At 39.0% G+C, this 72,089-nt stretch overlaps 1 protein-coding gene across 1 annotated transcript; it reads right to left on the bottom strand.

The window, feature by feature from the left end:
• Positions 1–48,455: 48,455 nt before the first annotated feature.
• On the bottom strand, positions 48,456–60,446 carry LOC149257562 (uncharacterized). The gene is made up of 3 exons (XM_089414424.1): positions 60,200–60,446; positions 59,151–60,108; positions 48,456–48,912 (listed from the first exon to the last, which is right to left on the bottom strand). The coding sequence occupies exons 2-3, from the start codon at positions 59,546–59,548 to the stop codon at positions 48,843–48,845; spliced, it is 468 nt and encodes a 155-aa protein (XP_089270550.1). The 5' UTR covers positions 59,549–60,108; positions 60,200–60,446; the 3' UTR covers positions 48,456–48,842.
• Positions 60,447–72,089: the final 11,643 nt, after the last annotated feature.

Here is a 72,089-nt window from a genome sequence, read left to right as displayed (position 1 = left end):
GTCCTCTTACAAGGACCATTTGTATCAAATTTGCAATGGTTTCATGGTGCCCATTCACTATTCTATTTTCGACAGACCTATCCCAAGAATTTCTCTTGAAGCTTCTTTTGAATTACCAGCCTTAGCAGATTGGTTCGGGGAAGAGCATTTCACCTATATTAGAGTTTTTGGAAGTAAAGCTAGGCCACACGTTCTCCCTTTATACATCCCAGACAAACTGTTAGCCCGAGAAATTTGCTATCAGATTATGTCCGAGAGTGTCACACAAACTCTCAAAGAGGAGAAGAAAAGAGGTTGGCCCTCTTTTCCTTTAAGAATTGGAGTTTATACTATACTTAACTACAAGCATGCAGAAAAAGAAGCAGCAAAACTCCAAATGATATCCCTGGCCACTATCCCAAACAGACTCTATGATCCAAACAAGACTGCTTTCATTGCCCTAGAACAGGCCAAACTGTCAAAGATTGTCCATCAAGAAGACATGTTTGATGACTTGTTCGTAAGTGCCGGTTCAATAAGCCAAATCAAACAGCTTGCTGCAGTAAGATACAATGATGTGGCATTGACTGAGTTTAATAAACTTAGAGAGCAGAGGTTGCAAACTCTGCCTCTAGATTTATTATCCACAACCCCAGCATCTTCCTCAAGCGAGCCTGGTCGGCAGCAAATACGATCACCTCATGTTATAACTAAGGAAAAGGATAAACATCAGGAGGAAAGGCAAAACAAGCTGCAGGCAGAAAGGCAGAAAAAGGAGCAGCTAGAGAGGCAGCAAAAGGCACAGAAGGATCAAGAGCAAAGAAGACAGAAAGAGATAGAAGAACAGAGGAAGCAGATAGGAGAAGAGAAAGCAAAGAAAGAACAGGAAGATAGGTAGAAAAATGAACTGGAGGAACAGCAGCGAAAAGTGCAGGAGGAGCAGCAGAGGGCAGAACAAGAAAAAGAACGGAGCAAGACCCACACAGAGCAACATGAGCAAACCTCCACTAATCCTGAATTGATTAAAGAATGGAACCAATTCGATTCCATTATCAGTGGTAAGGAAGCCTCTAAAGACTCAGACACATCTAAAACAATCAATGCTCCCGATACTACTTCTTCTCAGGTTCTGGAAAGAACCAGCGGCCCACCCATTTCACAGGATGTCGAAGTAATCACTCAAGACCCGTCCGATCAAGTTGATCTACAGGTGGACGAAATTCCTCCCCTAGATATTTTCTACAGCCCAAAGCATAAAGCCATTGTTAGGCGCTCTAGGAAGAGACGAAGGCTTGATCAACCTTCTATTTCTCCTGAGCAAACAGTCACGGGCAATGTGGTCTGGAAAGGGGAATTGGACCCCTCTGATGATCTAACTAAGCTATCGCAATTCGCGGGAGCTTATTCAGCAGCAACTATCGACAAAGCATCAGAGGTAAGTCTTATGTTAAAAAATAAAGACCATGAAATCTATGCATTACAGGCAGAAGTAATTGAGGCGAAAAACAAGGCAGCACAGGTAGAAGAGCAGTTGCTGGCTCAACAGCAAGAAAACAATTTGTTAACCCAGCAGCTGCAAATCGAAGAACAGAACGCAGTCCAGAGGCAGAATGAATTGTCAGAAACTTTGGCACAATTGAGAACGGTGAATGAGCTGTTAATGAAATCAAAGGATGAGCAAATAGATCAGCTATCGGCACAGCTCGAAAGCATCAAAGATGCCCAGAGTGTCGACGATTTCAGAGCAGAGGCAACTCGCATAAATGGCGCATTAATATCTCAGATCAGGCTCTTATGCCGACAACTTACTGATGCTGAGTCATTGTGCGAAACATCCACAGCAGTATGTCAACAGACAGAAAAAGCCAGAAATGAGCTAGATCAGGCCGAAGATACCATATCCGAATATCTTCAGTGGCAGGATTCTGAAGAAGGGAAAGTGGCAAACTTACCCCAAATTTATGAAACGTACAAAGACATACTCTTCATGGAATGGAACATCCAGGTAATGAAGGCAGAAAGGGCGGCCTCAAGATGTAAAATGATTGCCAGCAACATGATCAATCTAGTCAATGACACACTTTATCTAGCAAACATGATCTCCCAGTGCACACCTGGAAGCATAACAACTGCAAACATGCTTGAGCAGAGAAATTATCCTGATCTGGAAAAACAAGGAAGGTTAATCGCTGGAGTAAATACTTTAACCACCGATGCATACTGGCTCTTTCTGATTAAACCACATTCTCAAAGGTCGGCTCTCAACTGTTTAACAGATGCCCTCCGATACCTGATTTCCGACATTCAAGATGCCACATATGATGCCCAGCTAACTTCGCGTCTCAACACTCCGCCAGAAGTAGAGCCAATGCTGGCGATATGTCAGCGAAGGAGTAAAGGCAAAGAGACCACCGAATGAAGCATCGCCGCCGACTGCCAGATCGCCAGAAAAGATGATGATATTTGTTAATGCCAATTTAGTAGCTTTTCAGTTTTTTAGATATTTAGATTAGCATAGTATTTATAGACCCTTTCATTGTTTTGGAAAAGGTTGTAAAATTTTGTAACAGACTTAAAAGCTGAAGTTTGCACTACTGTGCTTCAGCCTATATTCTTTTGTGAAATTCGACCAATAGTTCTGAATTTAACGAGAAGGCTGTTATATTCAATTGTGCACTATTGTCTCTTGTTTGGAATGCTTTCTGGTTTGAAGGAAGAACTGCGACATAGCGATTGATAGACTGGATTGTTGAGCAGCTTACATGGTACTATTATCTGCATCTGCATTATTTCTTTTTATATGAATTGCTGTGTTATTATCTTTGCTATTGTTGAATACATGTGTGTGATATAACAGCAAATCTTCATTTCATTTCACTATTGAATGTTTTGTGATTTGTTATCTCTTTTAATCATGCGTGTGTCAATGATATAAATGAATAAGTGTAGTAATTCGCTATTATCGCTCTGCATAACTAATTATGCAGAGCAATCTTAAATGATTTAAACCTCTATGCTTTAGTGTTAGAGTCATCTATATGCATGCTTTAAAGCATAGATTATCAAACGCTACGCTTTGAAAGATTGATAAGACCCCGGGATAGATTTTAGTTGTTATATTCTTGCTAATAGTTTAAGTCCATCGCTTACCGCTAGCTTAATTCAGAAGTCACTCATCCATCCCATTTATCTCTATTTCTGGGAAACTAGTCCCATTATCCCCGGTCGGAGCCACTATCCCAAACGGAAAAGGAGCTGCACTAAGGTCCGGACCGGGTGGTTTCCCCAATGTTGTTGCAACGATTTTCGGGGCATCAACAGAGTCTCAAATACCTTGGAATGATTGTCCAAAACTTTTTGGAGGTCTGGAGAAATAGATGATTCCGATGTGGAAACATCTAGCGAACATAATTGAGCAATTACACCTCTTTGTTCCTTTTTTAGAAGCTTTGTCATACCGTTAGAGCTGATTATCTTTCCCGGTTTCCCTGCAATACCCCTTAATTCAACTTCCTTTCCTTCGGCAGAAAATTTCATGAAAAGTTCTTGAAAATTAAAAGCTATTATACCCAAGGATTGTAGCCATTGGACTCCTAGTACAACATCAACACGTCCCATTGGAATGGAAAGCATTGGGCTAGTCAATACATATTCTCCCATGGATAGCTTGATATTATGGCACTTTCTAGAGCAATTTATCGTTCCTCCATTTGCAATCATCACTTGACACTCTGGTGCTAGATATAGGAAGCAATTCAATTCTTTTGCTACGTTACAATGAATAAAATTATGGGTACTTCCTAAATCAATCAACACTATTACCTTTTTCTTCTTGATTTGTCCTTCTATCTTGATGGTTTGAGGAGTGGTAATTCTAGCCCATGCATTACAAGATATGGTCGGATTCATTTCTTCTTTATCTAGGCTTTGTTCCTGGAGTATATCCTCTTCTTTGACCTTTCTTGCTCCTTTTCTTCTTCCTCTTCACAATCTATGTAGAATAATTTCTTCTCAGCACACTTATGACCTTTAGTGTATTTGCTATCACAACTGTAACAAAGCCCTTTTGCTCTTTTTTCTTCCAATTTTTGAGGTGTCAACCTTATAGGTTGTGGAAGGCTAAGGGTAACAACACTTCCATCTTTATAGTTGTGACTGGTATGCTTCCTGGTTGTCATAATTTTGCTTTCCATTTTTCTTGCTAGCCTGAATGCCTTCTCTAATGAATCAGGTTCCCAAAGGCGAACATCATGTTGGATATTATCCTTTAAAGTCCCTATGAACACATCAATCCTATGCTCCTCTGCAATATTTTTTACCCTTATGTTCAATTTTTGGAACTCCTCAATATGCTCCATTATTGAACCCTTTTGTTTGAGACTTATCAATTGGCTAAAAAAAGTGTTGCTTTTTGTATCCTCTTAATGTGTCGTCAATTCTTTCGTAAAAATTGCCCAAGTGATAATTTGTTTACGAGAGCACAGCCATTGATACCATACAAACTGATTTGGTTCCAAATATAAAGTTGCAATACGTACCTTTTGTGTGTTTTGCACATTATTGAGATCGAAAAATTGCTCCATCTGTAATTTCCATGTTGTGGGATCCTTGCCATCAAACTTCCTCATATTGATTTTTGGAATATAGTGGGTCTTCGATCCAACATTAGAGTCTAAGGAATCATGATTAACATTTTTTTTGTTCTCATCATAAGTTTCCTTTACTACCCTTTCACCATTAGTGACCATTCCTTGTAGCAACTTATTCATATTTATCTTCAATTCTTCCATCTTATCATCCATGCCATCCATTTTAGCGTCCATGCCATTCATCTTAGCTTCCATGCCATCCATCTTAGCTTCTACACCTTTCTTTAAACAACCCATCTTAGCTTCTACACCTTTCTTTAAACCATCCATCTTAGCTTATACATCTTTCATCTTAGATTCCGTTACTTTTTGTGCAAGTGACACTTGTTGCACTTGGTCTTGTAATTTTGATATATCATGTTGCATTTCTTCCTCTTCTTCATGAGTCATGCTAGAGCTTTCAGGTTGCTTACTAGGTGTTTGCATTTTCTTTCTTCGGGGTATCAATTACCGATAATAATGCTTTACTATGCCCTTTGAATTCCTTCAAACTAATTTTTCAAACCAAGTTCAAGCAAAAATTTAAAAAAAACTACACACCTTTTTTCACTTTGTAGGAGCTTGATATTGACTCTGATGTATCTCTGTAATTTCGGATCATCCAGTTCTAAAATTGTGACCTGTAGTAGCCCTCTGCGTCCTCTTTCCAATGCCACCAGTATAATCCAAATTGGATTCTCCAAGAAAGAGTTATGCACAATCTCCCAAGATGACCTGATTATAGACCTTTCCAAAAGAGCGAACTTGTATGAAGTGCCGCGTGTCACTGTTTCAACCTATGGAACTGAAAAATATATACAAGAAACTACAGTCCGTCCTCTTTCTATACCTTCTTAAAAAATTTCAATCCGATGCTCAAAGAGAAAGTTATGATGATTTTCCCCAGGTCACCTGTTTGGAATGTAATTCAGGAGTCTGCAAAAAGACCAACTTCCTCAGGTCATATCTCCACAAATATAGCGCGAAAAGTTATAAAATTTGGACCCGAGGTTCAGTGTGATTTTGTCTCAAATGGGTTATCGCAGGACAAAAGTTATAGCTAAAATGCCACGATGACCTATTTGGAGCAGCGAAACCCTAGAATCCAAAGCTCTGATACCAAATGTTACGAAACCAGCTCACAAAAGGATAAAAAAGAGAGATCAACACCTTATAATTCAGCCTCTTCGAGGGGGAAACCTCCTTTACATTACACAAATGAAAAATTCTTGGATCATTCAAATGACAAAACCTCCTTTCTATATATAGGAGTCTATGGAGTCACAATATAACCCAGATGACATAACAATAATAATATAAAGCCACAAAAATAACAATAGAGGGATTCTGTGGGGCACAGTAATAAAAATATGGGGACAATAGGGGTTCAACAATATTAATAAGGGATACAACTACAATAGTAATGGGATAATCACTAGTATTATAGGGACCTAACAATTTTCATCATGGACAACCTCATTTCCTTGTGTCAATCGAGGAGATAACTCATAATATGAGGAAGCAATAGAATGTGGAGTGTCTCCAACACATGTTGATGCGCTTTGAATGATAGGACACACAGGCAAGTGAGGTGCAGAGGAAGCTTCGATATGGATGTCTGCTTTGACCGGTGCGCATTCCAGATCTAATTTAGAGTGTACATGAGATGACAATAGATCATATTATGTGGTTCAGTGTTCATCACAACATACGGAAGCGTGGGCGTGATGACAACCCAAGGCTGGAAGTTGATCAAAAGAATTAATTATGCATGATGTTTCACCAAGATTCGCGAACTGAGGATCGATCAAGAATGGAAGCTCAATGTTTTGAGATGAATTGATTGTGTCCTCACTGTCCTACTCCACTTCTATGATGAGACTGCCTTGCACATGATTGCAACTTGAGTGAGAAGCACAATAATCAAGAGAGTTCGCACAACTCGCTTGTGAAATAAATCACTCAAATGATTCACGGTGCAAGGAGTCATGGCTTGTAGATGATGGAGGATGGCAGAGATGCAGATTAGACTAAAGAATTGGGTTAGGAACGGTGATGTCCGTGAAATGGAGGGATGAGTTTTCACTATAGGCTTTCTTAATCATTCTGGAATTTCCTCCGTTGGGGTGGGAGACAGTCACGTAGATAGAATGGGAAAATGTTGCACAGATTCTTCAGCTTTGCAACCATTGCGAGGGGGTACCCGCTACGCATATTTCTTAGCTTTGCGGTTGCTGCAAGGGGGGACCCTCTTCGAGACATGAGGTGTCTCGTGATCCGCAAGAGTCAAGGAAGAAGGGAAATCAAGAGGTTCACCATTTCAGGAGACATGAACCAAGTGTTTCAGCTCTTGGCTCATGAAGTCAAGGTCCACAAACCGTTCAAGAATTTCGTGATAGAGGTGAAGGAAGCGGGTAGAAAAGTCCTCAACTGATTTTCCGGGCTTCATTCTTAAACAAGAGATTCTTTCATAGACATCTTGGTGGTCACACTCATCGAAGGCCTGATGGAGATCCACTAGGAAAGTGAGAAGGGAATGGACGGAAGCAGGTGGTAGGCTAGGACACCATCGATTAGCACAACCTTCAAGGGTGAGGAAGAAGAGTACGCATACAAGCTCATCACTATCGATTTCATGAGATTCATAGAAATGAAGAAAATCAGAAATGTGCTCGGTTATGGATGTTTTGTCCTCACCGTCAAACTTTAACAAGGATAAGTGATCGAGAATCTCATCGGGGATTGATAACTAATTAAGGGAGAAATGAGAGAAACACCTTGGGAGCACGAATTGTGTATTATGAATTGGGCAAGAGATTCAACCCAAATGTATGTGCTTAGCTTGTCATCTGGCCCTCCTTCTAGCACCAAAATGTTTGACGATGTTGGACATGCCAACATCAGGGGATATCCCCGGTATGAAGTCCCAACTAGACCTCACACCATTTGGTGTAGGCGTCTCATCCGGTACGATGGCCCGGTTTCCATTATCTTAAATGTTTTCCTCAACTCTTGCTTTTCAGCCCAGGAAAGTGGTATGCTTTGTCTTCGAGTAGCGAGGTTCGTGTGCTTGGTGATTCCTAGTTCTACTTGTGTCAATGGTTCTTTCATCATAGAGGGAGACGGTGAGAGTGAGTCCCAAGTCAGATGGGAGGAAGTCCCAACTCTATTAGGAACACACAACATAACAGGACGTGCACAGCTTCCAGAGGAGCCGTCCACATGAATGCAGCAGTCACAACACACAAGGAAAGATAACACATACAACACACAGCGGATGAGTCTACGCAAGTGTGATGGTCATTATAGCAAGTTTACGTGAAAGTCTGTCTGATGTCCAAGAGGGCATCCAACACAGGCAAGACAATGTTAACAGCATATACAACACATTTTCATTAACATATATGTGATACAACAAGTGAATGAGTTCAAGTGTTAAACACAGGTTAAAGCAACATGCATTACAAGTGTTCAAGATTAGTCTTACAACAGTTACAATACATGTGTGAAAACGTGTTGGCCTGTTAGCAGGCTTATGTATTAAGCGAAAGTTACAAGACACGTCGTTACACCATACATCACTAACCCCGTGTGCAGGGCATTGGAGCCACTACTTACTCCTCAAAGAAAAGATTACAAACTCTCAAGGGTATGTGGGGGAGCTAAGGTGAAAAAGTCCTTTACATGTACAAATGAGGGGGTTTTTATAACCAACGGTCAAACTGACCCTTGTGGTTGTTCAACTGCCCTCAAGACTGTTTGACTTCGATGACTTTTTGACTTTACATGACTCTTCATACAACAAGTGGGTCTCTTGGACTTCCACATTACATTACATTGATTGATAGTATGGCCCACAGTAAATATGTGGACGACATGACAGTGCTGGTACATTCATGTTGCTGCTGGTGTGCATGTCAAGCTATAGTGTTGTCGGGTGATGGATGTCTTCATGGTGTGCCATAGCTTCACCTCCGCATGGCAAAGTGCACGGAGTCCTCGATGGTCGTTGGTTCACTTGATGTTGCATTTGCACATTGCTCCTTGCTTGTAGGTTGGTAAGCTTTACAGGTTCATCCGTTCGTAAAAATTACATGTTCTTCCGTCCATGAACACATCTTGCATGTTTGCTCATCCGTCCGTCTGCAAACACATCTTTGCATGATCGTCCATTCATGAGCACATCTCTTTCATGCATTGTTTGCTTGTCTGTTGGTGAACATGTCCTTCTGCATGTACTCTCTTTGTTCATCCCATCTATCATCGCGTCATGTTCATTTGTGTACCTGTATCTACAATCACTCATGACGAGACGACATCAAATCCAAAACAACTCCTAGTCTACCATGATGCATGATCGTTTCGAATGTAGGTGACTGGGAGAGGAGACAAGGTTGTGAGCTGGAATGGAGGCTTTGGGTACTGCTGATGAAATTGTGTAGTAGTCACTGGGTGATGAATATGGGAAATCTGAATCGACAATGACTACCCGCGGGGTCTGGCTCAGCTGGAGGAAAAAACTACGTAGTTTTTAGGAGGAACAGTTCAGGCCGCGAGAAGGCTGGGTAGACAAAATTTGCACAATTTCTGGAAGGAGCAGGCAATGGGAGCCTGGCAGCCAAAACTGCACAATTCTTGGAGGGAACTGGCAGCTGGATGTCGAGACACTGGTAGAAAAAATTGCACAATTCCTGAGGGGCACTGAAAGTCAGTTGTTGGGTCACTGGCAGCAAAAAATGCACAATTCCTGAGGAGAACTGCTCAGCTGCTAGAGCTTGGCAGCAAAAACTACACAATTCCTAGAGGGAATTGGCAGTCAGCTGCCAGGAAAAACTATGTTGATGTTGGGAGGTTGGCCTGCTAATCACCTCTGCGCAGTTTTAAGCAGAGCAGACTGCTGAGCAACAGAGGACTTGCTCATGAAAACTACACAATTTTCTTAGTGAGCAGTCGGTCGACTATCGGGAGGGTTGGCTAGAAAAACTGCGCAATTTTCTGAGGGATACAGGGATGGGCACTGGGTGTCCATCTGGCTTGTTTGCGAAATTTTCTCAGTCAGCAGAGCGGGCAAGGTCTGTAGCCTTTGTGCAATTTTTGAGGGGAGTCTATCTTGAGGTAGTTTTCAGGTCAAACTCTCTAGTTGACTAGCATGAAGGTTGATTGAGTTGCTTGCGGGCAGCGCAGCTTGAAATGGCTTGCTTGGTGCTTCTGCGTTGTTCTAGGTGACAGTCGATCGGGTCGATGGCTGGGTGATGGTCTGGTTGTTAGAGGGGAGTTCGGTCGTCAGAACTTCAGCAAAATGACTAAGTGTGTGAACGAGTGAAATATGCATATGTGATCTTGCAAATACACACTTACATGACTTGATGACGAGACAACTCGAACCATCCAAACACACATGTTCAACACGACTGACCGACGGTGTGAGCGACATGTGTGAAACTTGTGATTAATCGTTGGTTGACCGTGACGACACTTGCACGATAGTGTATGTGACTATGTGTGTGAGTGCGAAATATGTTTTCATAGCGAACACAACATGTACACACGAAGTGAAGACCTTGTGCATGACCAGGACATGGTTGCAAGCATGACATTGACATCAACATGCAAAATATTGGGTGAAATGATCAAGAAAGGTGGGTGCAAAGACTCACACGAGCTCGTGGAGTGAACCCGAATGTGTGCAGTCATAAAGTGAAACTCTCAAAGGAGGCTCCGAAATTGGGTGCAGGCCAAGATTTTGGAGGGTGGTTGTAGCTGCTACAACAGGGGCCAACAAAGGAAATATAGCCCCCGTTGAGGGTCTGGAGGCCTTAGCACCTTAAGGATGAGCCCTCGGTCATAGCCCTTGGTTCTATGGAGGAAAACACAAAGAGAGGCTTATACATAAGGGGTTGAGGACTATCAGAGTTCGTTGTTTTTGTATGGATTTTATGCGTAAAATCACTGATATGGAAAAGGCTTCAATAGTGTTCTATTGTGCAAATTCGTCGATATAACAATAGTACAAAGGTGTATTAAATATGTATGAATCGACAATTGTGGCTTTGAATGCAGTTCAGTGTGGTTGATGGCCGAAGAACTCTCGTGCATGCATTGTAAAGATAAATGAAGAATAGAGGTGTCGTGAGAATGTCTAGCTAAGTCTTTGCGAGCCATAAATGATCATGGGGAGCCTCTATGAAATATGTAAGGAGAGATGAGATTTAATACACAACATGGAGTGCCTGCAATGTGACAAAGAAGTGATCATCGCCCATTCCTCTGATCCTGAATGCAACAAAAGCACTGGGAAAGTGTGTTTTAGCAATTGAATGGAGAGCCATGCTAGTAGTTCACATTTGGGTAGATTTGATGATGACAATGAATACATCAAGCCAAGTGCAGCACAAGAACAAAAATGTGAACCTCCATTGAGAAAAGTGGGAGAGTGATCAGATGTGAGAGGAAGAAAGAGTAGAGGTGTGGCCTAAGAAATAGGTGCAGAGTGTTGCAAGGGTAGTGATTTGTTGAAAATAGTGGAGAGTCCTAAGCAAAGATAGTAGAACACAGAGAAAGAAGCAAGAGGAGGACTATGACAAGTGTTTAGAATAAGAGTGTAGAAATTGTATCTACAAACAACCATTAGATGGTAATATTATATGCCTTTATTTTTAGTTTGAAAATTGTATGAAAAAGTATAACAGTGGTAGTGACAGGTTGGTGCCTGAAAACGTAAGGGGTTGGTGCGTCTTGGAAATTTGGTGCTTGTTGAAACTAAAGGGGTCATTGCCTCTTGGCAAGTTGGTGCTTGTTGAAACTAAGGGGGTTGGTGCCTCCAGCGAGTGGGTTCTCACAAACAAAGAGATGTAATTAAGTTGGTGCTTAAATTACATCATAAAACAACAAAAAATTGGTGGTTTTTTCCCTTTGGGTTTCCACGTGAAAAAAAATGTGTCAAATGTATGCTTTACATGAGACTGTTGTTTGAGTCTTCATATCTAAAAGTTTAGTAATTTATTGGTTCATGAATGAATGCTCTCATATAAGAAAGTACAATAAGAAAATAAAAGTAACAGTTTCTTAAATTATTGATTCACCCCCCCCCCCCCAACAATTCCTTGTTCCAACAGTAAGAAGTCCCAACCAGAGCTCAAACCGTTTGGAGTAGGAGTCCCAGCAGTGGGTAGTACATTAGTTCCTTGACTTTAGTAGAGTGCAGAGGTAAGCAAGATAACTTTGTCGGAAGCAAGCATGCGACCTTGCAGCGAGTCAAGAGAGGTGCATGGGGGTTCTAACACACGAATGGGAAAAGGAAGTGTGTCCCTTAGAAGCATGTAATAGTACGTAGCCTGAAAGGAACACACTAGAATAATGACATCATGGGCTAGAAGCGGAGTAGTCCACAATCCAAGGTGATGGGTTAAACCAACAACGCGTCTCCAACAAGATTCATACAATCATATACTAAATAGTTCATACACAAATGTATAAGTTAAATAACATACATTTCTAAAGAAACCAGAATAGTCCAACTATAATAACAACATATGCATGAAAAAGTGTTGGCTTTGTTATATATATATATATAAAGTGAAAGTTCCATCCATACATACACCATCGACATCCACTAGCCCCAAAAGTGGAACATTACAGTCAACAACACCTGCTCCTCCAAAGAGATGTACTCGCTCTACGTTGTGGAGAAGCCAAGGCTCATCACAATACTCTCCAAGCCTTCTCTAAGCAATGCCTAGCAAAAAGTTTGGCTCCCAAAAGCCTGTACTATGAGTTATGAGGTTCTATATATAGCAAAGGGTGGGGTGACCCTTAACATTCCCCTTTGACTCTTGGACTAGCCTCATGACTCTTCAAATTACATAGTGATTGTTCACATTCCACTAGTGACACTTGGAATTTCACTTACAACAAGTTTTAATAATAAAATTTCCACATATACCCAAGTGGGACAAAGGGTGGGGTGACCCTTAACATTCCCCTTTGACTCTTGGACTAGCCTCATGACTCTTCAAATTACATAGTGATTGTTCACATTCCACTAGTGACACTTGGAATTTCACTTACAACAAGTTTACAATAATAAAATTTCCACATATACCCAAGTGGGACAAATATAGGCTTGATTCAGCCTGACAAGACAAACAACATCACTCGGGGTCTTCGGTAAAGACCAACTTGGTATCCTCCTCGCGGTGATCTTCGGTGACGAACTGATACCAAGCTTTGTAATACGCTATTGTGTCCCCGTACCCTTTCATGACATCTTTGTCGAAGCACACTCTTGCCTCTATGGATTTTGGGTATATAGTTATGAAACCTCTGTCCAGCTCATCCTGAAGCAGTCGCAACATTGTCATGAGTGTGGCTAGACCACTGATGTACCTTTGCATGTTCTCTTCACTGAGTTGCAAGTCATCACTGGTGGCTTCGTGCATCAGCCACTCTATGTACTTGTCGACATCTAGGATGACTTATGTCTTCCTCATGGCCTAGGTGAGGATTCCGCTGGAAGGGATCTTGTGCATTCGCACTATGAAATCCAGACTACTGAACAACCATGCATAGGAAGCCTCAATGCTAGTGATGAGCGGAGGGAGTTGCTCATAGTTCCCGATCAACATATGAATTTGTGCTTTGTCTAGCTCAGCCTATAGCTTCATCCTCTTGTACAAGTAAATTGGGGCTACCTTGTGCCTCATTGTCCAATTTTGCATGTGCACAATAGCAATGTGAATGTCTTTGAGAGTTTGGGTTGTCTACAAGCACTACTTCTGAAAGCCTTATAGATGGACAACCGATTTGTGCATGGTGACAAATCTTCCATATATTGTCTGCATGGTGGCCTCCAAAGTTGATATCCCTTGTTAGTGTCCAACCCTAACCCCTTTATTTATGTAATAGGGTCGAGTCATAGTTATAGTTAGTTAAAGAGTCAATAAAGCCCATATTAATAATTGTAAGTGGTTGACTCTCATTTAAGAAAGGGACCACAGTTAGTTGTAACGGGCCATAATTAATAAATAAAGCGGTTAACCCGTGTTATGCAAAGGACCACTAGTCGTTAGGTTGTTTAAAATCATTTAGCTATAAATAGTTGTAGTTAGAATGGAAAGATCATTGAGTCTTATTTTGTAATTGATCTTTGCTCTGCTAGAGGTTTCCCCCTCAAAGAGGCAAGTGAACATTTATTTTATCTCTGAATATTAAAATACTTGTTGTTTTTCTCATTTTATTCTATGTTTTGGGTTGTATTTCTTCGCATATTTTGCATTCTGGAATTTCTCGCAGGTCAAGAGCATAACAAGTGGTATCATAGCACTTTCCAGGGCCAGTGGTACCTCCATTTTTGGCAGAAATTTTTTTAGGCTAGAGACGTTATCCAACATCTTTAAACCATAGGATCTGTCGTTGAGCGCATAAACCTATGGATTTGGGGAGGCATGCATGCAAGAAATACAAGAGTTGTTCACGCTTGTTGGACTCCCTTGTAACCCATATGGGTACCCCTTCGAGTAGTAGTGCATTAGACAGAACCGCGCATGGACTACCTTCCACGTACCCTTTGGGTATATCAGAAGCCCCCTAGGCTCACTTGAAACCTCGCCTTAGATAAGCCATCGGCCGTCTTGCTGCTACAGTACACTGAGAACAGCACTCGGGGAGATTACTCGCATGTATGATAGGGTAGTCGGGTAGTATGGCTAAGGGTACGGTTGATCCTCCTTAGTTAGTGCCCTGAAAGATTGGGCCGAGTACTATTGTTGGACCCTTATGTATATTGTGATCTGTAGCACCTGACACTCCTTTGAGACCATAGTTCCCTCGACTCTCTAAATATCGCCCATTATCTTACTTTCCAGATTAGATCCACCAGTTGGCGTTCTACCGCCGTGGTATGATTCAGATCTAGCAGTTGGGGTTCGGTCGCCGCCGCAACAATCAGGTCCACCAATTGAGGTTCTACTGCCACAGTACCATTCAGACCTAGCAGTTGGGGTTTTTTCACCACCACAGTCCAACTCACATTCAGCCGTTGGGGTTTCATAAGCAGATCTGACCCTCTGCGCAGTGAGGATAGTGCCTCCTATAGTTTGGGCCCAATTTTCACAGGACATTGGGTAGGATCAAGTTTTCTAGAATTTGGCCACTGCAGTATTGATCAGGAGAGAGTAAAATTTTGTTTTAAGTTACAAAAAAAAATGAAAAATGAGTCTGAGGCATTCACGGGACGCTTACAAGAGACTTAGCCCATAAGATTCAGGACGACGAGTTGATCGCAGTGGTACCATTCACTTATCAGCTTTAATTTTCAGGGAGTCCCAAATTGTTTCAAAGTGATGTCAAGCAACCAAGATCTGTGTATGGTAGAAACCAGAGCTCAAGTCATAGCCAACGAGAAGATCGAGCGCCTTTAACAAAAATGGATTCTTTCCAGGAACAAATGCAGAAATTTATTACACAATTCAATATGAGCATGTCGAGGTTGCATCCGAAGGCACATGGTATTAATGAAGACCTTGAAGGAGAATCTATCCATCATATTCACTTCCATGGAAATCACTAACATTCCCACCCTCGGCCACCCAATCTGGACATGTATAAATTTGATGGCTCTAATCCAGAAGTATGGGTAGCACAAATGGAACAATATTTCATTCTGAATGATATCCGTGATGATCAAGCTAAACTACGTGTGGGAGCCCTTTACTTGGACCAAGAGAGATGGAAATGGTGGCAGTGGCATCGAAAATGCTATCCCAGGAACATAACTTGGCAGGTGTTCTCAAAATCCCTTTGTGACTGCTTTGACGGAGAATCTAATTTTTTGGATCGTCTTACTAAGCTCCGACAGACAGTGACAGTAAAAGACTACATTGCAGCCTTCGAGACATTATCCATCCGAACAGAAGGTCTAGGAGATGAATTCTACTTGGAATGTTTTATAAGTGGTCTCAAAGAAGCCATCCAAGCACATGTTCGATGCACCACCCACCTACATGGATAGATGCTTGCACAAAGGCTGTCAAAGTGAAATGTGCTTTAGCTACCCAATCTACTCGTCCAAATTTCATAACCAAGGGACGCCCCACCCAGGCTCAAGGCCCTACCTAATAACTTAAGGTTCAAAAGATGTCCCCAACAGAAATGGATGAAAGAAGAAAACAAGGATTGTGCTACTACTCTGATGACAAATACTCCCCGGGGCATAAATGCAAGGAATGAAAATTCTTTCAAATTGATGTTACTGATCACAGCTCATCGGAGGAAGCCCCACCCCTTGGGGGACTAGAGGACGAAGTTGAGGAAACCCAGTAGGACAATGAGCTCACAACTACGCCAGAGGAACCAATTATCTCACTACATGATTTGGCGGGCATTTTTGTGCCCTAAACTCTCAAAATAATAGGCTTTATTAAACATCGCCCTGTAGTAGTATTGATTGATAGTGGCAGCACTCATAACTTTATCCATTAGCGAGTCGCCGAAGCTGTTCATTGTTTTGTAAGGGTAGTCTCTAATTTCCAAGTCCTGATTATCGATGGGGGGACAATGAAATGTGAAGTCCACTGCGAAAATATTAAACTTCAGATGGGAGACTACCACCTAACGACCCACATTTTTGCGATTAACATGGGTGGTTGTGACATTGTCTTGGGTGCTAATCTAAAAATCACCCTATGAGTGATCTCAGTTAAAGATTATCGAATGAAGGTATTACAGACTCATGTGCTGGTGTGTTTCTATGTTATGTTAGGCAACGGATCGATCAAATTGCAAAATACACAGACACTGTGAAATGGAAAACAGCATAGAAACACAGTAAGCAAATACAAGAACACAACAAATTAATAAGCTCACCCTATCCTCCAGGGCTACGTCTCCAGTCCAGATTTCAATGGTGGCCTTCTTTTATTTTGTCTTAAAGCTGAGAATTACAATGAAGGAGCTCAATATGAGTCTCCTGAAGCAGAACTGCTTGGCAAGGTGGTTCTTGGATTCCCCAAGCCACTAGAGTGCACAGACTCTTTTCCTTACCAGCTCTTAACCTCTCTGGCCTTTAATGGAAGTAGCCAATGTGGTGCTCAGTCCTGATAGATCCTCTCAGGGATGGCTTGAACCTCTCAAGCTCTCTGGTGCTCGATGTTGCCTGTGGTCAGCTCGGCCCTCTGTCTTTCTGATTTTTTTGCTTCACTGTCTTCTCTTCGTTTTCTCTGTCTTCATCTTCTCTCTGGTTCTTCCTTTCGGAGTTCTCTCTCGGTCTTATGTTCTTTGTTCATGGCTTTAAAGCCAATCGATCTCATGACTGCTCGATTCCCCTTCTTCCTCCGTTGGTTCACGTGCTGCTACTCGCTTGGAATTCCCTGTCTTGGCGTCATCATCAATGGCTCACAGGGAGTGGCCACTTGTCCTCTTGCAAACTGCGCCAGCTTTTCCTCGTCGGTTCGATTCTTCAGTTACGTCGGGAAATGACTCATCCGCCACCTCAGCGGTCAAATCGGACCTCAAATATTTATGGATCTCGGCTTATTCCCCTATCAAATCTTGTTCTTTCATCAGGCACGTTCTCAGCCATTAGATCTGGAGACCCCAGATCCAACGTCATTTGCACATTTCGCACAGTTGACTTGCTCGACCGTTAGCGTGAAATGAGCGGCGGTTTTCTCTCTCCTCCACTTGCCACACGTCGGGCGCTGAATGGAATCGCTAGGTTTTAGCCAAATCCACTTACCACCCAAGGGTACCCCAAATAAATACTGCCGGTTTCTGGAGCGCGGGTCCCACATTTAGCCTTTTGCGCTTTTTCCCATGGTTTCCTCGGCTTCCATGTGACCAAGCGCTTCAGGGCCTTTCCATTTCGAGGGGTTTTGCCCAGCGATGCATGATTAGCGCATCAAAAACTGCCTCATTTTCCCGATCCGAGCTTCCCAGGTGCTAGTTTCACCTCCTACACAGTCTCCATGGGCCTCAATCAGTGCGCTTTGACCGAGGTCCTCGTCGTTCCACGCTAGCTGCCAACTACCATTGTTCAAAGGTTTTTCTGATCGCTCTGTGCTCTTGAATTCGAGGTTTGTCCCTATCTGATACAGTCATGGTACCTTGATTATTCTTCATGGATCTAATTCGGATCACGGCCTTCCCACTGAAAATATTTTGGACCACCAAAAGTTGGTTTTCAAGCATCGACTAAGTGAGGGTACTGTTGTCTCACTTGTCCAATCCCAATCCACTTTGCACTACTCGACTTTGAACCCTTGAGTCCTACTCTGAGGTACTCAACATCTCCTCTGCACGTCGTTCTCACCTTCATGTCCAGAATTGTGTCCTTCTGCAATCCGTTAAGATATTCAGGTAGCAGGTCATCAATAGAAGGCAATTGACTCTGCTCTTCGGGATCCTCAATTAGAGAGGGTTCAAAAAATCTCAAGCAATCTACATTTACAAGTGAGTAGATGTGCATGTAGGCTGGTAGATCAAGGTAAAAAGCATTTTCACCAATCTTCTCAAGTATTTTGAAAGGTCCATACCTAATGGGCTTTAGCTTTTTACCTTCACCTTGCATCCTGTCCTCGCTGATATACAGACAAACTTGGTCACCAACTTGGAAACTATGCTCCATCTGATGCTTGTCATGCCTAGCCTTGTATTTGGCTTGGCTCTTTTCTAGCTGTTCCTGTACTGCCTGGTGGATCTCCTGGATTTGTTCAATGAACCTAGTTGCCTTGTCCACATCATTGTGTCCCTCAACTGTGGTATCCTTACCAAAGACAAAATCCAAAGGAGACCTTGGGGTGAAACCAAAACAGTTCTCAAAAGGAGATCTCTGTGTAGAAGAATGTTTTGCTCTGTTGTAAGCATGCTGCACATAACACAAATGTTCACCCCAAAGCTTAGGATGTTTGCTGCAATATCCTCTGAGTAACTGGATCACCGTCCTGTTAATGACTTCTGTTTGGCCATCAGTTTGTGGATGAAAAGTTGTGCTTTTCTTCAGTTTGGTGTCCATTAGTTCCCACAGACTTGACCAAAACTTCCCCACAAATCGGGTGTCTCGATTAGATACAATGGAAGTGGGTAATCCAAAATGAACCCATAAATGTTCAAAGAACAGTTTTGCAGTTTGTTCAGCTATAATCTAGTTATTACAAGGTATCAAAATACACATTTTGTGGAACCTATCCACAACAACATATAGATAATCATGACCTTTCCTAGATTTAGGCAGTCCTCCAACAAAATCCATGGAAACACTTTCCCAAGGGTGAGAAGGTACTGGTAAGGGAGTGTACAAGCCTAGTTTTTGTTGTTGGGCTTGCTTTTAGCACACATAGTACACCCTCTTACATATCTAGAAACCATCTCATTCATTTTTGGCCAATAAGAAAATCTTTGCAGGTGTGCAACAGTTTTTCTTACCCCAAAGTGACCTGATATCAGAGAAGTGTGTGCTTCTCTAATTATCTTTACTCTCTCAGTTTGTGGAATACAGAGTTTCCCACAATGGTATAAGAGTCGGTCCTTTACATGATAATCCAATTCTTCTACTCTTTTGCCCTCACTTAAAGTTGCATATACATCTTTAAAGTCTATATCTTGAGCATATTGTTCAATGTAACTCTCATGTAACACAGAATTATGCTTAAGCATAGTAGATGCGTTTATAATGGGTCTAGATAACATGTTTGCAACTTTATTGTGTATTCCCTTTTTATATCTGATGACTAAATGAAACTGTTGTAGAAAACCCATCTATCTATAGTGCCTTGATTTCTGCAACTTAGTTTGGGAGTGTAGATATTGAAGTGGTTGATGATCAGTATGTATTACTGTCTCTTTGCCCATTAAGTAATGTTTCCACTTTTTCACACTCTGAACTAATGCATACAATTCTTTATCATATGTAGGATAGTTAAATACGGCAGGATTAAAAGTCTCATAATGATAACATATGGGTTTACTGTGTTGTGTCAACACTGGTCCCATGGCATAGTCACTGGCATCTGTTTGGATCTCAAATGGTCTTTGCAGATCAGGCAGTGCTAGTACAGGTGTTGTACTAATCTTTTTTTCAAGGTGTCGAAGGCTTTCTAATGTTTGCCTCCCCACTGAAACACCTTGTTCAATCCTGTTAAAGCATGTAAGGGAGATGCAATTGAGGAAAAGCTAGAAATGAGCTTCCTCCAATACTGTGCTGCCCCTAAGAAGCTTCTCACTTTTGTAGCAGACTTGGGTGTAGGCCAGTTTACAATGACTGCCACTTTAGAGGGATCTATCTTCAATTCACCACCCCCTACTATATGACCCAAATAATTTAGAGATGTTTTTCCAAATTCACATTTTGAGAGTTTAACATGAAGTTTTTCTCTTTTCAAAACATCTAGTGTTTGCTTAACATGCTTTAAGTGTTCTTCCCACGTTTTACTAAAAATCAGAATGTCATCCAGATACACAATAACAAAATCATCAAGAAAAGGTTTGAGTACATCATTCATTAATCTCATGAAAGTAGCAGGAGCATTAGTTAAGCCAAAAGGCATAACTAGCCACTCATACAATCCCTACTTTGTTTTGAAAGCAGTCTTCCATGCATCTTGTTCTGCCACTCTAACCTGATGGTATCCACTATGCAAGTCTAGCTTGGTGAAATAAACAGCTTCCTTCATTTTATCTAAAAGATCATCTATGCGAGGAAGGGGATAACGATTTTTAATTGTTATCTTACTCAGTGCTTGGTAGTCAATGCACATTCTCCACGAGCCATCTTTCTTTCTCACCAAAACAATTGGTGACCCACATGGTGATGTGCTAGGCCTGATGAACCCCTTCTCGAGCAACTCCTGCACCTGCTTCTTGATTTCAGCATTCTCTAAAGCAGACAACCTGTACATTCCAATGTTAGGCAATGGAGCATCTTGCTACAAAATAATATCATGTACTATTTCCTTTTTGGGTGGCAGACCTTTAGGTTCTTGAAACAAGATATCATACTCTGAAACAACCTTTTCTAAATCAGCTTGTTGTTTAGCATTACAGCCCTCAAATACATTGGTTTTTTCAAGTTTCTTTTCCTTTACAACCATCAATAAGAATTGTTTGCATGAATTTATCATTCTTTTCATCTGCCTTGAGTTTATGAGAGTATAATTATTCTTGAGCTTATGAGCTCTTCCATCTTTAACAAGTAGATACTTGTTCTCAGCTCTATAGAAAATAACTTTTCTATCATACAAGTAAGGACTTCCTAAAACAATTCCACATATATCCAAAGGAATTATGTCTAACTCAACCTCATCTACAAATGTTGACCCAAAAGAAAACTTGAGTTTACATTGTCTAGTCACTTGTAGTTGTGCTTTATCATTCAATCATCCTAATGGGTATGGTTTCTTGTGAGGTGTAGTTGATAATCCCAATTTCTTTACAATTGCTTCAGAAATTAAATTTACTTCTGAGCCGCTATCAAACAAAGTATCAATATTTTGATGTTTGTAAATAACTCGAATATGGAAAATCTCACGTCTTTTTCTCTCATTTTCTTCATCAGTAATAGATTGTGCAGAATTACTAGTAGATGCTTCAGAATTCTTACCTTTTATACCTGTGGCTACAATGGTTGTTTCATCTCCTGAGTCTGACCCCAAATCTTTCTGAATAGTTGCAGCAGTCGTCTTCTTCTTGCCCTGGAATTTCTTAGGTCTCGGCTCTGGATGCAGAATCCAACAATGCTCATCATCATGCCCATCCTTTTTACAGTGAGTGCATGAATCCTTGCTTTTCTATGCAGTGTTAGCCTTCCTTGCTTTCCACTTCTGCTTTCTTTTCTCCTTGCTCTTGCTTGCAGTGGGTTTGGATGGTCCTCCAACTTCTGGATTTCCATTCTTTCCTCTAACTTCTAGATGAGTAGCTTGTACAAATACCTCATCTATACTAGTGGGATTAAACATGAGGATGGTATGCCTCATGTAGCTATGTAGACCACCAATGTACTTCAAAAGAGTTTCAGGTGAGTCTAATGAGATTACTAGAATCAATGCTTTCTTTCTAAATTCTTGAGTGTACCCTTGGACACTTTTCCCTTTCAACTACCGAAGAGTTTGCCAAATCATCATGGCTTGTTGCATGTAGGCCAATGGATAGAACTGCTTTTTGATTGCAGAAACAAATTCGCTCCAGACAGAGATAGTCTTACCATGTCTTTTCAGGTCAGCTTTGGTTTTTCCTTCCCACCAAACCAAGGCAGTGCCTCCTAGGCGTAGGCTTGCCAGCTGAATCTTGCTCTTGTCTAAGTTGATGTTTTGTACTCTGCAATAAACATCAATTTGTCTAATCGAATTGTCCAGCTTTTCTTCATTTAGCTCTCCATCATATATAGGCAAATCAAATTTAACATCTAGCTTGATCAAAGATGCTTTGTTGTTATGTACAGAGCTATTAGGAGGTGTGAGAAAGCTTTCCTCTTTCCCTTTTCCTTTTTAGTGGTCATGGAAATGTGATTAATCTTATCCTTTGTCTTGTTTAGAGCCTAATGAATATTCATCCTTGTGTTTTCTAAAGTCCTTATACATTTCTTCTACCATGGAATTTATGGCTAGGAAACTTTCTATGAATTGAGGGTCTAGACCCATAGAACCTTCCTCTGACATTGTCTTCTGAGGATAGACCCTCCCAATCTCAGGATTAGTTTCGACCAACTCTCCTTCTCCTAATTTGAGCTTTGATATAGTGAGCATTCACAGCCAAACCAACACAAGCTTGTCTAACCTTACAGCCTAAAGCTCTGATACCACTTGATCTGAAAATCACTCTATGAGTGATATCAGTTAAATATTTATTGAATGAAGGTATTACAGACTCATGTGCTAGTGTGTGTCTATGTTATTTTAGGCAACGGATCGATCAAATTGCAAAATACACAGACACTGTGAAATGGAAAACAGCAGAGAAACATAGTAAGAAAATACAAGAACACAACAAATCAATAAGGAGCTCACCCTATCCTCCAGGGCTACATATGTGGTCTAGCTTTCAGTAGTGGCTTTCTTTTATTGTGTCTTAAAGCAGAGAATTACAATGAAGGAGCTCAATATGAGTCTCCTGAAACAGAACTGCTTGGCAGGGTGGTTCTTGGATTCCCCAAGCCACTAGAGTGCACAGACTCTTTTCCTTACCAACTCTTGACCTTTCTGGTCTTTAATGGAAGGAGCCCAATGTGGTGCTCAGTCCTGATAGATCCTCTTAGGGATGGCTTGAACCTCTCAAGCTCTTTGGTGCTCGATGCTGCCTGTGGTCAGCTCGGCCCTCTGTCTTTCTGCTTTTTTTTGCTTCACTGTCTTTTCTTCATTTTCTCTATCTTCGTCTTCGCTTTGGTTCTTCCTTTCAGAGTTCTCTCTCGGTCTTCTATTCTTTGTTCATGGCTTTAAAGCCAATCGATCTCATGACTGCTCAATTCCCCTTCTTCCTCCACCAGTTCGCTTGTTGTTGCTCACTTGGAATTCCCTATCTTGGCGTCATCATCAACAGCTCACAGGGAGTGGCCACTTGTCCTCTTGCGAACTGCGCCAACTTTTCCTCGTCGGTTTGGTTCTTTGGTTACATCAGGAAATGACTCATCCGCCACCTCAGCGGTCAAATCGGACCTCAAATATTTATGGATCTCGGCTTATTCCCCTGTCAAATCTGGTTCCTTCATCGGGCACGTTCTCAGCTGTTAGATCTGGAGCCCCCAGATCCAATGTCATTCGCACATTTCGCGCGGTTGACTTGCTCGACCATTAGCATGCGATGAGCAGAGGTTTTATCTCTCCTCCGCTTGCCATGCGTCGAGCGCTGAATGGAATCGCTAGGTTTTAGCCAAATCCGGTTACGCCCAAGGGTACCCCCGATAAATATCGCCGGTTTCTGGAGCGCGGGTCCTGCCTTTGGCCTTTTGCGCTTTTTCCCACAGTTTCCTTAGCTTCCATGCGACCAAGCGCTTCAGGACCTTTCTATTTTGAGGGGTTTTGCCCAGCGATGCGCGATTAGCACATCAAAAACTGCCTCCTTTTCCCGATCCGGGCTTCCCAGGTGCTAGTTTCGCCTCCTGCGCAGTCTCCATGGGCCTCGGTCAATGCGCAACTGCCACTGTTCAAAGGTTTTTCTGATCGCTTTGTGCTCTTGAATTCGAGGTTTGTCCCGATCTGATACATTCATGGTACCTTGATTATTCTTCATGGATCCAATTCAGATCAGGTGTTGAACGGCTTCACATACTAGGCCTAATAACAATGGATTTCGAGGAGTTATATATGAGCTTTAAGCAGAATGACCACATGCATACCCTCCATGGACTCTAGATAGGTGCTCCTTCTATCACCAGCTAGTGTCGAATGGAAAATTTATTGAAAAAGGGCCATCAGGGAGTTATCGCCCAATTTAATGCCATCTAGACCATAGAACCCACTACTCGTCATATTCATCCTGAGATGCAACAGGTCTTAAATCGCCACTAGCAGGTATTTGACAAACCTAAAGAGCTTACACGCTTTAGAGGGGACATGATCATAGCATCACTTTGGTCCCAGAGGCACAACCATCGAATGTGTGCCCATATCAATATCCATTTGTCCAAAAGAATGAAATTGAAAAATCATCAAGGAACTCCTTAAATTTTGTGTTATTCGTCATAGCATCAGTCCTTATTCATCACCAGTGGTCATGGTGCTCAAGAAAGATGGGGAATGGCGCATTTGTCCAAAATTTCGAGCCCTCAACAAGCTCACTGTCAGAGACAAATTCCCTATCCCACTTGTTGATGATCTTCTTGATGAACTACATGGTGCTCAATTCTTTACTAAGCTAGATCTTCTCTTTGGCTATCACCAAATATGCATGAAAGAAGTAGACACTCCCAAGGCTGCTTTCCAAACTCATGAAGGCCATTATGAATTCTTGGTCATGCCATTTGGTCTCTATAATGCCCCTTCCACTTTTCAAAGCCTCATGAATCACCTGCTGAAACCATATCTCCGAAGATTTGTCCTCGTTTTCTTTGATGACATTCTCATCTACAGCCTGACCTAGGAAAAACATCTTCAGCATGTAAACCTGCTCTTGCAACTGCTCCGAAATCACAAATTATTTGTCAATTTGTCCAAGTTCTCTTTTGTCATGGAAGAAGTCGAGTATTTGGGACACATTGTGGGTCGTGAAGGTGTCCGAGTGGATCCCAAAAAGATACAGGCAATGCAAGATTGGCCCCAACCAAAAACCTTGAAGAGTTTGAGGGGATTCTTGGGTCTCACCAGCTACTATCGCAAATTTGTCTACAATTATGGTCGCATTACTAGACCCCTCACTAAATTTCTCAAGAAAAATTCATTCCTCTAGACTAATGCAGCACAATAGGCATTTATGGCTCTCAAACAGGGCATGTGTTCCACTCCAGTATTGGCACTATCCGACTTCACCAAATATTTTGTGATTGAATGTGATGCTTCAGGTACTGGTATTGGTGTTGTCTTAATGTAGGAAGGTCGACCCTTGGCTTTCACCAACCAACAACTGAGTGGGAAACATCTGGGACAATCTACCTATGAGAAAGACATGATGGTCATCTTACATGCAGTATATACCTGGCGACCATACTTATTGGGGCGGCATTTCCAAATCCGCACAGACCATCAAAGCCTCAAATGTTTTTTGGAGAAAAGTTTATCCTCGCCACAGCAAAATAAATGGTTGGCCAAAATGTTGGGATATGATTATGAGATAATTTACAAGAAAGGGCATGACAATGTAATAGCGGGTGCTTTATCACGCCAATTTGAGGATGAAAGCACCCTGCTATCAATCTCTCTTCCCATGCTAGATTGGATTGAATAAGCCTGCAAGGAATGGTTTTGACACCCCTCACTCTCCCAACTCATTAATAACTTGAGAGCAGATCCTAATTCCTCAATTGGCTACTCTTGGAAGGATGTGATTCTTTGGTACAAGGATAGAGTAGTTATATTGCCGACATCCACCCTCAAAACATGCATTTTTGTAGAGTTGCACTCATCTCCCACTGCAGGCCATGTAGGCTTTTAGAAGACTTATGCTCACACTCGTCATTCTTTCTTTTGGACAGGAACGAAAACTAGCATTCTTACTTTTGTAGTTGAATGTGATGTGTGTCAATGCCACAAAGGAGAAACAGTCAAGTTACTGGGCACCTTACAACCATTGCCAATCCCTGCCTCCGTCTGGACGGATGTGTTGAAAAATGGCAACAAGAAATGCTAAAAATAGAAGTGCTAAAAATAGCAGTTTGAGTACCAGTGCTGGATTGGGCAATAGGGAATGAAAAATGCAAGTGCTAAAAATAGCATTCTATTTTTAGCAGTTCAGGATGGATTCCTATTTTAGTCAGTCCCTGGACTAAAAATAGGAAGTAAAAATTCGAATTTGATATCAATGGCAATTTGGAAATTAATTAATTAATTCATCTTGAGTTAATTAGTTAAGGAAAATCAAACTTGAAGTCTATGTGAGGACATGCAACAATTTATCTATTAGTTGAGGAATTTATCCATCAGTTAAAGAGATAAGGATGAGTTGTAATATTGAGTTGTAATTAGTTGGATCAGTTAACTGAGTCAAGTCCAGTGAGATTAATTTAGCAGTTTGTTAAATTAATGAGAGTTCATTTAGTTAATGCTTGCATGCATGTAACTACTGTATTTCAGATAACTGAGTATTCACTCATGAATAACTCATGTATGTCAGTTCAGACAGAGACCCAATTGAGATCAAAGAAGGGACAGTGTACTATCAGTTGGATGAATATTTTTCCTATAAAGGAAGCTCATCCATGATGAGGATTTATCTCCTTCAGGACTGCATAGTTGGATCAGAGGTTAGTGAGTGTGTGAAGAGGCCAATTCACACAAGTGGTTGCACTGGACCCCAATCAAAATTGCGCAAAGAAATAGGAGGCTTGGAGGGCAGACCAGAGGTTAGATAGAGGCCTTTGACTGTCTATGAGCAGCAGAGGTATTGCAGAGAGAGAAAGATAGCTTTTGAGTTGATTCTTTTTGTAATACTGGCTATATTTCCACTTGTATGATAATACAGAGTTGGGGTTTTAGGCTGAGGCTTTCCCCAGGTAAATTCTTCTGTGTTATGTGTGATTGATTCCTTCTTATCAGTTATATGTGTTCTTATTGATGTTTTTCATGTTCGATTAAGCTTCCGCTAAATTGGTTGTAGAATTAGATAAAGTATTTTGCTTTAGTAAATTGTATGATCAGGTGATCTACAGGTGGGAATTTCTACATGGTATCGGAGCACAGGTGATCAAGGAAGAATAGTATACAATAAGGGAGAAGTTGAAGTTTGTGGTTTCTGAATATTGAATTGATTTCTTATCACATCTATTTCACCGATGGCGTTCAGTGGTTTGAGACTCGAATATGCCCTTGATGGCAGTTCGAATTATATAGCCTAGAAGGATCGCATGGAGGCAGTGTTAGAAGATAATAGTCTAAAGGACTTCATTGATCAAGAAGTCTATAAGCTGACTGATGCTACTCAACTGGCGGAATGGAAAAAGTGTGTGGCTAGAGCAAGGAGAATCCTCCTGGAGGGAGTTCGAGATCACATTGTGTCGAGTTTCCATGGGAAGGAGACTCCGTTTTCGATGTGGAAAACATTGAAAGATCTTTATCAAAATAGCAGTGATCAGAGGAAGTTGTCACTGAAGGACAAACTTTGAAAGATCAAGTGTGAAAAGGGTAACATGATCTCTATGTATCTGAACAAGCTCACCTCATGCAGTAATGAGCTTGGAAGTGTATGGATCGTGACAGCTGATGATGACATGGTGATTCTTGCACTCCTCGGTCTTCCTAAGAGCTGGCATAGCTACCAAGACTCGGCTAATGGAAGAGAGAAACTGCCAGATTGGGAATGACTTTGGTCATATTTGATGTAGGAGGAGATAAGAAGAAGCACCAGAGATGGTTCTTCATCCATGGAGGATGAAGAAAATTGTGCCTTAGCGAGTAAGGCGAAGAAGGGGAAGGAGAAGGTTTCTCATTCTGAATCCAGTTTTTCCTATGGTGGGAAGAAGTTTGACAAATCGAAAGTGCAATTCTTTTGTTTCCATGAGGTGGGCCATTTTGCTACAAATTGTCCACAGAGGAAATCCAAGAAGGGATCCGAAGAAGGATCAGAAGGTGAGGCACTTGCTTCACAGTTTGAGTTGGATTTCACACTCTTCGCATGCATGGTTTTATCCATGGTGGGAAGTGGTTGGTTTCTTGACAGTGGAGCTTCTTTCCACATGACCGGTGACAAGAGTTTGTTTAGTACTTTGGAGGAGAAATATCTCCAGATACTCATAGCGATAGGTAATGATGAAAAGTATAGTGTCTCAAGTGTAGGCACAATTATTTTTTAGAGGGAGCATGGAGCTCGAATTACCTTGACCGATGTCAAGTATGTACCAGGACTGAAGAGAAACTTGGTGTCGATCGCGATGCTGGAAAACAGAGGCTATGGTGTAGTCTTCAGTAAGGGAAAGTTTTTCCTTATACACATCATCACTAGACAGGTAAAGCAGATCGATTCATGGGTCAAGAACTTGTATGCTCTTGAGGTTCAAGATGCATGCAAAGCCTTGAGCAGCAAGGCAACTGATGGAGACTTGGTGGTTGAGAGGGAGAGTAAATTACCTCTCAAAATGCAGCACCAGAAGAAGTCTCAGACAATTGTGGAGGAGCCACAATTGGTGAAGCGGCGTCAGGAGGCTGTGGAGCAGTCACAACTGGAGAAGTCGAGAGGAGACCAAGTGGAGGCATCCACTCATACAGAGACCTCCAGTAGGGGGAAATTTCGAGCCAAGTGAGCAGAGGGATCACATGCAGCCATACCTCCAAGTGGGAGGCAGGGCGATGTGACGTGATCGTCCCAAGGAGGAGGGGCAGGATCCTTGAGGTACCAAACCTCTTTGATTCGACTTTGCTACAGGAGCCCCGATGAGGAGTAGCAGGACTGACTGATTGGGTAGAGACAGATGCAGATGGAGCGGCAGAGAGAGCTACAGTGCAGAGCTAGCAGGCTGCAGCAATGCGAGAGGCACAAGTTTGTTGCACCAGTGCAAGATGGCACAAAGAGGTTTGCAACAGTGCGAGATGCATGGAGATGTTGCAGTAGCGCAGAGGTCAGAGAGGGAGCACTTGTCAGTAGCAGGTAGAGCTTCAGCATCAAAGTATGTTTCTAGCCCAATAGAGAGGTCAATTGGAAGTTTTTTTGTTCCGAGATTTGCTGGAGCAACACACTTGGCAGAAGTGTTGCATGCAGAACATTCTGAAGGTATAGGATCGGGTTCAAGAGGAAGCCTTTCTTGTTGATAGGGAGTGTTGAAAAATGGCAACAATGCTAAAAATAGCACTGCTAAAAATAGCAGTTTGAGTACCAATGCTGGATTGGGCAACAGGGAATGAAAAATGGAGGTGCTAAAAATAGCATTCTATTTTTAGCAGTTCATGATGGATTTCTATTTTAGTCAGTCCCTGGACTAAAAATAGGAAGTAAAATTCGAATTTGATATCAACAGTAGTTTGGAAATTAATTAATTAATTCATCTTGAGTTAATTAGTTAAGGAAAATCAAACTTGAAGTCTATGTGAGGACATGCAACAGTTTATCTACTAATTGAGGAATTTATCCATCAATTAAAGAGATAAGGATGACTTGTAATATTGAGTTGTAATTAGTTGGCTCAGTGAACTGAGTCAATTCTAGTTAGATTAATTTAACAGTTTGTTCAATTAATGAGAGTTCAGTTAGTTAATGCTTGCATGCATGTAACTACTGCATTTCAGATAACTAAGTATTCACTCATGAATAACTCATGCATGTCAGTTCAGACAGAGACCCAGTTGAGATCAAAGAAGGGACAGTGTACTATCAGTTGGATGAATTTTTTTCCTATAAAGGAAGCTCATCCATGATGAGGATTTATCTCCTTCAGGACTGCGTAGTTGGATCAGAGGTTAGTGAGCATGTGAAGAGGCCAATTCACACAAGTGGCTGCACTGGACCCCAATAAAAACCGAGCAAAGAAATAAGAGGCTTGGAGGGCAGACCAAAGGTTAGATAGAGGCCTTTGACTGTCTATGAGTAGCATAGAAGAGGTATTGCAGAGAGAGCAGGATAGCTTTTGCACTGATTCTTTTTGTAATACTAGCTATATTTCCACTTGTATGATAATACAGAGGTAAAGGTTTTAGGCTGAGGCTTTCCCTGGGTAAATTCTTCTGTGTTATGTGTGATTGATTCCTTCTTATCAATTATATTTGTTCTTATTGATGTTGCTCATATTCGATTAAGCTTCCGCTAAATTGGTTGTAGAAATAGATCAAGTATTTTGCTTTAGTATATTGCATTATCAGGTGATCTATAGGTGGGAATTTCTACAGGATGTTTCTATGGATTTCATTACTGTTCTCCCGAAGTCAGGCAAAAAATGAATCATCATGGTGGTCGTGGACAGACTTTCTAAATATGCTCATTTTTGCGCTCTACCCCACCCAATTACCCCCACTTTGGTGGCTCAATCTTTCATGGACCAGATCTTCAAACTGCATGGCATGCCCACTACCATTGTGTCTGATCATGACCCAACCTTCACCAGTAACTTTTGGCAAGAACTTTTCAAGCTACAAGGCACCCAACTCCAAATAAGTACTTCCTATCATCCCCAAACTGATGGTCAAACTGAAGCAGTCAACAAATGTTTGGAGACATATCTAAGGTGCTTCACTTCAGAAAAGCAGCATCATTGGGTGCAGTGGCTACCTTTAGCTGAATGGTGGTATAATACTAACTATCATGAAGCCACCAAGATGACTCCATATGAAGCATTGTATGGCCAACTCCCACCCTCAGCGATTTCTTATATCCTGGGATGCTCTAAGGTGTAGCAGTTGATCAAATCCTACAAAACCGTCCAGCCATGCTAGCTCGTCTCAAAGGTAATCTCCATCAAGCCTAAAATCAAATGAAGCACCAAGAAGACCAACATCGTTCAGAGCGCACATTTCAAGAAGGGGATCAAGTATTCCTGCAGCTGCAACCATATAAGAAAACATAGCTCAAAGAAAATGGCTGCCAGAAATTAGCTCCAAAATTCTACGAACCTTATCAAATACTTCAGCGCATTGGAGCAGTAGCCTACAAGCTGGCCTTGCCACCAACTTAAAAAATCCATCAAGTCTTCCATGTATCATGCGTCAAGAAAGTGGTGGGGAACAATTGCAGAATTCAAACCAGTCTCCCTGAATTGGATGAAGAAGGTTCACTCTGGATCCAACCTGAACAGGTCCTCGATACACGAGAATGACATCTATGTGGCTGCACGATCAAGGAAGTCCTCGTCAAGTGGAAAGACACCTCTCCAAAAGATGTGACTTGGGACCCAACCACTATTCTTCAGCAATTTCTTCAGCTTCAGCCTTAAGGACAAGGCTGCTTTTCATGGGGGAGGGAATGTTAGGGTCCAACCCTAACCCTTTATTTATGTAATAGGGTCGAATCATAGTTATAGTTAGTTAAAGAGTTAATAAAGCCTGTATTAATAATTGTAAGTGGTTGACCCGCATTTAAGAAAGGGGCCATAGTTAGTTGTAGCGAGCCTTAATTAATAAATAAAATGGTTAACCCACGTTATGCAAAGGAACACTAGTTGTTAGGTTATTGAAGGTCATTTAGCTATAAATAGTCGTAGTTAGAAGGGAAAGATCATTGAGTCTTATTTTGTAATCGAGCTCTGCTCTGCTAGAGGTTGCCCCCTCGAAGAGGCAAGTGAACATTGCTTGTATCTCTGAATAATAAAATACTTCTTGTTTTTCTCATTTTATTATGTCTTTTGGGTTGTATTTCATCGCATATTTGGCATTCTGGAATTTCTTGCAGGTCAAGAGCATAACATCTCCGCCACTATATCTTTCTTCATCTCTATCATCATGGATCCTGCAGACTACTCTGTTATCTTCTTGGCCTCTTTCAAGTCCTTTTCCATTCGATCATTCTCTATTATAAAGAACTTGACTTTTGAACTCGTAGCTTCTACATAAGCCTTAGAAGCCTCGGCCATGGCAACTAGATGTCTTCTAACATCTGGTACAATCACCCTTTCTTTTGTGTGCGCAGGTGATGTATGATCATCCAGGAGTTGCTTTCTTTGTGCCTATACAATCCTCTATTGTGACTTGTCAAATCCCAAATTGTGCACATCTGTCTCCAGATCATCATCAAGGAGAACAACTTCCCCTAGCTCGCTATGGACCATTTGTGATTCTGAAGGTGGTAGAGACTGTAGTGCGAACTTGTATGCTCTCGGCATGAGATCAGTGTCTTGGTCCTGTAGCTCATGTTCCGTCTGCATGTCAGTTACCTCGACCAACTGCTCAACCTGCTGAGAAAGTTCCAAAACTTGCACCTGCTCACCCTTTTCTTCATTTGTTGTATGTTGTGTTGTCTCAACCTGTATCTGCGCTATTTTCTCTATCAGTGCATCTTGTCCTTCTTCATGTTCCTGTTTCTGCCTTTCTTCCCTTTCTCACCTCCTAAGCTCTTGTTCTACTTTCATATTCTTCTCTGTCTCCTGCAATCTCCTTTCCATCTCTTCCAACCTTTGCTTCTCTCTTCTCTTTCGTTCTAGTCTCCTTTCGTGTGTTTCCTCTTTGAATCTATCTCCAAATCTACTCTCTCAACAAGTGGATCTTCTTTGAACTTGTAGCTTTGCTCAGCCTCTGCGCTCTCGAAAATCTTCCTCTTACCTTTGTCTTGCGTCGGTTTGTTGCTCACTGTTGTTGTTGTTGTTGTTTCCTGTGGTGTTGTTTCCTGCAGTGTTGCTTTCCATTCTACATCCATGTTGACCAGCTCATTGAGCCTAGAGGAGTTGTAGCAATACCTCTAAGGATCTTCCTCTCGCCAATGACATGCCCTGTGGACCCATGGGAAGTACACCTTTACACAGTGGTTCTTGGATATGTAGTGAGGATCATATGGATTGAAAGTCTTGGTTCCAAACCCAAACTTCTTCAATTCCTTGGCCTCGACATCTGCATCTTTCAAGATATAGATCTCGTACAACCCAATCTACAAAGGAAGAGTGGGCCATGGTGCCTTTTTCCTCCTGTGCATTCCTATTGATAACCCTATGGAGATGTGGTATGCAACCTCTTGCATGACCATATTGTCTGTGGAAAACCTCAGTAGCTCATGCGAAGGCTTCTCCGGACCAAACATCCTGATGAAGGTGCCACCAAATGAGGCATACCAATCTGCAATGTTAAGCAATGCCTACATCGCTTCCTGGGACATGCAAGGTGGATCCTGTTCAAATATCATCCTGTATAGCGAGGCGATGAAGTGGTCAGATAGCCTCGCCATGACACCTTGGTAGCTACACTCAAAGAGCAACTTGCAATAAACGTTCACAACATCCTTTGATGGTGTCCATGTCCAACCCATGCCAGGGAACTGTTGTTGGGCACAGATTGCATCAAGCACGTACGCAGACATATAGAATCTTGTTTTTCCATCCTTAGGAAAATTCCGGGCATTTGACACGTGCTTTCATATGAAGAGCCAACATGTCCAACCAGTTGAAAGGCCTTCCTTCATTTGCTAGTTGATCTAACATAACAACCCAACTCTACAAAAAGGTCTTCGTGCTCTCTTAGCCATACAAGCGACATGAAAATACGACTAGGAGTTGGTAAGCCTTCCTGAGTGACTTCGTCTTGTAGACCTAGTTGGGTGTCATCCTGAACTTCAATGGCTCTTTTACCCAACGCTTCATGATATATCTAGTGTTTACATTGTTGTTGGGAGTGAAGAACAATGCATCCATGTAATTCACCAGCTGCAACAAGTGATACATCTGATGATAGTTTTCCGTCCTAAAGGTGGAAAGATGTGTCACACTGGGATTTCTCAATTTCATCGTCTCGGGATCGGTATGTGAGACAACCCAGTGAATGATATTCACACACGGGAAGGCGGGGCACCTGCATACAACCCTGTACAAGCATGACTTGTGGATGTTGACATAGACTTGTCGATCTTCCATATCTTCCTTGAAAGTGCCTACAAATATGCCCTTTATTTCTTGCCATGTGATCTTCATGTCCTTCTCTACAAACGGTTGCATGTCTTCATAGACAAGCAAGTTCATTGGCATTTGTTCAACCACATATCCAGTGTTGCTCTCTACAATGTCCTTTGATTCATCATTTCTCAGAAACCATGATGCATGTATTGCTGATAGACTTCTCAACAACCGATGTACCTGGAGACAAAGCGGACACTCACAGCAAGAAAATGTCAGTTTAAAAACACAAATCACTTCAAGTATCGACCATGCAACAAACTAGGCGACTGTTGGGAAAGATTGTGCAGTAGTGACTCTCGGAGGCTGGGATACTATCAGTTGGAACTGTGCATTGCGCAGTCCTAGTTGTGAGTGAGACCTGTTGCTGATTGGAACTGCGCAGAGCGTAGTCTAGCTGAGTTGACTGTGGAATGGAATTGCACAATGCACAGTTAAATGCGGCTTGATTGTTGGATGGGACTGCGCATTGCACAATCCCAGTGGGCAAGACTGGGCATTGTCTCCCAGAATTACGCAAAGCACAGCAGGGGGCCAGTGACAGACAACTTTTGCGCAATTCCTGGAGGCAAAACAGAGCCCTGAGTTTCAGGAATACACAATGCATGTTGGGCAAAGAAAGATCTGAGCCAAGGAAGCCCTTATCTTCCCAAGCGAAACTTGAAAGCGAGTATATCTGAATGCATGAGCAAAGGATGGTGCAACTATGAGTGAATGATAATGCATGCAACCAAAACAAATGCAGGAAATAGTCAAACAGACGAACAACAAAGCTAGTGGGGAGAGTCGCCGCAATGACGACCATTAGTGTAAAAAAAAGTTTTATGCATGCGACGCTTAAGAAAGACAATGCAAAACTTGAAACAGCACTTCTACAAGTTAAAACAAACTAAAACGCCATCAGTGGTTCAACAAAACATGAAAAAAAACACTCATACAAGCCAAGGAAATAAAAGCAACAGAAAAAGAAGCAAAATACTTGAAAGGCAAAACTTACTCGGAAAAGTTGTGTCGATTGTGTCGAAGGTTCCTAGATGCCTTGGGAATTCCAGAGCTCCAAGATCGAATGTGTAGAATGAGCTCTAGGGCATCATTTAAATAGATTTGGTCGATTTAGGGTTTATGTGCACATGCCAAAAATCTAGGAAAAAGCGACAAGTGGCAGGAAGTTTCTAAAATCAACTTGAGTGTAACTCCCAATGCTAAAAATAGATCCCTATTTTTTAGGGATGTTTTTTTCTTTTTTCTTTCCCAGGAAAGGTTGCCATGCATGCATGGAGAAATTGCACAGTTCTGGAGGGAACCGGGAAATTTGTCGGCACATGCATCGAACAGCAGCTGATGGAATGCTTCTGCACAATTCCTGGGTTGAGTGGATTTGGTTGCCTCTCATGCTCTGCATAGTTTCCATGTTGAAGGCAAGCTTCCAGCTGGGTCTGCGCAATTCCTAAGCTGAAGCCAAGTGTCGGGATGTTCTGCACAATTTCTCTTAGCAAGGTTATTTGTCAGGCTGCTCTACACAATTCTAGAGAGCAAGGCAGGCTTCCAAGACGCTCTGTGCAATTCCTAAGACTAAGGCAGGTCGCCAAGCTGCTCTACACAATTCCTGAGAGCAAGGCAGGCTGCCCTCTAGAACTGTGCAGTTTTCCAAGACAGCACAAGAACCAAATGTAAACCAAGTCATGGGATCAGCTTGTGGCTAGTCGGCAAAGCAAGTAAGTGAACACAAGCTGCAAAGTGAAAGATGAACTCAAATGAAACACAAGTACCTTAGCAGTGCAAGACATGTTGCTAAGATTTTGAGGAGGGAGGCTCCAAAACAAAGTGAGAGAAAAATTTTGGAGGGTGGTTGTAGCTGCTACAACAAAACCTTAAGCACTAGATGAATAGGGGGAGAGATTTTCTGTATCTTCTTTCGAATTTTGGTTTGCACAATAGAAGCTCCTTGAGAGGAGGTTCTGGCCTCAGGGTCTTTTACCTATTTGTTCTCCTTTTTAGCACCTTTTTTCCTACCCCTTTTAGACTTAGGAGGTTGGGGCTGAAACCCTCCCCAGAAAATAAAATGACCCCATGTTCTCCCAACCTTTGCTAATTGGTTTTCAATTAATAATTTTATCAATGCTTTATGATAGATAAAATGCAAAGATGGGTTTGTCCTAGCTCGAACCCGAGCAGCCATATGTTTCAAACTCTCTAACAAAAAGTAAGAGGCGTTGATTCTTATCTGACCTGCCAGATGAGCAAGAAAACGAAAATGGTAGAGGTTGAACCTGTTGTAGTGTCCCTTGCAGATGAAATAGGACTGAATGATTCACAAAACACGTCATTCATCCTTCTGCCATGCCCTCTGCACTCCTGCCCTCTAATCCTTCTCTTTGAATTTGTCCTTTAGGAAGAAAGGAACATCAATTCCAAATAGAATGTGACTACTAAAGGCCTTCTCTCCATTAGTGGGCAAAGTTGTGACCTTAGAAATTAACTCCTCTGTCACTTGGAAAGAAATTCCTCCAACCTCCACTCGTTGTCCATCGAAACCCTAGGAAAAAGCTCATGCTACCTCATCATGAAAATCGATACATTACCTGAAGAATTCCTCCCATCCGGCCTGTCGAAATTGTTGTGAATTTTTGGGTAGATCTCAAGAAGATCAGGCCCCTTTGGTTCATTTATGTTTAACTTTATGCCTTTCCCCATGGATTTTTTGCGGCCTACTGAATACAAAAGTAAAGGATTAGGATTTGATCCTGGATCTTCGTCAGGTAACTCAACAGAAAGAGTGTTTTCAGCAAAAAACACTAATAATTACAATGAAATGGATAACTTTTCTATATGGGAAAAAATCATTAATCATTGTGTTCCGGTTGATGTACTATCATAACCAATTGACAGTAAAAAAACAGAGATTTAACCCTTTTATCATTACAATTTACCCACTTACCTCTTCGGCGATGGAAAGAATCCATTCTACACGTGTTTTTCTCCTGTCGGATTTAACAGAGAGTGATCGGATCATAATCACCTTTTTGCTGACGTGGAACATGTCAGCGCATTTCAAAATGGAAATTCAAATTTGAATGTTTTGGCGTTGATACCCTGGTTACCCACAAAATTCATTGGTCTGCATTTTAAAACACCCGATAACGCCGACACTTGTATTGTCAACGTATTTTTTTTTAAATTCGAAATCACAATAGCATTGATAGTCCCATTATCAGCATGGTTTCCTGTTTATTACAAATATTTCGTTAATACTGCAATTGTCAACATTAAAAAATTTCAAACTTAAACAAATGTGATAACACATTCAAAATTTGCTGCAAGATCCCAAAATGTCTGATACATGTATCTGGAAGAATGACTCATTATGGTACAAATATCGTTTATATCTATGTAAGAATTCCCAACTCAAACAAAATATTATTTTAGAATTACATACCTCTCCTTTAAGAGGGCACTAAGGATTTTTTGAAAACTTACAATAAGGTCAAGAAGAAAAAATTTTGGGATAGCCTTGAATCTGATATTCAAAAGTTTGTGGAAAAATGTTTGGTTTGCCAACAAAATAAAGTTGAGACAATTAAGACCTTGGGTCTGTTACAACCTTTAGCCATTCCAAGTCATCATTGGGAGGAAGTCTCAATGTATTTTATCACAAGTTTACCCAAGTTCGAAGGAAAGAGTGTCATCATGGTGGTAGTTGATAAACTTACCAAGTATGCACACTTTTGTGCATTATCTCATCCTTTTAAAGCCAATACATTTGCTACTACAATTATAGAAACAATTCAAAAGCTACGTGGATATCCAAAGATTATTGTAAGTGACAGAGATCCCATTTTCACTGAAAATTTTTGAATGGAATTAGCTCATAGTTCATCTTATCATCCTCAATCTGGCAGGCAAACTGAGATAGTGAACAAGTATTTGGAAGGATATATTCGTTGCTTTGTATCTGATAAAAAACACAATGGGTCAAGTAGTTACCTCTGGTTGAATGGTAGTATAACACTTCCTTCTATACTACAACAAAAATGACCCCATTTATGGCACTTTATGGATATCAGTCATCGTCCATCACATCATCTTTAAGAGAAAATTCTCCAAGAATATTACATCGAGCATTAACAATGGTTCTCCAACTCTTAAAGGATAACCTAACTCTAGCGTAGAATCAAATGAAACAACAGGTAGATAAGAATCGCAATGAAAAAGAAATTGACATAGGCAAATGGGTATTTTTACGGCTACAACCATACAAACAAATGTCCCTCAAGCAAGATAAGAAGGATTATAAATTATCACCCAAGTACTATGGTCCTTACAAGTCGTTGCATAAGATTGGTACTATGGCATACAAATTGAAGTTGCATGCATCTTCCCGAGTACACCCAGTTTTCCATGTTTCATGCTTAAAGAAGGTTATCGGTGACAAACTCCCAATTCAAACAATATTGCCAGAACTTGACGAAGAAGGAAAAATCATATTTGAGCCTAAAGCAGTCACGAAAACAAGAACCCCACAATGAAAAAATCAATCAATTTCAAAATATCTCATTAAGTGGAAAAACTTACCCGCTGAAGATTCCACATGGGAGGATGAGAATTTTATATGAAGACATCCATAACTACTCAAGCATTGAGGAAAACACTTTTTTTGAAAGAGAGAGGCATGTTAGGTCTATATAATACTAGTGTAGCCCCCTTATTGTTATTGTTAGTGTAGCCCCCTTATTGTTATTGGTGTGCCCCATAGAAGCCCACTATTGTTATAGTTGTGCCCTTACATTATTATTGTTATGTAAGCTCTGATTATAGTGTGACCCCTTAGACTCCTATATACGAAGGAAGTCTTGTTATTTGAATCATCCAAGAATTTTTCATTTATGTGATGTAAAGGAGATTGCCCCCTCGAAAAAGCTATTTTTCAAGTCATTGATCTATCTTTTCTTATGTTTTGCGGTCTAGTTACATAACATGTTTTATGTTTGTCACTGTGTATGTGATAATACACTTGTTTTTCCCTTTTTGGAAATCAATGAAAAGAGGGAGTGGTTTTTAGGGTTCTTAGAAAATATTGTATATATGTAGAATAGAGAGCCAACATTTTGATATTGAGGACTTTAATGCAATTTTGTTATTTTGCATCGTAATTGAAGAGGCCACTCCATTGAAAGTGGACCCATAGATGTAGCCCGCATTGGGTGAACTCTATTATCAATCTCGTTGTGTTATTTTTTTCTCTCAATTTATTTCTTTATGTTCATAGCCCTTTCAATGTTTTTTATCAAGTTTATTATTTCACATTTTATTTAAAAAGACAAATCATAAGCTCATAAATTAAAGATCTTGATCATTAAAGCTTTCAAAAAAACCTGGTATGTTGTTCAAATTAGATCTCTCAAAAGCATTCGACAAGCTCAACTCGATGTAACTCTTCAACATTCTCAAAGCCTTTGGATTTGACCAAGAATGGATCGAATGGATTAACAACCTGATATTGTCAGGCACCTTCCATGTCCTTGTAAATGGATCCCCTACCAATCCAGTTATATCCTACATATGTATCTAGCAAGGAGCCCTGTTTTCACCTTTCCTTCTCATATTAGCAATGAAAGGGCTTGGAAGAGCTCCCAAAGAAGTGACATTTGAGAACAAAATCAAAATATTCATCAATTTGGATTGAACCTTCCATTAACTCGTTAACAATTTGTTGATGATACAATGGGCATGGGCACTCCTACCATCCACAACACAAGGAGTTTCATGCAAATTCTAGGAGAATTCTCCCAAAGCTTGAGGTATGGAAATCAACAAAACCAAATCTCAAGTATTCTTTATTAATACATCGCTTTTTGTCCAGCGATATATAGCAAGAAACCCTGGGTTCTATATAAGCAAACTCCCCTCGAAATTCTTAGGTGCTCCATTAGCTTATAGCTCCCTCAAGTGGAGTTTATGGGAGGAATTGTAATCATGATCAATAACAAGTTGGCAAGCTAAACATTTTGCTCTCTCAATGTACTTGGACAATTAGTAATTCTAAAAGAGGTTCTTCTGGCCCTCCCCAATTACCTATGCTTTGTACTAATGGCATCGGCCTTGATCTCACAGAAAATTTGTCAACTTAGTGCTATTTCCTCTTGGAAGGAGCCAACCTGGAAAAAGAATGGTCCCTAGTTGCATGGGACAACTCTGTTTTCCAAAGCTAAAAGGAGGATCATGCTTTTGTGACCTCATCACCATGGAAAAAGTCCTAAGAGCCAAAACATGGTGGAGATGGATATAAGGAGGCTCAGATTTCTGGAAATGCATATGGCATCAGAAATATGCCCCTCGCACGATCCCCCCTACAACATCTCATATGAATGCATTTGCCCCTCTTTGGCCAAAAAAGGAATGCACCTAATTCAACAACATTTCTTTTGGGAATTAAAGGATGTGCACATCGCCCTGTTCTTGGATGAATGATGGAAACGAATCCCTAAGCTCCAAAATCAACAGTAGTTGGATAACCTACTCCTGTAGATGACTGTGCAAGGTCTAATGAAGATAACTAAATACTAGAGCTTCCCTACCATAAGCCAACAATGGAGGCACTGACTACCACAAGAAGAATGGCATCCCATGCCAAAGTAGGAATTGTGGAATCAATTTTGGCACAACCTCCAACAACGATTAATATCCTACTCCTTTGGGCCAAATAAAATTTGATGGGGCTACAGTTCAAAAGGCTCCTTCACCATCCAAGATGCATATCCTCTGAAGCAAGGCATCAAGAAATACCAAGAGATGGGTTCTGGATTAACATTTAGAAATCAAATACATGGCCAAAAATCTCTTTCTTCTTGTGCCTCTTGGTTGAAAATAGAACCTTAGCATAGAACAATATCCAAAATTGAAACCACCATGGACACTCCAGATGCTCCCTCTATCTCCTTCACTCTAAAAGTCTTGAACATCTATTTAAAAAATGTACCTACTCCAATTGACCAATTGCCTCTAGCTTCGATTGGAAGACTGCCTCAATTGCTCTGATCAAGACCCACTTAGCATTCCAAACAACATTGCTCAATGGAGGAGCCACGCCTTCTCCAACCCCATCCTCAACTGCATCTGAACACTCTTTCTCAGCTCCCTACTATGGGCGACATGGTAAGAGCGTAACCTTCGCATTTTTGAAAATTGTTTCCTTCCTCTCGACCCTCTCTAGAACGTCATTCAAAGGAACATCAAAGAAACCATTATTGCTCTCCCCTGGTCCCCTCAATATTGGAAAGCGTATGATCATGAAGCTAGGATTCTTAGTAAATGGAGCCTAGTTCCATAACCCCCTCCCCTTCCCTCCACCCAAACTCGACTGTCTGCCCCCAGTTATCTCATCATCATGGTCTCCACCACCTCTCTCTTTCTTAAATTGAATTTCGACAGTGCCTCCAATGGAAATCTCTGTCCAACTAGCTATGGTGGAATCTTTAGAAAACAATCTAGGACACTTGGAATTAGTAGCAACAATGTTGTAGAGCTCACATCCCTTATCAAAACACTGGATATAGAACAAAATCAAGGCTTTTCCAAACTCTTTATTGAAGGAGACTATCCTCTGCAAACTTCAAATGGCACTCCTATACATAGAGTCTCCAAAAGTTGGCAACTGGAAGAACTACTACACCAGGTCTCCTCTCAAATTACCAATCCAAGTCATCACTCCCATCCACACCCTGAAATCGAGGAACAAGGTTGCCAACATGCTTGCTAACCATGAATGTCTAGACTCTTCACATAAAATACCCTCCACCTAGCATCTTTTAGCATACTCTCCTATGAAGTAAAGTTGTTAGAAACTCATTCAAAAAGAGTTGCAATCCCTGAATTGGGTGTTTTGCACATGAGAGGGTGGGCAATGCGTTGTTGTTGGCCCACCTAGCCATTCAATAGGGGTATGTGGCAGCGCAACCCCTAGCTAGTCATTAAGGCTTTAGCTCGGCATGAGGAGCACTATTGTCCCAATGTCATATATGTTATTCACCACCCTCGTCGACTACACCCCCATTAAATCGGCCTCACCTGGCTTGCTATCTGTTGCCCTAATTGCCTAAGCTTCTCATGTGCGACTGTGCAAGTTATGCAGCGACCAAAAATGGCATTTAATGGCTCAGTGATGGTCATTCAGAGCTTTAACTCTGCCAGCCAATTTGGAAAGCAAGTTACGAAGTGCATCAGCATGATTGCAAAGGAAAATCTAGTGGTCTTGATAAATCAATTCCCTCTCAAATGTGATAGTCCATTTGTTGCATAACACCTCACACTAGTTCATCCTTGCATGCCTTCCTCATGGAGTTACATCGCCTCTAGCTATCCAGTTGGGATTGAAGAACAAGAAAGCCAGCGTGTCAACGAGCTTTGCTCCACAAATCTGGCATTTTCCCCTCATAGCCACAACTAGTATTTAGTTGTGTTCAATGACAAGGCTCTTTGCATACACATCTATGTAAAGTCGTAAAGTCAACTAACACTCTCTTCAATCATGAAGCAACCCTTCATCTATCAAGCGACTTTTCCCTTAGGTAGGTTTACCCTTCTCTCTTCCTAGTTTTGTCTCTCGTCTTCTTTTCATGGCCTCCGTGTCTAATATGGGACTTCTCACAGTCAACTAGCATCCTTTCCTTTTTTGGTTAATCTTCAACTCTCTTTATCTTAGGGATGTTCTCTCCCTCACGGTTCATAGTCCCTCACATTGCTCCCTTCTACTCGCACTTATCCTTATTGGCCCCTCCCCAGCCTCACAAGTTCATAGTTGACTTCAGTGCCTTCTTCAAGTCACGACGTGGCCCTATTCCATTTTCTTTAGCCTCTCACCTATCCCTCTCTGTCTCTTTCCTGACATGCTTCCACCTGTTCCTTAGCCTTTTTCTCATACCCGTGCAGTTGCCATGCCATGCCATGCCAATGAGCTTAGGGGTTAGAAGGGGTGTAGCGTACTACCAAGAACAAGCCAGTCGTGGCAACACGCAAACCCATCACAAATCAGAGGAAGCAACAACTCATTTTTAGGAGATTACACCAAACCCCATTTAGGAAGAACTCACTTGCTGAGGGGGAAGGAACCATTTAAAGGCACCTTTTCTCAAACAGTGATGTACTAACTGAGATGGTTAATTGGTTCCTTGACACAAGGCCCATGAGGGCGCTTCAATCAATACTAGGACATGAAATTCCTTCTTGGCAGGGTACTATTGGATCGACAAGAGGACCTTCTCCTCTCCTTGGAGCATCTACACTGGCATATCACAAACCTGAATTAGCGACTGGAGCAAATAGAGAAGCATCTTGGCATTCCCCCCACTACTGGTTGCTCATCGAGCAACAACAAAGAACCAATCCTAGTTGCAGCTACAAATTTGGATCCCTCTTCCTAGTCTCTTTCCTTCTATTATGTCTTTGGTTTCTCATTTCCCTGTTTATTTGGTTTGCTTTCATGGCCACGAAGGCTCATATATTAGTATATGTCGAACATATTTTGAACTCCTAGGCAGTGTTTTGTCTTATGCCTCTCTTCAAATGGTGCATTTTTAGCTATTGTTGAGCTTCCCAAGTGACCAACCTATCTAAAACCTTCAGTTTTCTCATGCAATTTCTTGTTTATAAAGTAATACAAAATTTATTTCACAGATTAAAGGAAAAAAGGTTAATTGTATTCTTTTAATTTTTTTATATTCTTTATTTTATTATAAAAACTAATACTCTATTTGGGATAGTTCAATTGGCAATGGTCGTGGAAATGAAGTCTCACCGAACCAAAAGTCTTGGGTTCAAACCCTGTGCTATCCCCCTAATTGGGGTGGGAAGTTGGACATGATGAAGATGTAGTCCTACCAAGCTTACAAAAATAAAATAAAATAAATGCACTATTTTAAGTTTTCGCTTTTTCTTTATTATTTTAATTTATTTTTCCTTTTTCTTTACTATTTTAATTTTTTTTTTTTGTCCAATTATTTTTTGTTTTCTAAAATTTCATTTATATTTATTTTTTTCTTTTTAGAAATTTATTTGGAACAATGCTAAAATATTATATAGCAAAATTAAAATGTTACAATTTAAAGTTCCAAAAAGAGAAGTTGCGACCCATAACAATTTTCGTTATAAAGGTATTGGTTATTGTGACCATGATTTTGAAAAACACAAATCATAAATTTTCCCAGGAAATAAAAAATGAGGTGCTACTTGAAGCACCCAAAATTTAATTCAAACATTGATTTTAAGATTTTTGTTGCAATCATACAAGTTAAATCCACAATTACAAAGAAGTTGTAATTCTTTTCTGTATTGTTGTTAACACCACTGTTTGATTTGAGAGTTGTTTTAAGGATTCTGTTAGCAATATTACAACATTATCAAGCCCTGGTTGTAAATGTGGTGATTTAACCATCCAAAAATAAATGCTACCCATGACATCACTTTTTAATTCAAGAATTAACTTTGATGTTTGGCACTAAAGTAAGAGTTTTTAGGATTAGTGTTCTCATTTTGAAATCACCAGGCTAATCAAGTCGGTAATCATATTTTAGAAAGGCTCAAAAAACCATTGACACTTCTTATATGTGCTACTCTTATCATAACTATGTATTATTAACCACCTTAAGAACAATTGGTATCCTTGCACGTTGTTGTTATAACACTAGAGATTAATATTTGATGTTTACTCAACAGCTACAATCATTTAACACCAATTTCTATTTGTCGAAGGCCAAAATATCATCATGCCACCTTCCCCGCCTGTAAACATTATGAATTTTTAAAGAAGATCAACCATCTTCATTTTGTCACAAAATCGAAGTGAATATAACAAAAGCATCCTAAGCCAAAGAAAAATGTAACTCAATGGAGGTTGCCTCATAAAACTCTGTTCTATCAAAATGTGAATCATAATGAACATATATAAAACAAGTAGTTTTCCGTGTGTGCGCCAACAACACAGGGTTGGGCTTAAGCACATTCTTTGGGGATGGAATTGACCTTGAATGCCACAGAATAAGGGACTTTAAGCATTCAAAATAGAAAATTGGTTAATGAAAACTTTCCCAAGATAATCTACATTATAATGATTTTCTATGATACAGCGACCGATACACTAAAGTGTCAAAGCAAGTCAAAGGCCTCTGACGAATGTTTTGCAGAGTCATAACTTATACAATTTGACAGTTTATAAACAGAACTTTCTTTGACCAAAGAGTCCTTTTGGAGACCCTCATGTTCAAGTAGTTCCTTTCAGCAATAGCTTCATTCAAACTACCAAAATCTATTAAAGAAAATTGCATTCTTAATCAGTAGTTCAAAACCACCCATAAGCTTTAAGTTGATTCTTTGAAGTTTAGTTAGTTTTGGCTCTGACTTGAAATATGCTTTATGTCCATTTTTGTTCTTAATCAAAATGTAAATCACTATACCAATAATGGTGAATATATGATGTCTTTTTATTGTTCTTAATCAAAATGTAACTCGCCTTCTCGATAATGGTGAATATATGTTTAGAGCAACTGTTATGTAATCGGACTTATCATTTAATTGAATTGGACTAATCAATAATAATGATATATGGTTATAGTTAAAAAGAAATATATATATATGATCTTAAAGTCTCGAGCTCTCCTAATAAATTTAAACCATCTAGACTTAATAGTCCGAACATCAACATGCTCAGCATGAATGATTATGAGGGGTATGCAAAGTTGATTATCATTTGTCTTCACATAATTGAAACTTTATAAGTATCGGCGAATGCAACATAAATTGAAATACTTGAAAGATTATCTCAGCATGGGATTGTGTTGTTTTATTGACAACCTAAATTTGATCTCTCCGGTAGGGAGACTGAGTTCAGACACAGCAGATGGTGGGATCAAAAGTTCGCCATTGGATCTTAGGTGACATGTACTAGTGTACATTAACAAGTTTACTACAAATGACATCCATAAATGTGGGAAACATTGCTGGGTTTTCGCGAGTTATTGTTCCTTCACACACATAATTCAGGGAGGTCACTTTTATGGAGATCACTGGTGAAAGCATATCCTTTAATAGGTCCTTTTCTTACATAGCAAACGGCCAATGGCAAGTCCATTAGACTTGAAGGCGATTCATCGGTGAGACTTGAATTAGAGTATGAATTTCTGAGAATCTAAAATCGTACTTTCATGAGGAAGGGATCTAGATTCTATTTTTTGGCTTGTTTAGCCTCAGGGATCCCAGTGAATATGTTCCAGGTCCAATGGATTAAGGCAAGGAGCTTTGATTTTCCTGAACACCTCCTCCCTGGTTGGATCTAGTCAGGGCCCAATTGATAACCCCTGGAATAAGGTTGGGTAGTTCTGACGAGATCGTGAGATGGGGGCTAACCCAAGAGATGGCAAGTATTCTGTTCATTTAGCATACAGCCAGGGTTATCACGACGCTTTTCAAGGGATTAAACAGTCGTTGTAATGGGTTTGGAAGCTTAAGACCCCCTCAAAACAACTTCGTACCCATGGCTTGCTATTGAAAACAAACTACTCACCTAGGACAGACTGCAAAAGAAAAAAGATTGAAAATCCCAATTTGAAGCAGATGGAATCATCAAATCATTTGTTTAAGTCAATGTCACTTCTCGTTGGAAAGTTTGGGCTTCGTTAGAGGGGCAATGTTGGGCTTGAAGAATTGGGATGGAAAACACTTGAGGATGCTCTGGCAGATTAGTATCAAGAATACAATCACGCAAGACATCTTGGCTCTCCGGATTTTCTTCATTTGGTCAATATGGATACATCACAATGAACGGATCTTCAAAAAAGAAAAAAGTTCTCACAAAGTCAAGCAGATTTCAATTCATATTCCTAAATCATCATTACTGGTAAAGCAACGAGTCATTCCTCTGATTTAGACAGCACCAAAATCAACCGAAATTCAGATATGAAGATGCCGAGGTTTTGATCCAACTCTGAGAATCACAAGATTTTTTTATTCAACTCATTATGGGGATATATTCCAATAAGAAGCAGGGATTCAAGCTGACACTTGTCTCATCCCAATTGTATGGGAAAAGAACATTAGATCACTCCAGATATACGGTGATTTCTAGCTGGTAAGTCATTGGTTTATGGGAAAAGCTCAAAAAATCTTTCACTATTGACACATCGGTCACAAAGTGATTCAAATTATCTTTGTGGTTTGACTCCATAACTTTTCAGCATGTACATAGGGAGAACAATAAGGAAAGCGACAAGATGGCAAAGAGACCCTCCTTTAGCTAAGAGGAATTGTCGATTTAAGAATGGAGAAATGATCTAGGACCCAAATCCTCCAGTTCTTTACACTGAACTTTACAAATATGTCAAGTGGCATTTTCTTCTTTAAGACACTGATGTATGCCCCTGGGGCACATAAAGGACTATGTAATTTGAGAAAATCACCGGACATTTTAAGACTTTAAAATATTTTATCTTTCCGATAGAGACTAAATGTAACCTTTTATTTTTTCCACAAAAAATTTACCAACATTTCCCAACCATATATATAGAGAGAGAGAGTGGGGGGTGGGGATTAGCTCAACTGCTTGTCACTAATGTTGTCAGGCATTTCACTGGATCTGTGCTAGCAGGGTGCCCACTTCAAATTGCTCTGGGTTAGGCACACTAGTCTATGCGCACAGGTTTACTAGAGACACCATCCCTTTGGTTTCCCCAAAAGGTTTCCCTTAGAAAAATAAAATAAAATATCTGGTCCTGATGATGAACCACACTTGTTGGTTCGAAACGCGTCGGCCAAAAATTTCTCTTATGTGATTTCTACCGAAACACTTTGCTTAAAATAAAATATATATAGCATCTACCTGCAAATTAGAGAAGACACCATATCTCTTCTCTCTTTCCTATATACCTATATTGCCACATCTACATGTGCTTGCAAATCCATATGAAAGGTAGTGAGTCAGTTTAAAAGACACCAATATGTTCAACAATGTCAAGTTTCAGAGAGTGGTATTTCACGCACAATTGAGAAGAAATACATTAGCATGTACATTGGTGCCTTAGAAGTGGCAAAAGGTTCTTTCTGGGTGATCAAAGTAGTAGTGAATTGCATGACATCTGGGCCTTGAATCTATTCGGTACCAGAACATGAGAATTCCACTTTGATGCCTCCAAAAGTTGACCTTTGGTGTAATGGAAAGCAAGCTGCAAAACGTCTGATGCTGGAAAAATAACATCTGGAGTTTCAAAAAGGAAAAATACTGGAATCAACAAATGAGAATTTCCAAATAAGTTAAAACAATTTAGTGGTGCCTCTGAAATCTTCCTATCATTCGTTTTCAGTCCTTACTCCATAAATCTCCTAATGGATTGTTTTCAGAACCTATTGAAAAATAGAGGAAATTCCTAGAACTCCTAACCTCTCCATCTTATGTCTTTTAGTGCACCTTTCTATGGAAAATCAGAAAAGAGGTCCAATAGTAAACATGGGGAACCATGTTACAATCATCAAATTTTATCATGACCGAAATCTCTCTAAAATTTCTCATATATTAATTTACAATGAACTCCATCAATGGTCGCTAGAATGGAGCAATCGATCTATCAAAGTAGCAAGAAAGCTCCCAAAACAAGAAGTCAAAGCAAGACTGGAAAGATGATGAACTGAAACATGCCAGACATTCATTAGAAGTTTGTACTCTCCAATAAATGTACCTACACAGACCATGTGCAGAAGCATGGTCGATAGAGGAAGCCCCTACAGAATAAGTAGAAAGCCATGTCAGTATGTGCAGCCAAAATTGAGAACCGGGCTTTACCAGAATTTATTTTCTAAGATATCCAAATGAATGGTGCTTTGACATTTTCCACGTGTACAAATGCTGGACAACTATTTTTCATCCTAGGTTTTGGTCAGCTTTCAAGACTACGAACCCCAAACATTCAAATTTAATCAAGTAAATTGTCACAAAGCTGCTGGCTTTGTCAACCATGCTACCGTTGGTTGTGTTGTCTTAAGTTACAGAATTTTCGTAGCATTATGATTCTGATTCCATTATACTCCATTCTTGTCTGCTTCATGGACACCCAAGATCATTGAATAACACATTGGCAAGATTCATTGGATTCCCTTATGTATTCATCATCTGACCAACCTGAGTCACTGTAAACAAAAGAGAAAAAAACAATAATCATGCAATGTTAGCATCAGAAGCTGTGGAGCAAAGATGGCACAAAGAATTCAGAATTAAGAAAATTAAATGACTAATACAATTAGAGGATGAATAGAAAATAATCAGAGTATACAGAATAAGATATGGTTGCAAGCAGAGGAACTACAAATACTATCCGCAGGTGATTCCAGGACATCACTAACTAATAACCCCCACAACTTTGTGACCTAGAGCACTGAATCCTAATTTACTTGCAGAAAGCGAGCTGCAAGAGCATAAATTTTGCAGAGGAATACAAATGAAGCAGAGAATCAAAACCTGCAAAACAATAAACTGCACCTCCACTAACACCATCAACATGTAGAGCATATCCTAATTACTTTACGTATAATTCCTAAAACATTATTAGAGGATAAGAAAGAAACAATGATTGGCTAATTTTTAAATTTGGTGGATTCCGAAACAATACCAACAAAGTGATCAGTTAACCAATTTTTTTATGTCAACTCTCATTTCAATTTGATTAGTTATAACAAGATACATTAGATTATAGCTATATAAATAGTAGTAGAACTTGCAATTTTTATGAAGATGACTTTTGGAAATTCTAGATTTCCAATTATTTGCATTTCTTTGGCTATGAGGTTATGAGCTTTTAATCTTTACTCCGCAGCTGCCTGGTCTATTTTTCAATTACCCAATGAAGAAATGAGATGGGGAACCTGTTCACTACTTTATGTTTTAACTTTTTGACTATCACATAAGCAGATTCAATATTAATACAGCTTGAGCTGAGGACCATAACATAATGCCACGTAGTTTTCTGTCATGGTTTACTCCATGATATTTGGAAGTAGACATGTTTGGAACCATATCATGCTGTTTAAATTGCTTAGTTGTGAATCGTGATGCTTCTGAAAGAAGTTATAGAAAACCCATAGATTTTTATTCACGTGTACATCAGTGTTGAGGCTGAAAAATTATTGTATGCTGGGAAAGGGCTGCAAGGTTATGCTGCAGATCAAGAAAAGACCACAAATCTGATAGGTTGAAAGAGTTGCAGTTTCTCATTAAGGCACTTCAAGTAGGATAAGTTGCAGTATTTGGTTAAGGCACTTAAGTTATAGTGTGTAACAGTGCCACAAGGTTAGGTAACAGTTGCAAGGCATAAGAGTAACAGAAAGCTAGGCTGCAAGCCATAAAAGTATTGCAAGACTAAATTACAAAAGACAAAGGCGCCACAAGTGTGGGTTGTGGAAGACAGAGGACAGTGAACCAAAGGATGTGGAACATAAAAGTACCTGGGGTAGTTTAGAATTTTGCCAATGCCAACAGTACAGAAAACATAAAAGAATGCAAGCGAATCGATAGGAGAAGTAAAAACAAATATTTGGAATTGGAAAGGATGTCAGTTTTATACTTTTTTGTAGTCATTGTAATTTTGTAACCAATCTCGTACATATAATCAGACCCTCTGAATAAACAGCGAGAGCCAAGAAAGATTATTACATAATTACAATCCATTAGAATTAAAGGGGTATTGCCTATAGTGTTTTTTGTAGTCTTATTTTCATTGCACTAGTGTGTCATTTGTTCATTCAATAAAATGTTGATGAATGTAAGAACTAAATATGTTAGTTTTTGTATGAATTACCTTTAATGAGCCATTGAAAGGAACACATTTAGGCTCCATTGTTGAATACACAAAGCATTGTAGTAGTGTCTAGATTTGCATTGGGAGAGATTAAGAGCACCAGATGCGAGAACAATTGGGTGGCACAAAGAATGGGACAAATTAGAAACATGTATATCCTTCGCTGTTTTTGAAGGCACAAGCGTACGCATAACGCCCAGTTCACACTGCTTATCCAGACATGAATTCTTGCTTCGTTTCACCAAAATTGACACCTTTTCATCATCCCTTTTTAAGTTAACATTAAATACCTCCATCATCTCCACCACCTACAACACCTTCACTACCTTTTCCATCTTTACCGCCTCCTAGTAATCCCATGGAAAATCAGTTACTTCCTTCAAATTCTTTGACTGCAAAAGTCAGCTACCTGCTGACTTGTATGAACTTGTGAAGTAGAAACTTTAATGAAGACCAGTGCCTCAAGAAAATGCCTCAAGAAAACTACGTGGAGCTGACATATGTGTGGGATTGAGATGGGGAACATAGAAACCCTGGTAACATTATTAGGGAAAAGGGTGCCAACTGTGGTCATAGATTTTGAGAGTGAAGTAAATATCATTTCAATTGTATCATACATACTAGGAAGAACTGGGGAAGCCTCCTGTATCGGCTAGTGTCATTTTCACACATCATTAAGCGATCAAAGCTATACTCCATTCACAAACCATTTTGTAAGGAAATAATGCACATAGAATATAGTCGGAGCTCCATTCATTAGGATGATTTGTGCTTGCTGACAGGTATGGCATGAGAAAGTTATTTAGAGCAAGAATGACCACTAGAAAGAGTTGTAGATTGCTTGAACAGGAAGGATTTGACAAAAAAAAATACCTATAGATGAGTCATGGACTGTTGGTAAAATTCAGAAGCAGACTTGTACTCATCCAACTAAGGTACACAATAGTTTCCATGCTACTGTAAATGATTACCCACAATGCAATCACCATACCAAGCCTGAAAAAACCAATTTAGCCAATGGATCATACAATAAAGTAATATGAAGATCATCAGGTTATTGATGTTAGATTTTTTACATTGATTGGACAGCCAGTATTCTTCAGCAGTAATGGCACTCCAGCTGGACTGCTCTCGGTTCCTGTGTGCAGCGGCAAAGAGAGGACATTGGGTAGGAAGATACAGCACTGGTGGAAAAAAGGATGCACACAGCAGTTATGTAAACGAGATATGGAGGGAGTGCATGCATGCCTTCAGAATCCATATGCCACCCTTAAAATATTTCAAAAATTAGAACCACTCTTCAGATTTAGCTTTCAGATAACTAGAGTTTGATTTTTGTATGCATCATCTAATATTATAAGACACAGATCCCTTTGTAGTAGGGTGATTGCATGAGCCACTCAGGGAGGACACAGATACCTAGGTAGTTAGGGTGCTCATGAGCTGCTGAGAGAGGGAAAATATCCCAAGGAGAGGTCTGCATGCATACATGCCACAGGCAACCTCCAGTTGGGGTGCTTTATTTTTGGCACTGCTATTCATGCAGGGGGGTGTGCTGGTTGAATTGATTAGGGTTGTTTGACTCCATAAGTTAGGGGCATCTGATGCATGAGTCCAGATACCCTGTATCTTCCCTCATTTCTTATTCTATAAAAGGGATGAAGGGCACACCACTGTGCAAGCTTTGAGCTACAGCATTAGAGTTCCAAATTTTATAAAACAGTGATGAAGATTTGAGAGCATCGTTTTTCCATGTATTCCCTTTTAGTGTTTCCAGCACCATGTGTTTGTCAATTCTAGTATTCAGAGATTGCAGTTTTGTTATGTTTCAGTTTTAAGCTAAGGTTTGATTATTCTTTGAAGTGCAGAATCTGTTACCATGATTTGAGAAATTTCAACATCGTATCAAAGCAAATTTGCTGAAACTTTCCAAAAATCCATGTATAGATAGGGCTGCAACCTGTAGTAGGGAATTGTCGGATGGTTTTAGCGGTGAGATGTTCAAGCTTCAATAGTGAAGCAGATCTGGACCTGAGAAGGGTTGAGTGACTCCTAGCTTGTCCCTGTAAAACACAAACTTCCCTTTCACCAATGGTTTGGTGAGAATGTTGTAGGTTTTAACCCTGTATAATTAATTGTTGCAAAGAGATTCTTAATAAACAGAAAAGATGCAACAGCAAACACACACATAAACATAGAGATTTTATCCTAGAAACCCAAAACCGAGAAAATCAACAAGATTTTTCAATATATATTCCTTTGAATAGTATCACAATACAATATATATCTTGCGGCATCCATAAACCAATAATCCATTTACAATGGATTAGAATACAACCGTAGTTCCTTAAATGAAACTACAAAACCACCATGTGCCACAAAACTGCTTTTAGCAAAAACCATGTGTCAAAAATTGCCAAAAACGGATGCAAAAAACTGCCCAAAAATATTTTTTGGGGGCAACCCCCACACAAAAGGCTTCCACCCCCTGCTGCGTATTGCCCATTTTTACAACACGTGGGCATAGTCATGCAAAGAATATAACACATACCCAACATATGTCTACAATCTGCTCATCTATAAAGATATATTGAAACTTCACTGCCCCTTTCTGGATCACATCTCTGATGAAGTAATACTTGATCTCAATATGCTTGGACATGTCATGGAACACAAGATTCTCAGAGTTTGATACGACTCTGATTATCACAGCATATCACTGTAGGCTCCAACGCCAACTCTTGACCAAATAATCCTGCAAACAACTCATCCCCACACTTGTTGCCATATACTCTGCCTCTACTGAACTGAGTGCCATGGAATTCTGCTTCCTACTGAACTAAGAAATCATCATTGATCCAAGACTAAAGTAGCACCATAAGATGCTCTTCCTATCTGCTGCACTCCCTACCCAATTTGAGTCTGTATTTCCCTACAACTTCACTCCATCTACTCCAAGATACCTAAGACCATACTCTATTGTACCTCTCAAGTATCGCAACACATGCTACCCACCAAAAAGTGGGTAATCTATAGGAGAAACTTTTCTCCTCCTTGGACAACCAACCAGTCAGCAACCCTATTGATCAGCACATGACATGATGCCATAGGTCCTCCACATATTGCTCTAGTCAAATTTCTTTCTCCCATTAGGGATTCCTTCTTGAAGAAAGGTAGGTCATCCATCAACAGGTGCTTTAACCATTTTGTAATCATGTGCTTTTGGTTAATGTTTTGGGGCATACTAATATGAATCAAGGGATGATCTGGTTGATTGACCGATCTTGATTATATTCTTGTTCTCTCACTTCAGATGGGAGGTTAGATTTTCACTCTAGTCCAGTGGGACCTCCTCTAAGGCCTTAGGGTTATAAGAAGGACACTGTCACACTACTAAGGAGACACTAATTGAACTAGCGAATCCATGATATTCCATACTTACCACTTTCCATCATTTCCTCTATTCCAAACTGGTGGTCATTGGCCATGGGAATTGGCACCTTCTGATCCTCAAGTCTAGGCCAGAAAACTTTGCCTTAGAGGTTGATGCAGCTAAAAAAAAGATAAAAGCAAACAAAGCCACAATGAAAGAATAAGACAAAATGCAAACGATGGCTAAGACAAAAAAAAATTAGCGTGTGGGCAAAAGCCTAGCATGAGCCCTACTCCTCTCCTTAGCCATCACTCGATTCCTAGAGCACTTGATGCTCCATCCATAAAAAGGAACCCTTGTATTATCCCAACCCTGATTAAGGGGTAATAGATGCTAAATTTCTCAAATGCACACTTGGGCTCCTGAGCTATGCACCCATATCAAGGCATTATCATAAAGAAGTAAAAGGTGCACCAAACAGGTGGAAAAAATGGGCTAAGGAAAGAGGTAACTCAATCCTCCACAATTTCTCGCTCCTTACATTTATACAATCAAGATGCACCTTGCCCTAAAGTCATGCCCACTCCATTACCACCATTTTCATTTGCACCTATGGATTGAAGGGTTATCCCAGAACCTGTCACTTCCCCTTGAGGGTTGGAAACACCTAATAGGGTTATCCATCTAGCCATCCCTAACATAAGAGAGGGAACACTTATACGAGACTTGGTCTAGTTAGATATTTGAAGGTGATCTTTGTGTGAAGTATTGGTTGTGCCCCTAACATTAAGTATGGTCCACTATGATGCATCCATGGTTTTAGTTACCTAATGATTGTTGATTTACACTTGATCTTGAGGAGGTTTTGTCAGGTGGTTCTCATCACAGTAGCAGAGGCTTCTTGAGGTGATTGCCCCACCTCCTCAGCAAAGCAATAGAGGTCGTACTATCCAGTGCAAAAAGAGAGAGAGAGAGAGATTAATTTTAATGATGCAACATTGCCTACCAGAGTAGAGCGTTGGGCTATTTGATGACTTGATGTGATGCCTAACACCTCGAGGAACCCCCAAATGCTGAAACATTGAGCTCATGAAGGTTGGTGTTGAAATGTTGATGATGTACCCAGTGGACCCACGATGCCCCCAGGCTGTCCTTGACACTGTTTGATGGGCATCGCTTGTTCCAGAGCCTAGATGATGATTTTCATGCTTGAGATGACAAGGGAGGGCTTGTACATCACTTTGGAGCTACAATGCTTGAGCTATTTTGTGCCATGTTACCCCTTTTGCTCCTTTGAGGCTAACATAGGGCACCTTGGACATGTCGTGTTGGCATGGGGAGACTTTGGATGGCTTACACATGATCCTTGAGATACACCTTGGAGTATGGAGCACTCATTAGCTCTTATCTCTCCTTTCGGTTGCTTATTGTGCTTATTTGAAGGGTGACATCATACTTTTGGTGGCTTATTGTGCTCATTTGAAGGGTGATGTCACCTCTTTTCTTGTTGTTTATGCATATCTAACAACCCTAAACCTATTTGCTTTATTGCAACCCTAGTCTCTATTTGAAACCTTTGATCCTTTCTTGTTGAAGATCACTTGGAGCTTTTTTCTTAGGCTGCTATATGCCATTGTATACCCAAATATTGAACATAGTTTACATATATTTAATGTTTCGAATTTAATGAATGATTGATCAATGCTCATTTAAAAAAAATTTAAAAAGGATCTTATATTGTATAAGCATAAGTTCAACACGGAATTCCTTCCTTGTTGAGAGGGAGTGTTGAAAAATGTAGCTCGAGAAAGAACTTCTTGCACAGGTTTAGCATGAACATGAAAGAAGTGGTTCAAGACATTTCCTTAGTTACCACTTAGGAAAAGTGGGAAATAATTATATCTTGTCATTTCACTTGAAAAATAAAAGAAAAGTGAAAGTCTTTAGTTTGGAAATCGATTTGACTTAGGAATCTAAATGAAATGTTTTGAGGTTCTCGAACATTAGTGACTTAAATTAGGACCTAATCTTCACCATACATCTCATGATTGAGATAAGTGGCAGCTAAAATTGAGGAGATTAATTGCTAGGATTAAGGAGATTCGTTATCTTCTCTCAAAGCATAAATAGGACAAGATAGGAGAGGCCAACCTCACGAGAAAAGAGAACAAGGGAGCTGAAGGAATGACAGAATGCATTCAAGGAGAAGAGAAGCAGACTGCTTAAGTGACTAGCAAATACAGCAGACCGTACACTGATATATCAGTCTTTTCCATGCACTGGCAGTACTGATTTGCAGGAAATACTTTATCTCCAGTGATTGCTTAAGTGTGCTTCAGCACTTAGAGGAAGGAAGAGTGATTCAAAACAGGCAGAAAAGAGCAGGCTGTACTGCTGTAGCTTTTTCTTTTCTTACACAGGCCATACACTTCAGATCTAAAAGATTTAATGACCATATAACTGCTGATTAAAAGAAGGCTACAGGATCACCTTGTAAACTTTTATCAAATGAATGAAAAGCTGATTAGAACGAGAAATCCCTGTGTATGTGTGTCATTTCTTCCGCTGTTCAATTTTACAGCTGTTGTGTGATTGATACAATGTTCAAACTTCAGAAACTCAATTTTCTGCTTTTAAATAAATTACATTTTGACTTATTTAGTGAAAAAACATTAGGACAGCAGTCACCTAGACTTGAGAAATTTGCAGCTTACAGAGTCAAGAAGTGGGTCAATACTGACAAGTTTCAACAGAAGTTCTTTAGGATTGAAAGGGAAGTCAAGCAGGACTTGGAGGCACTTAAAAAGTCACTAAGCTCATCAAAGTAAAACTCTTGGAGCTGATAGGAGTGGAAGTATTTGACAATAGCTGGCATAAACGCTGCCACAGAGAATGCATAGATGTCAAAGGTACACACATTTAACACTGGTGAGAAATAAAGAAATCTGGTAAAACTAAGGGATTTTGTACGGGAGATTCACTTAAGTTATAGATGATAGTTTTTGACTAAACAGCTTCAAAAAACGAAAACTCAAAAAGTAGCAAACATAGGCCAAAAGCTGAACAAAAAGAACCGAGCTAAATTCCCAAAAGAACAGCCTGCAAATAAATTACATCACCAAAGAAAATTCCTTGTATAATGTATTCAATCCAACTCATTGAAGAAAGTTAAACTGATGTCAAAGGGCTGAAGGAAATAGTTGTAAACAATGTGTATAAATCACACAAAATGCGAGCAAAATTGGAAGTTTAAATGTAACATTCACAGGTCCTGTATACCAGACAGCTTCTCTAGAAATTCATATATTATGTGCTTCATATACAGAGAAGAAGTTTTTAGAAAGCATTTTCAGCAGAATCTGCCTTAGATGGCAAAGGAGATACATACAGGAGTATGCATTTACAGAATGTAATTGATCATTATGCTAATGAAAAATTATGATTTTTTTCCAAGGAAAAAAAACCATTTACCGATCATGTAATATCGTAGACTGGGGTTGACAGATACCTTAATGCTTTTAGCAATGCCGTTACTTAACCAACTCCATGTACACCCTTTTCTTTCAGTAAGGGATGATCCTAAATGAGTCATTTACATGTTTAAAATGTGCTGCAAAACTCAATCCCCTTCACCACTATCACGAGCATCTATGAATAAATTGAATATTATGTAGATTAATTTCAATGAATTGTCCTGAATTTGTATATTTTATTTGGTATCGTGTTCAATAATTGATAACGGAAACATGTTTTTTGTCAAGTGAATTTCCAGAAGAAAAATGGATTTATTGTGATATTGCATTCAATAATTCGAAGTGGACACATCAATTGGTTCTAGCGAAAAGAAGTTGTCATCCTACCCACCAAGGTTCTAATCACACTTGTGACATGTTTGCCCTTGGTGGACCAATTGGAGCTGGCAAGGTACCAGATATCTCATTGTCAGTTAAGTACTTGCGGGTGAGACAAGATATTTCCAAACATAACTGCTAAGATTTGTGTATATAGATATTTACATCCATGTTTGTTTCATATACTATACATATATATGGCAGATGAGGTTGCGTAAAAGAAGAATTGAAGTTCAAAGGATGTTCAAACTGTTTCTTTTTGAAAAACTAGAGCAGAGAATTATGTGAATATTTTTGGCAATCTAACTTACTGGGGTTCAAAAAGTTAAAGAATATCAAACCTAGAGACTTGCAGTCATTGGACAACATACACAAGAAATAAATAACAAAGACAATCATGAGATGAACAAGAACAAGTTACAAAATCTCATAAATATGTTTTTTGACAAGTGGATTGCCAGGAGAAAGATGGGTAAAATGCATTTATTTTGTTATTGTATTCAGTAATTAGAAGATGGTAAAAGGCATTTACTTTGTTATTGTAATCAGTAATTAGAAGCAGAAATGTCAACTAGGTCTAGCTCAGGTGGCCAAGAGGAGAAGTTGCTATCTTTTCTACCCAGATTTAATTCCTACTTGTGACACGTTTACCCTATGTGAGCTGATTGGAGTTGGCAAGTACCATCAATCTCACTCTTGTGTAAGTGTTTGAAAGTGAGACAAGATGTTTCCAAACATTTTAACCAGAGGGGTTAGTTCAACCAGCTGTCACCATCGTTGCTATGTATTTGGCTAGTTCCATGTCAGAAGATATGGACTAATTTACTAAGAATTCCATTCACGAATGTGAGAAAGCAGCCCTTGCATTTCTCCACAATTCTCCACAAGGTTTTCCTCAGAAAGGAAGATAAATAAATTTTCTGAAAATAATTAATTAATTACTTCTAGTGGAAATATGTTTTCAAGAAGTGAATTGCCAGAAGAAATATGGAAAATGTTCCTCAACACATACACATATTAAGATTGGAGTATATACATATTTGCATCCATATATGTGTCCACGTGTGTGTATATATAAGTTCTCATATAGCAATATTGGGGAAAATGGCAAATGAGGATGTGTAAAAGAATTGAAGTTCAAAAGATGTTCAATCTGTTTCAGATTGAAAAAATAGATAAGAAAATTATGTGGATAATTTTGCAAATCTAACTTACCTGGATTCAAAAATAAAATCCTAGTTGCAGTTAATTATATATTTAAAAATCCAAGGAACCGTAGACAACATTCACAAGATAAATAACCAAGACAATCATGCGATCAACAAGCACAAAATCTCGGAAAGAGCCAACCTGCGTTCAAACTCTTTAACTTGAGTTAGTTCCTGCCCATGTGCATCAGTCCACTGTACTTTTCTCTTGCTGTTAGTATTGGTCTCCCCATGCTCGCAATTTTCTGTAACAGGACTCATATTTGGGCTTCTATGTCTATCCGCAGTAGGGTCCTTTAAAGACCCAGATGATGGCTTCTTCAAATTGCTTTTGAGAGGCACTCCGCCCTCTTCCTTCACCAGAGAGTTGTCACCTCCTACAGTGGGCATATGACCATCACATCCCTGCCAATTGGAAGGATGCACTGCTTCCACCTTGTTTGTTGCAGAAAAAGAAGAAGTCGAAACCTCTGACCCTGTAGGACGGCAGCAATAGCAATAGCAGATGTGGGGGGCACAACCCTTTGGAGATTTTTCCATTGAAATGAATTCCTGACTTTTTCACCTCAGCTTGGTTGCGGGTTCAATCCATTCCATGCTAAGATCGTATTTTTGGCCTGCCCTAAACCCCAATCTCCACCTACAGCCTCCGCATGCTTTCGATCCACTTCTACTTCGATTTGCAGAAAGCTCCTATTGCTATAAAATCACACGAATTGTATACAGATAGACCATAAAAACAAATCCCACTTTTGCTATGATTCTTGTTTTCCACTCTCTGAACTCATTCATTGTTGATGCCCTGAAATACCCATACGGATGATCACCCTCGCATTCAAAGCGCAGTAGAACCCACAAAACGAAGGAGGTAAGCCAATGCAACAAGATTGCAGCATGTAATACATATTCCTGACAAATAAATTTCCTTCTTCCCACTCTTAACAGAAAGCAAAAGCCTGTCTTTCACCTTTCATGATTTGGGTTTCCTTTATTCTGAGGGAAATGCTGTTCTGAGAACATGACTCCTTCTTCTGATGCTTCCCAGTGGAAGAAAAAAGAGGGAGGGGAGGTCATCTTTATCAGCCCATTCATTGCCACCCCTGCACAAAATAATAATAACAGCACACAGACCATGTAAGAGTATGATGGCAGATTCCTGTGATACACTAAAGAGTCATTGGGGAATCTTACATTCATGAGTAGTGTTATTTCGACCCCAAACTCTCCAAATCCTAAATCCTGGTTCTGAGAATTTGGAATCAAAATGGGAGGCAAATACACGAAAGAAAATCCCTAAAGATAAAGATGAAGATGCCACTCTGTAATAGATAATAGGTCACATACTACAAAAATCAACTTTGCCCACCCAGAAATTCATATATTTTGCCAATGCTCCAATGGAGAAGAAGCTCATTATCAATATCGACCCTGAATAATGCAATGGAAAGTGACGTAATTAAAGTAATATAAAACCAAAGGGGTGGAGGTGTAACGTTCAAATCTCTCCCTTCCATAATAATAAAGTGGGTGTCAAATAGTTAAATCAATTGAAATAAAAAGTTGTTTAATAATTTGAATGTGTCTTTATGCTTACTTATCATGTTGAGAATTATTTTCCCCCCTCTGTTTTGCTTCTGGATGATCTAAAACTACATGTAAAGTTCCAGCAGGCTTCTACTTCCATGTTGACAAGACTTTGTTGTACCTTTTCTTCTTCTGAACCTGCAAAGCATAGAACCACTACTCACGCAAGTTGGTTTTTTTCATTGATTTGGAATGTATTACTAAGTTACTTTGAACCTTCAAAGCATAGAACCACTACTCACTCAAGTTGGTTTTTTTCATTGATTTGGAATGTATTACTAAGTTACTTTTACCTATTCGTGAATGCTCGGCCTCTCATTCCTAAGTTACTAAGTTTCATTGATTTGGAATGTATTCCTAAGTGTTTTTTAACTATTTGTAAATATTATTTTTCAGGAATTATGGGAGATATCATTTTTTTTTCTCTTAATTTTGCCTATAACATATTTGATATGTTTTTCTTAATTTTATTTATAACATATTTGAAATGTTTCTTTGTTTTTATTATTTAATTATCAAAAAAAATTATATATATATTTTATTGGATTTTTTTTTGTAATGCTTCGCAGGACCATCCATTTTCTATTATATGTATAGGGCAAATTTACACCACACAATTTTATCAGGTGGCCTCAACTCGCCCTGAGGGGAAACCAAGTCTGTTGGCCACTGGTCAGCATTATACGCCATCCAAAAACAAAATTGCTTCAATCTTTCTAGCAAGGCTAGGTAAGTTTCAGTCTCATGTCCAAATACTATATAACTATGACAACTGACATAAACAACTGGAAATTTAAATGCTATCCACATAAACAAAAACTAAGCATAGGGAAACTAATCTTTCTTGACATTCTGCTCCTCAGAGTCTGAGGCTACAGGGGCAGGATCTTCAGCAGTTGCCTCTGGCATTCCATATAGCTCCACGATGCAAGGGATGTGACGGTCAATACGGTCCATCCTGATGTCCTATTTGTGCAACTAAAATAGGATTTTCTCCATGTCTTTTTTGTAATTGGGCAGGCCCTGCATTATAACTGCCATCCCCACAGAAATTTGCTCCATTGCTTTACCAAGCAGACTTTTCATCAAGAAATACAGATACAGGGTGTGTTTGAATTGTGTAATTCTACCTCGTGTAGTCCCTGGGTCAGGAACCATCATCCTCCAGACTTCTATCTCATCATCCGGTTCCATTTCATGTTTTATCTAATCTTCCCAGTCATCAATCAGCTTACAGATACCTTCATCTGTTTCATCCTTGTATGTCGCGGCTGCCTCTGCTATGAGGTGCTCAGCAGGCTTGTGGCCCCTGCGGCCTTCCGTCGTGCTTGGTCTTTTAGCTGCCCGGGGGTCCGGGCCCTTGCTGCCACGGCCACGTCCACGTTTTGCTGGAGCCATGCCTTGTTCCTTTGTGCCCTGTAGACATTCCAACATCGTTAGCTTCATCGTTCCATTCACCTCAGCCCGACGCGACTGCTCATGCCTTGCTTCTCTGCCCTGCCTGGCCTGCGACAAGTTAAGGTATCCCTGTGCCCACAAGTGGTTAGGGGAATTGGGTTCCGAGCAAGGTTCACCCAGCTTTTCACCATGCCTCTCCCCCTTACCAAGGTGCAGTTGTTGGTCATCCCCTTGTAGCCGTAGCCAGGCCTTCAGACCCATCTAGATCCAAGCGTTGCAAGTGTTGCCATATCCACGTGTCCCTCGCTCTACCAACAATATTTTATTGGATATTGTATCAATATTAATTTTAATTTTTTTCACAAGTGGGAAAAATTATAATAACTCTTGTCAAATCAGGAGTGAGGATATCTACTTTTAACTATTATTCGTGAATGCAGGCTGACTCATCACCGTGATTCAAGGAAAACCACGCCACCTGGAATAACTCGATGGTGGTCCATAAGGGGTAGGCTATCACTCCTACCAAATGTCTTTGGGTCTTGGGTTGTTAACATGTTTCCTTATATCCGAGTAAGACGAACTCTTAGCCAAGCAAAAACAATTTTGGAGTATAATCCAAACCCAATATTAATTTTTAATTATTTTATTTTTAATTAATTATAGGAGTTATTATTATATTTTAATTATATATTTATGTTAAATTATATTTTGAATTATATTAAATTATTATTATAATTATTTGATAGATATTAGTGGAAAAAAAAAATTATTTTTATAAATTTAATATTATTTTTTTAATTTTGTTAATTTATTATTAATTATTTAAATATTAATAAAATTATCTTATTTTCTTTTAATGTATAATATCAATATTATTAATAAATAGTTTTAATAGACTTTTAAATCAATACTTTTAATGTTGTAATATGTGGGTCTTTTATAATATATCTATATATATGATAGTTTATGAATTTTTTTACTATGAATAAATTTTTTACGCTATGGTTTTGTATAAATTCAATTATAATATTAATATTAATAATATTGATATTTAATGTCATATTTTATAAACATTTTACAATTTATAATATAATTTAACTTTGGTCATAATTTATAATATAATTTAATTTTCTTTATATATTATTGTGTTTTCTTTATATTGATATGTAATTATATTTTAGAATGGAAAGAAGGTACAAAATTAAACTGTGGAGATTTATTTAATCTTTGTACTCATTTTAATGTCTATCTTTCAATAATAAATTCATCAAATTGTCAACTATCCTAGCGCTAACAATCCTATTGAAAAAGTAGTAGTACACATAAAGCATCCACACATTAGGCATGCACATATATAAAAAAAAATCAATGCATTGTAAATGATTGCATACCCTCCATTATAATGATAAAAAATATATAGCAAACACGTCAACCACTTATTACACATATATGTCATTTTTGCATAATAACTTTAGTAACATAATCTATGAAAGATCTATTATACACGCTCATTATAATACAATACAGCTTTTCTTTCTGAAGAAAAAACATTAGTAACATAATTTTGATGTACTTATAAAATAAATTAAATTTGTCACTATTAATCAACCATTTAACTTATATAACTATATTAGTAAATATCAATTGAAACAAATACTCCTTATCATATATCAAAACAAACAAACAAACATAAAAAATACTATACAATTATATAACTTTATTTATTTTAAAATATAACATGATGTGATGTCACACATCAAAATAATTTATAATCAGATTTGGTGTGATACTTTTTACATACTTATTAATAAACTAAATATATCATATTAATTAACCATTTAACTCATATAATTATATTAATAAATATTAATCAAAATAAATACCATGGTTGGGAAAGCTTCTTCCCAACCACAAAGTGCATGCATAGAAAAGTAATTTTTTGAAACTTCATTCAAAAAGGTCAAGGGTCTATGACCCATGCTACCAAAATATTCTTTGATTTAGATTATTAAATTCATTGTACTATCTTTTAATGGAAGAAAATACAACTGCCATCTTTATATATTATGTGCAGATCTGAAAATGAAAATATTCCATGGTGAGAGTATAGCTTAAGATTCCCAAGGCACTTCAGTTGGGCCGTCTCTGTGATGGAGTAGGATATACGAATTCTTGTGGCTTAGCCACGCGTTACCCAAATGTTGTCCTTAGTGGATTCACACATTGTTTATTTTTGGAGCATTCGAGTGAATAAGACAATTGATACTTTGATTCATTTTTCACCAGTGTAATGAAAGAGTAATCTCAAGAATGCTTTGCTATTAAAAAAATTATAGGTTAGATAAATATATATATATATAAGAGATTGGTATATATAATATATATATAAGATTGGTATAATATATATATGTATATGATTTTTTTGTTAAGGATAATTTGAATTATAAAGATATATTATAAATTATATAATAAAAAATAAAAAATATATAATTCGAATTATAAAGATATATTATAAATTATATAATAAAAAATATATAATTTGAATTATAAAAATATATTATAAATTTTAATATTATTTATTTGATTTGGTTTTGGGATTATTATAATAAATGGAAAAAATATATAATAATAATAATGTTGTGTAATTGTTGATGATTAGTTAAATTATTTAGTTATTAATTTTTTATAATAAATATAATATTTATTTTGTTAATTTTTAGTAGTAAATAATAACATAATGGATTTATATTAGTTTAAAAATATAGGTTTAAAATTTTTTAAATAAAGTATAAGTTTAATAATTATTGTATCCAGAGCAACAAAGTGTTATATAATTTAGTGTGGGAAAGATGTTGTAAGGTAACACTATATTTTACATTTTAAAATATCACAAAAAACATTACATTCAAAAAAGATAAAATTTATTTAAATTATATATATAAATATATATGAATGACAAAATTTTTAAAATATATAAATTAATTTAGATCTATTTTAAATTCGAATTTATAAAATAAATATAAAGTCTATTTTTTAACGTGTAAATTTCTTAATTTATAATATAAAATTAATTGATAAAAAAATCTATCTATTAAAAAATTGATCTCTCCATACTTAATAGATATATGTTTAAAATAAATCTAATTAATATAAAAATTAATTTAAAATTTACTTCATTAATTATATTTAAATCCTTATTATAAATAACATCAACAATCTGGAAAAAAACACTATGAATTAACTATTGTTATTTTATGGGTTGGTAGGTTTTGAAATTGCTATGAAATTATTCGATGGAAACATTTAATGAGAAAACTTATAATAACGAAAAAAACAATGGTACATACAATACCACTAATTTTATGAAAGGTAAATTTCTATAAATTTAGAAATAATAATATTAATAAAAAAACTTATATTTTTATATAAAGTGTAATGTATTATAAAAAATGATATTTTTAAAAATATTTTAATATTAAAATAATAAAAATATACCAGAGTGAAAGATGTGAGAGGGGTTAGGTGAATAGTATGTACTTATATATAGAGCTTGGGAATCTCATCTAATAATGTAGCAAAGTTTATATTTTATTATAAGAATGGAACTTAGCCAAAGCTTTATATATTTTGGTCTCATATTTGTTTGGGACTCCAATGCCATCATCAAGTATATATTTAATGTTCTCTTTTACTTGTTCTTTGAATAGCCTCAATTTTATAAAAATATAGGCACATTGGAGAAACATTTGAAAATGTGGTTTGTTTTCATATCTTGTAAGAAAATTAGATAGTGGTTAATTATCAAACAAATATGGCCACTAGTAAAAGGTTGGGACATTAATCATCAATGGCAAGGTTTACACATAACAGGTTCCATAATACAATGAACAAGTCCCATGTATCAAAATTGGCACACAATTCGGTTTACTACAAAGAAGCCTAATGAATCCCACCCCATGAAAAAGTTTATTGTTCCTCCACTCACTTAATTTGTGCCAGAGGTAGAAATTCAAAGTCCCCTTACATAAATGAATAGTTCAATCACTCTACGGCTGGCAATAACTAGCATGGATGCAAAAGAAAAATATAAGAAGGTGATGATTGGTCAATGCACTTTTTGAATCATATCTAATTATGTTCTTCTCAACTCTTAAGCTTTTTGGGTACCTTTCACTATATTTCCCTCTTGGTATTTGTGTTTAATATTGTATCGTAAGCTACATATAGTTTGGAATCTTAAACAGAAGCAAATGACATCTTTTTGAAATTCAAAGTCCCCTTACATAAATGAATAGTTCAATCACTCTACGGCTGGCAATAACTAGCATGGATGCAAAAGAAAAATATAAGAAGTTGATGATTAGTCAATGCACTTTTTGAATCATATCTAATTATGTTCTTCTCAACTCTTAAGCTTTTTGGGTACCTTTCACTATATTTCCCTCTTGGTATTTGTGTTTAATATTGTATCGTAAGCTACATATAATTGGAATCTTAAACAGAAGCAAATGACATCTTTTTGACCTGCCAATCTTTTAATGTGAGAGCTTTAACATTAAACATTTTTTATAACTCTATGAGTATTTGCTACAATATTATATCAATACAAATTCTACAATTTATCTTAAAATAATTATAAATAATAATATGAAATATAATTTTATTATTTAAATATTATTATAATATCACTTTATCTATGTAAATAAACAAAATTCCATCAATAATATTTATCTCTAACAAATTTAAATGTATTACATTTATCTAAATCTATCTATTTTAAATAAAAATTCACTTCTATAAATATATTATACATAAATGTATATTTCAACAACATATGATATGATACATATTTCAACAACATGTGACTGTTTTAATAATCCATAAATTACTATGGATATTTCATTGAACGGTTCATTACATATATAATAGAATAATACTTCAAAAAAAAAACTGAAATCTACACTATAAGGGTTTATTTCTCTTTAGATTTTTGGATGTGTAAATTATTGTTTATTGTGTATGCATGCAAATTCTAAATATGCAAAAAATAGAGAACAACGAAATAAAACTCACACACCATGATTAACATAAGATATAACTTGGGAAACCCTTTCGAGAGAAAATGTAGTTGGAAGGTGACATTGCTTGATTGTATTTCTGTGAATATAAAATGCTTGTGAATACAAAGAAGTAATGTGTGTTGCATGTGTGCTATTATAACGCACAAATCCTCTTTGTTTACTCTCTCTCTATCCCTCTCGGTTATTCTAATTGTTTATGGAATAAATGCACTCGAAAAGAATGGAACCCCTCTTCCTCCTAGTGACTCAGTTATAACGTAGCCTGATAACCTACTAGTGGTTAGGTTTGACTCCTTCAACACTTAACTATAGTTACAATATATACTCTTCTAGACAACTCTTAACTAGAGTTACAATATAGACTCTTCTAGATTCATCTTCATCATGATCACGTGGCTATCCCATTTTCCATGAGTAATGAGGGTTGTCATGGCATCCTCTCAAATATTGGTGGTCAAAACATAAAGGACAACTTCAAAGTGTCATAGATTTTGCATTTGTATTCCAATTGAAGCAATTGTTGCATCATAGGAAAGGTCTCTCTGTGTTTCAAAATGAAAAAAAGGTGGTGCACTAAAGCGGTTAAGTTTTACCCCAAAAACACGTCATTCAATTCTCAAAATGCTCCCAAAAGGTTTCAGACCCTAGTCTATCAAACTGGGTCTCTCCCATAAAAATGACCCCGAGAGCTAATTCCTCCACTTTTTTCACTCTAAAAGCATCAAAATGGATAAAAAATAATATAATGATCCAATTTGAATCACACCTCCCAATTTTGGGAGGTTTTTGGTCCCCAAAAGATTCTACTGAAGGAAGTGAGAAAAAATTTCCTCCACCTTCTCTCAAGTGTACCATTTAGCTTTACCTGGAAGTTGACCTTTCAATCCAATCTGCCAAAGGTCATGTTGCCCATGTCTTGTAGTTCTGGACCTCTTTTACACAATTGTATTCTCTATTAACTCTTCCTGAGCATCTACTGCCAAATCCTCTACATATGGCAGGACATGTTCTTCTTCTTGATCTAGCATGGAAGGTTCATAGAGTTTCAGATTCTCCACATTCACAATTGAGAAAATGTGCATGAATGGGGACAGACTGAGTTTATAGATGTTATATCCCACCTTTACTAGTATCTCAAATAGACCATATTGTAGAGCCTTGATTTTCTTACCAATACCCTTTAACCTCTCCTTATTCAACTGGAAGCATACTCTATCTCCCACTTTAAATGACTTCTTTGTTCAGTGTTGATCATGCATGGCCTTGTATTTTTCCTATTATTTCTATAGTGTCTCCTATACCTACATATGGATTTGTTTTATCTTATCAAACAAAAATATTTCCCTTAAGGCATCCCCTGTAAGATCATCCTTCATTCCTTATTGCCTATATGGAATATCTAAAGGTGAAGGTGGAAAATATCCAAAACAAGTTTCAAATGGGGACTAACCAGTACAACTGTGGACTACTCTATTATAAGAGTGTTTTATATGAACACATAATTTATCCAACCTATAAAATAATCCATCCTAGAGATGATAGTCAACTATGTTGTCACCATTGTGCATACAACTATGGATCTACAACAACTGAAATACCTCTTTGAAGCCCTCGTCCTCTAAATATGCCTCTTTGTAAACATCATGGGTGAATGGTTCCATGTGCATCACATTTCACAAAGCTATTATCTTTGATGTGTATGGCCTTGAAAGCATGTCAACCAACTTTTTGGTGTTTCCCTTCTTATACTTGATCACTAAATGAAACTATTGTAGAAACTCCATCAACTTGTAATGTTTGGTTTGTTGTAGCTTACTTTGGGCCTATAGGTACTATAGTGGCTAGTGATTTGTGTATATTACTGTCTCCTTTCCCATCATATAGTGTTTCCACTTCTTCACAGCTTGCACCAAGGCATAGATCTCTGATCCAAACTTAAACAGGAACATAACAAATTATAGATATAACCATAAATACAGTGATGCAACAAAAATAACACTTCATTTCATTAATATCGAATACTGAAATAAGCTTACAAACTGAATGGAAATCAACTAGCTCAGGTGATGGTAGCTTATCTCTGAGAAGATATGTGGTTGTTACATGCCTCTAAATTGTGTTACAATGAGGCTCGAAGGTCTATTTATTATTGGGAAACAATGGAAAACCCCAAACATCCAAAAACCTAACCCTAGGAGATGAAGCGCCAAAATTATGGGCCCTGTTTGGGGAAATTGGTACATCAACTTCTTAGGGTCGTAATTTTGGCATACGATATATGTTTGACACGCACAATACCTCGTTAGAAATATCTATCTAAGGAATAAAACATCCAAGTGGTAAACATAAGTTCACAACTCATGTTTGCTCTGATTTTCCCAAAAACGTCATTTAGGGCCTCAAAACGGCTCCGAAAGTTCAAGACCTGAAAAACTAGCAAAATTGTAAATTGTGCTACAATTAAGGAAACTAAAAAAAACTGAAAGAGACAGTGGTGGGGGTCCAAGTGGAATAGGTCGGTGGCCACCAAAATCCACCTGGAGCGGTCCTCCCCCCTTAGGAAGCAATGGTCCCCATTGCGTTGAGTGCCTCCATGAGATGGGGAAACTTCTACTAAACTTGGTCCCTAGTGAGCCACTTGCCTTGGTGCAGGAGTTGGCTAGCTTTGACAACCTGATATAGTTGGATCTTCTGCTAGTGATTGTTCTTGATCTGTGTGTCCATAATCCAATCAGTTGTGGCATGTTCCATGCAGTCTGGGTTTAACTTTGTTGGTGTGAGTTGTTCTGCAATGTCTGATGTGTCCAGTAATGGTGGGAAGTATGGTCGAAGGCGGTCCACATTGAACATTGGGTGCAAGCCAAGGAATGGGGGAATGCTAAGCTCAAAAGCATTGTCTTCCACAACCTTGGTAATGGTGTAAGGACCATATCAAAGTGGTTTGAGCTTCCGATAGGCTCCGGTAAGGTGTTATTTCTGCAAATGCAACCAAACTTTGTTGCCCACATGAAACTTGTGTGGCACTCGATGTTGATCATGTCGTTGCTTCTACTTGGCATTTGACTTCTCCAAGATGTCGTGAACCTGATGGCGGATGTGTTGGATGCGCTCAATAAATTTGGTCGCTTTATCAACCTCAGAAAATACATGTGTGGATTTTGTCTATGTAGTCACATGAGGCATGGAAGCATCAATCAGACACAATGGTTGAAATCCTAGACCCACTTGAAAGGGACTGCAACCACTCGAGCTATGGAGAGATCTGTTATAACTGTGCTACACATAGGGAAGACTCTTAGCCTAGGTTCGTGGATTCTTGGAGTTGTACATGCAGAGTATGTGCACTATCATTCTACTGACGACCTTTGTCTGGCCATCAGTCTGGTGATGGAAGGCAGCCGACTTGGTGAGCTTGGTGTTCAACAGTGTCTAGAGGCTTGACTAGAATGTGATTGGGAACCTACTATCCCAATCTGATATAATGGTCTGCGGGATCCCAAAATGTACCCACACTTGTTCAACGAAGAGTTTGGCAGTGTCCTCTATTGTGATACTTTTCTTGTAGGCCGCCAATATAGCCATCTTAGAAAATATGTCCACGACCACAAATACACAGTCATTACCATGCTTGGTAGAAAAGAGGCTAGACATATAGTCCATCGAGATGGATTCCCACAATTGGCTGGGAGTAGGCATTGGAGTGTACAAGCCTTGCTTCTTGATGGTTGGCTTGGCGATGGCGCAAGAAGTGTAGGATATGATATATTTCCCAACATCCAGTTGGAGTTTTGGCCAATAAAATTACTTTTGTAGTATAGCCACAATTTTCTCCATGCCAAAGTGTCCTGTGATCCGACTGTAGTGCGCCTCCTAAATTAGCTTGGCACGCTCACTTGAAGGAACACAAAGTTGGCCCAGGTAACATAATAATGCATCCTGGAGGTGAAATCATGAACTTTCTTTCCATCTACTAGCATCTAGTATGTGGAGGAAAACTCTAGATCATTTTTGTATAGTTGTGTCCATCCAGAGGTCTCGTGGCCACAAGAGTTGAGAATAGTAGTCAGTGCTGCAACTGGGAGTTGGCTAAGGCAGTCTGCAACATGATTGGTCCTACCCTTTTTGTATTGAATGTTCAAGTGGAATTATTTCATATATGTAGACCACTTTTTATGGTGATCATTTTGCAACTTCCATTGTGTTTGGATGGTCGTCTCCTTCCCCATACTGTAATACTTCCATTGTCAGCAAGCCTGCACGATGGAATACATCTCTTTATCATAGGCGGGGTACTTTTGAACTGTATCAGAAAGTGTCTCACTATGATAGGTCACTGGGTGCCCATGTTGGGTGAGGACTGCACCAATGGCATAGTCGGAGGCGTATGTCTCAATTTCAAATGGTTGTTACATGTATGGCAGTGTGAGTACCAATGCAGAGCAAAGGCAGTGCTTCAACTCAACAAATGCCTTCTATTGGGACTCGGACCAGGAAAAATTTTCTTTTGCCCTGCCCTTAGTAATCTGACTCAAAGGCCAAGTGATATGGGAGAATCCCAACATGAACCTCTAATAAAAATTTGCAAGGCCCAAAAAGCTGCGAAGCTCTGTTAGAGTGGTCAGGGCTAGCCAATCCCGAATGACTTGGATCTTGGTCGGATCCACATGCACACCACGATCATCTATAATGTAACCCAGGTATTAGACCTGGCTCATGCCAAAGGTGCATTTATCCAATTTGGCACACAGTTTGTGTTGACGAAGGGTTTGAAGGACCTGCTGAATGTGTTGCAAGTGTTCTTCCAAAATCTTGTTGAAGATGAGGATGTTGTCTAGATAAACAACCATGAATGAGTTGGTGAAGGGCCACAAGATGTCATCCATTAGCTTCATAAAAGTAGCAGCGACATTTTTCAACCTGAAGGGCATAACCAACCATTCAAAACGACCTTCCTTGGATTTGAAGGTGGTCTTCCATACATATGTGGGATCTATTAGAACTTGGTGATAACCATA

Source organism: Pinus tabuliformis, chromosome 6 (assembly GCF_031772625.1).
Source record: "Pinus tabuliformis cultivar Carrire ecotype Pingquan chromosome 6, CPIR1, whole genome shotgun sequence".
Taxonomy (NCBI): domain Eukaryota; kingdom Viridiplantae; phylum Streptophyta; class Pinopsida; order Pinales; family Pinaceae; genus Pinus; species Pinus tabuliformis.
Note: the sequence above shows the minus strand (reverse complement) of the source record. Positions and strands in the feature narration are given on the sequence as shown.

What these genes read in the sequence shown, in the direction of transcription:
- LOC149257562 (XM_089414424.1), bottom strand. Translation starts at nt 59,548, where the DNA reads ATGGAAAAATCTCCAAAGGGTTGTGCCCCCCACATCTGCTATTGCTAT. An exon ending in GTTAAAGAGTTTGAACGCAG is followed by an intron (nt 48,913 to 59,150) that starts GTTGGCTCTTTC and finishes TTTTGTTTACAG; the next exon opens with TGACTCAGGTTGGTCAGATG.